Source organism: Natrix helvetica, assembly GCF_964273705.1.
Source record: "Natrix helvetica genome assembly, chromosome: 4".
Taxonomy (NCBI): Eukaryota; Metazoa; Chordata; class Lepidosauria; order Squamata; family Natricidae; genus Natrix; species Natrix helvetica.
This window is the reverse complement of record NC_138550.1, coordinates 59424985-59485932: the sequence shown is the minus strand read 5'-3', so window position 1 is coordinate 59485932 and position 60948 is coordinate 59424985. Positions and strand designations below refer to the sequence as shown.

At 39.0% G+C, this 60948-nt stretch overlaps 1 protein-coding gene across 1 annotated transcript; it reads right to left on the bottom strand.

The window, feature by feature from the left end:
• Positions 1–12286: 12286 nt before the first annotated feature.
• Positions 12287–38664, bottom strand: DIPK2B (divergent protein kinase domain 2B). Its single transcript, XM_081952221.1, has 5 exons — positions 38338–38664; positions 27588–27852; positions 17230–17403; positions 15207–15495; positions 12287–14303 (listed from the first exon to the last, which is right to left on the bottom strand). Exons 1-5 carry the CDS (start codon positions 38550–38552, stop codon positions 13963–13965), a joined length of 1284 nt encoding a protein of 427 aa, XP_081808347.1. The 5' UTR covers positions 38553–38664; the 3' UTR covers positions 12287–13962.
• Between the last annotated feature and the right edge of the window lie 22284 nt (positions 38665–60948).

Genomic DNA, 60948 nt, shown 5'->3' with positions numbered 1-60948 from the left:
GGGCGGTTGCTAGTGAGCTTGGTCACTTCATGGCTGCTTCATCCCTGGGGTTATGCCCGGCATTTTGGGAGCCAGTTCGCAAGGGAGCAGCCACTCGGCAACTCCCCCTCTGGCCAGGCAGAACTCCACTCCCGAAGGCACCAAGCAATATGAGCGCCTTTCTCCCCCCCTGGCTCCTGCGGCTTGGCACCTTCAGGATACCGCTATGTCAGTGAGCGGTGCTCTGTCTGGCTGGAGGGGGGTTTGTCCAAGGGGTTTATTTTCGGGGGTGGGCTTATATTTTTGCCCACGTGAAAAATGTGGCAAGGCTTTAGTTTCAGGATAGGTCATATTTTCGGGGAAACACGGTATGAAAACAAATGTATGTATGTATGTATGTATGTATGTATGTTTATATGTATGTGTATGTTTATATGTATATACACACACACACATACAGTATATGTATATGTTATATATATAATATAACTATATATATTATATACGTTAATGTATATACATAACAAGCTTCCTTTTTAAAATACTAATCATTATGATCTTGTTGGTCCATTTTACTACTGTAGCTCTCCAGGGTCGCATGCAGCCAGCAGTTACCCCATTGTCTTAATATTAAATGTCAGTAAACAGTATTCAAAATTTCTGTGATCACCCCTTAGAAATAATCAGGGGCAAAGATTCATAGGAAAAATATGACTTTATGTGTTTGTGGATTGCAAGGATTGGGGCCAATAGAAAGCTGGGAAAAGGCTGTTCCAAAGGTAGGAGGACCACTGAGAAGACCTGCCATCTGCTTCACACCCAACCTACCACTCAAGGAATGGAGGCTCAACAGGCCTGTTCTATATTATCATTCTGGACAAATTCAATCCTGACAAGGCATTGCTTGTTGTGTCCTACTGCTGTGCTGTAAAGAGCTTTCAAGGTAATAGTCAGCACTTTGAATTGGGCCTATTGTAATCAATGCAGCAGCCTGAAAAGTGTTGTTTTTAGGTGAGAAAATCCAACTGTCTTGAGAATGAGGCTACCATACACTTGGATCTTGTTTGGGTTGGGCTTGTCTGGGTTTGGGTGTATTGTCCTAAGTCTTCAAGTCCTAGCATAGGTTTCCCAGCTACCTCATCAAACATTAATCCTTGTGCAGTTGCTGCTATATTGTTTGCATAAATGAATAGACGTGTTAGAGTTTAGCTAAAGATAACTTTGTGTTAACCTTAACGTGTTCTTTTTAAAAGGTTACTTGAATTATGTGCAGCACAAGAAAATGTATTTAGTTGGAGCTAAATGAAAACTGTGTAATATATGTGTTTAAAAATGTCAATTTTCATGCCTGATCTTTAGCATGGTCCCCACTTCCTTCTATTAATAATTTGCCAGCAAAAATGATAGGTAATTTATGTCCTGGAACCTCTTTCAATTATATAGAATTGAGTTCTTGTATTTTTAGAAGTAATAAGTAAGTTTTGGTATAGCAGAAGTAGGATGGAAAAAAAGGCAAATCATAGGTTTCAGTGGTAAATGTTTCTTCCAGGAGACAGTAAAGATAGCAGCTTCAGAGGTAGGTGGTACAGAATGTCAGCAAACTCCAGGATATATGAACTGTGCAGATCCTGTGGCCTGTCCTCCATTTATTAAAGTGGGTACTCTTAACTGGAGGCATTCCCGTAACCCTAGTTTGAAAACCTGACACTCTCATCATGGGGAGGTAATACAACCAGTAAATTATCATTTTGCTTTTTAATCAACATGTATATGTTATATGTGTTATATATAAAACACTGTAATGAACTTAAAAATAATTAATGTAATGCAATGTCTTAATCTTATGTGGCCATAAAAGTAATTGAATAGCTGAATTTTATGTCACTTATTTTTAAAAAGCACATAGGGTTGAATGTAGACAAAAAGTTTAGTTCACAAAAAGCTCAAAAGTATGAAAATCAGGAAGAAGCCTCCCATTAAAATTCCCACCTTATCTGTGCACCGATTAAGCAAAATATCCAGGGTGAAATCTCTCAGCTTTAACTTTCTATCGATGTTGAGGGAAACAAACTCTAAAAAATATTACCAAGTGATTGTGAAGTATTTTTAAAGTATTCTCTCTTTCCCCCCTCCCTCCCCCCTCTTTCTCTCTCTCCCTCCCTCCCTCCGTCATGTCCACTACTTTTTGCATGATTGCTCCATGTATTTGGATTATTCCTTACTTCATGGGTGTCAAACCTAATTGCGTCATGTGACATATCCTGACTTTTGCTTTGCAGAGTTGGGGTGGGCATGACCTGTACATGACACATCCAGCCTGCAGGCCACCAGTTTGACACCCCTGTAAAATCATCATCAAACAATTTCTATTGTTGCCAAATTTAATTCATTAGAAATAGCTTTCTAAAGTTACTCACACTTTCTATTGAAATTAAAGTCTGGCTTTTCCCATCTTCCTTATCAAACCTGACAACCCTACCTCCATTTTGTTCTTTTAATTATAGTCCATAATTCCTCTACTCCAAAACCTCATCCCATAAAGTATACTCAAGTTACTTTTTAAAAATATTTTTATTATACAATTTTCTTCCTTATATATCAATTTTCCATATCCACAATGGCAGTATACTGACTGGGTATAATCTCTTTTAAATGCAAATAATAAATATTATACACATTATAGCTATAACTATTATTCTCAAAATCCATTCACCATATTCTTCACATATCCTTATTAAACATTTTCCATTATTTAATTAAATGCTCTGTTCAGTTTTGTCTATCATTAGTTAATATCATGCATTATAAACATCATATAACCATCACATTTGTAACCATTATCATCAAAGTCTATTAATCATAATGTTTACTTATCCTCATTATTCAATATTCATTATTTAATTGCACATTTACTTCATTTTTATTTACATATCCTCCTTGATTTTAAATTTGTAACTTCTGCTTCTATTTTCTAACCATTGATAAAAATAATTCCCAAGTGAAAAAGTATTCTGTTTCCACCTTATCCTTAATTTTCAACGTTAATCTATCCATTTCAGCACATTCTAGTATTTTCTTTATTACATTTTCCTCTATAGGTATATTTTCATTTTTGCAGTTTTGGGCATACACAGTTCTCTACTGTTACTACATGTAAAATTAAATATGTATTTCTTTTATTATATTTATTATATTTTATTATATTTCTCCAGTAGGATAGACCAACAAGAATATCTACCAGTATTTGTTGTTTTATCATTTCTTCCAGCCACATTTTTATTTTTAGCCAATATTTTTGTCCTTTTTGCCATAGGACAAGTCCACCATATATGATAATAAGAACCTGGTATCTGTTTACATTTCCAACATCTGGGAGATATGTTTTGGAACATCTTTGCCATTCGTGCTGGTGGCAGATGCCGCCTATAAAACATTTGTAGAGATTTTCTTTGTAGGCTGTTAACATCGTCAATTTATAGTTTCTTTCCCAGAGTTTTTGCCATTTATCTAATTCTATAGTATATCCAAAAAAATTTGACCATACTATCATAGTTTCTTTTACTTGTTCTTCTTCCATTTTAAAATTCAATAGGTGTATATACATATTTGTCTATCATCTGTCCCTAAAACTATCTGATCTAATTCTGAAGGTCCTTTGTAAAATCCATACATTTCTGCATCTTTCTTGTATCTTGATTGTATTTACATAAGTGGCCACCCAGCCAAATCAATTCCTTGATTTTTCAGTTCTTGTTTAGATTTGAATTCCCCTTGTTCATTTATGATATTTTTATATCTTGTAATTTTTTCCAGTTCAAGAACATTTGGATGTATTAGTGCTTCCATCGTGGATAGGTATTTTTGTGTAATGTTTCTCTTTGTTTCTTTCCCATACTAAAAGCAGAGCATTTCTAATGTATTGTCTTTGAAAATATCTATGTATTTTATTTTTCCCATACCATATAAATGCATGCCACCCCACCTGTAAATCATGTCCTTCTAAAGTCAACATTCTTTTGTTCCTCAAATTAATCCATTCTTTCACCCCTTGTAAGCACTGAGGCCTGGTAGTATAACTGCCAATCAGGTAATCCAAATCGGGGGGGATTTTCAAAGTACGGAGGACGGATGCCGCTCTGGAAGTATAGTTGTGGGCTGCAGATCGTACAACCATAGAGTGTACTCACAGAGCGGCATCCATCCTCCGTTGCTGCTTCCAAAGCACGGAGGTAGGATACTGCTCTGGGGGTACGCTCTATGGTTGTACGATCTGCAGCCCACAACTATAGAGCATACTTCCAGAGCTGCATCCGTCCTCCATGCTTTGAAAAAAAAACCCAACCAGCGGGTGGCACCAGCAGAGGAGATGCCCTTCGCGTGAGCAGGGAGTGGAAAAGCTGCTGTGCAACCCCCCCTCTCCAGCCATGCAGAGCCCCATTCACTCACCTAGGGGCATTCCAAAGGCACCGAGCCGTGGGAGGCAGAGGGCGGCAAACAGGCGCTCGCGTTGCTTGGTGCCTTCCGGGTACTGCTAGGTCAGTCAGTGGCGCTGTACCTGGTTGGAAAAGGGGGTTGCCAGGTGGCTGCTCGCAAGCTTGGTAACCTCATGGCTGCTGCGTTGCTGCTGCGACAGCGCAACACAGCCATTCAACCCTTCACCAAAATCTTTTTTTAAAATTAATTTAGATCAGTGGTGGGTTTTCATTTTTTTTTTTACTACTGGGTCTGCGCATGTGCAGAGGTGTCTAGACAGGTGGCCGGAGCCTCCTGCCACTGCCACTACCAGTTCGCCCAATCCAGGCCCAATCGGCAGAAACCCACCCCTGATTTAGATCCCATTTCCAGTGGTGGTTCTAGGAGAAATACTAGATCATCTGCAAACACCTGTAATTTGTAATTTTCTTTTTTTTTTTAATTTCCATATCTTTTATTTCTGGGTCTTGTCTGATTTTGCTAATCAAGACTTCCAAAGTTAGTATAAATAATAGAGGGGGCAGAGGAATCCCTTTCTTGCACCTTAAGGTAAAGGTTCCCCTCGCACATATGTGCTAGTCATTCCCGCCTCTAGGGGGCAGTGCTCATCTCTGTTTCAAAGCTGTAGAGCCAGCACTGTCTGAAGACATCTCTGTGATCATGACTAAACGCCGAAGGTGCATGGAATGCTGTTACCTTTCCACCAATTTTTCCCTATTTTTCTACTTGCATTTTTACGTACTTTCGAACTGCGAGGTTGGCAGAAGCTGGGACAAGTAACAGGAGCTCACTCTGTTACGCGGTGTTAGAGATTCGAACCACCAAACTGTCAACCTTTCTGATTGACAAGCTCAGCATCTTAGCCACTGAGCCATTGCGTCCCTTTCTTTCACCCTTACTTATGTTGAAATTCTCTGTCATATCTCCATTTACTATCACTTTTGTTAGTTATTAGCCATTTGTTTAGAATATATTGCCTTAATCATATTTATACATTTTGACCAAAGTCCATACATTTTAGTTGTAGTATTATGAATTGCCAATTCAGATTATCAAAGGCTTTTTATGCATCTAAGGAGATCAGCACTAGCTGTTTTTCAGAGTGAACTTCATAGTAGTCCAATGTATTCAAGATGATTCTCATATTGTTTTTAATTTGTCTTTTGGGTAAGAAACCATTCTGGTCCAGGTGTATAAATTCATTCAGGAACTTTTTTAGTTTCTCTGCTACTATTGAGGCATATATATTGTAGTCTAAATTTAATAATGATATTGGTCTATAGTTTTTTATCTGCTGTAAATATGAGTCTTCTTTTGGTATTAAGGTAATATTTGCATCTGCCCTGTTTTGTGAAGATTGGCCCTTAACAACACACCATTATAGATCTCCAACATTGACAACCCTAAAACTTCTTGTAGATGTTTATAAAGTTCTACAGAAGCCCATCTGGTCCAGGTATTTTATTGGGTTTTTTTTTTTTTTTTTTGCCTTTTAATTGCATCTGTTAAGTCCATCGTTGTTATTATTTCATTCAACATCACTTTCACTGTTTCTGGTATTCTGGGTAATGCAGCCTTTTCTAAGTATTGTTTTATTATATCTTCTCACAGTTTATCTTGACTGTAAAGTTTCCCATAGAATTACTGGATTATTTTCCTTTTATCTTCATTTTGATGGTGAAGGATCCCCTTCTTATCTATCAGTTTATGTATCATTTTCTTCTTTTTCTCTTTTTTCAGCTTGTATGTTAGCCATCTACCTGGCTTATTTGCATTTTCAAAAAAAGTGTTGTCTTTCTATTTTAATTTTTTGTGCCATTTCTTTTGTGGATCTTTCTGCAATTCTATCTCCAGCTTTTTGAGTTCTTATAGTGTTTTTTGCTGTTTCTTTTTCTTGTTTCTTCTTGCTATATATGTTATGACTAATCCTCGCATGTATGCTTTAGCTGTGTCCCAAACATTTTGTAGAGATGTTTCTTCTTTTCTGTTTTCTTTTAAAAAAAAAGTCAATTTCTTTTTCCATTATTTGTATAAACTCCTTGTCCTTTAGTATAGTTTGGTTCAATGTCCATCTCAGTTTCTTCCTTTGTCCCTTCCACCTGATTTTTTATTGGGTTATGATCTGCCCATATGTTCATTTCTATATCAATCTCCTGGACATCTGTTCTCATTTCTGGAAAAATCCATATCATATCTATTCTAGACCATGATTGGTGTCTGTTTGAATAGAATGTATATTGTTTGGGGTTTTTTTGGGGGGGGATTTAACTCTCTTCATATATCCTGTATACCTATCTCTTGTATCATTTCAAAAAAGGTTTTTGAGAGTATCATTATTTTTTACTTTTTTTACTGCATCTATAGTCTAGTTTGACATCCATAATTGTATTGAAGTCTCCTAGCATACATATGTTTTCATGGTCCATTTCAATTATCTTCTTATGGAGCTTTTTATAAAATTCTTCTTGTCTGTTATTTGGTGCATATATTGCAATCAAAAGAATCTGTTTCTGATTTAATACAATCTCAGCCATCAATATTCTGCCTTCTTCGTCTGAATATACTTGTTTGGCTTTTAATGTTTCTTTAACATATAATGCCACCCCTCCTTTCTTTTTTATTGTTGTGCTAATGCAGAATATAATTTTCTAATTTTGGAGTATTCCAATAAGTTGCCAGTTGTTTTTTAATATGCACTTCTTGAAGACAAATTAACTCCAATTTTATTTCTTGTACTTCCGTAAACATTTTTTTCCATTCCATCTATGTTAATTGATAACATCTTTATTTCTTCTGTCCATTAGTGTATAGGTTTTACATTACTAGTTGTTCTTATCTCTCTCTCTGTTCTTTTGCTCTTGCACCTTCTTGTTCTGCTCGTTCTTTTTTCATTAACTCTCTTCTTGTTATGAAGTCTTTTCTTCATAACATCATCAACACAATGTGATCAATTATGTTGTCAGAAATTGATATTGTCTCCTTTGATCTCTTACTCTCCTAGGGATCTGTTTCAAAGTCACAATTTCTTTTCTTTTATATTTCAAAGGCTTGTCTCTTGATCTTTTAAGTATTTCATCTCTCAATGTCTTTTTAGTAAATCCCACATGTACCTCTCTTTATGTCTTCTTGCATAGTTTGTATGAATTCTAAGTATTTCCCCTTGAACCTCTTGTTTAGTTTTCTGTAGAGCTCCAGCCATCACTGTCATCACGTCCAACAGGTCTTCCCCTTTCTCTTTTTCAATATTCTGGACTCTCAGGAAGTAGGCCACCTTTTCCCTCTCCAGGGCAATTACTGTTTCCTCCAAGCTTTTGTTAACTTGTGCTACTTTCTCCACTTTTTTCTCTGTTTGTTCTGTTTTTTCCTCCATTTTCTGTATCATCTGTTCATTTTTTGCTATCATTTGCTAAAAATTCCCTATTTTTTTCATCCATCTTACCAGTGGTGGGTTTCAAAAATTTTTAGAATCTATTCTGTAGGTGTGGCCTATTTTGTGGGCTTGGCTTGGCAGTCATGTGACCGGGTGGGTGTGGCCAACTTGTAAAATGTGGTGAAACTCATTTAACAATGCTCTTGCTTAGCAACCAAAATTTTGGGCTCAATTATGATCATAAGTTCTCTTTCTTTTTCTTTCTTTCTTCATTCCTTCTTTCTTTCTTATATCTCTCTCCCCTTTCTTTCTTTCTTTCTTTCCTTCCTTTCTTTTTCTTCCTTCCTTCCATTCTTTTTTCCTTGTGTGTCTCTCTCCCTCTTTCTTTCTTTCCTTCCTTTCTCTTCCTTCCTTCGTTCCTTCTTTCTTTCATGTCTCTCTCTCCCCCACTCTCAGGAAGTAGGCCACCTTTTCCATCTTCAGGGCAATTACTGTTTCCTCCAAGCCTTTGTTAACTTGTGCTACTTCCTCCACTTTTTTCTCTGTTTGTTCTCTTTCATTTTTTCTCTTTTTCTTTCTCTTTCTCTCTTTTCTCTCTCTCTCTCTCTCCCCCTTCCTTCCATTTATTCTCTCTTTCTCTTTCTTTCTCTCTCTCGCCCCCCCCTCACATACACACATACCTTCCAGTTGGCGAAAATGTCTGTTTTGCCAGCTGGGAAGCTGGCAAAGAAGCCTCGTTTTCCGTGCCGCCTGCAGCTCTCGGAGGAAGGAGGCAGGGAAGCGAGTCCTGGACCTCATCTCTGTTGCCTTCCTCGAGAGCTGGCTTCGGGGACGGCCAGCCTCTCCTGTCACTGCGCCCTTCACTTGCCTTTCACCCAGAGGCTCTGCCAGTGTGGCACTTGCCATTTCGCCTTCCGAGAGAAGCTCGGGAGAGACGCGCAAACAGCTGCAACTTGAGGCTTCTGAGGAGGATGCTGGACACCGGGGGTGGCGGTTGTGCTCACTGCTGCTCCTTCTGCTGCTCCTGGTAAGGCAGGCTTCTTGGAGAGCATTAAATTGCAGGCACAGTGATTCACAGATTCCAGCAACTGCATTTTCCCTTGAAATTTGCTGTCCTGGCAACTTGAAGGGGACATTCTCCCAGCTGCATCTCAGGCGCTCCCACCCTTAGCCAGGAGGGAGTGAGAATGGCTGGGTGCAGTTTGGCGCCTCCTGGCTCCCCTCAGATCATTGAGGGACCACGCTTGCCTGCTCACTCATATGGCCTGTGTGCTTCCAGAGGGAATGGGAAGCGCGGGGATCTTAATGTAGCATGGCGGGGGAGGCTGGAGAGGAAGGTTAAATAAACAAATTTGGCTTCGATTCCTTGCACGGCAAGAAAGAAAGTTGCCTGAGACGATGCTAGGAGAATGTCCCCTTCGGGTTGCCAGAACAGCAACTTTCAAGGCAAAACACAGCTGCGTCTCAGGCAACTTTCTCTCTTGCCGCAAAAGGAAGCAAAGCCAACTTTATTTATTTGGTTGGTTGGTTCCCGGACTGTGGGAGGCGATCTGACGGCGCTTTTTATGCCCGTGTCCCACGGTGACCCATTTTGTTGCCTGCATCTCGCCCTGTGACTCTCGCTTGAGAGTCCAGCTGATTTTCTCCCAAGCAGCATCCATGACCATGAGCACCGGAGAACCTCCTGCTCCAGCCTCCCCCATCCTACTACATTAAGATTCCCGTGCTTCCCATTCCCGCTTGAAGCACGCAGGCCACGTGAGCGAGCAGGCACGTGAGACCCCCCGATGATCTGAGGGGGGCCAGGAGGTGCCAAACTGTGCCCAACTCTCCTCACTCCCTCCAGGCTAAGGGTGGGAGCATCTGAGATGCCACTGGGAGAATGTCCCCTTCGGGTTGTCGGGACAGCAAATTTCAAGGGAAAACGCAGCTGCTGGAATCAGTGCGCCACTGCACCTGCAACCTAATGCTCTCCAAGAAGCCTGTGTTACCAGGAGCAGCAGAAGGAGCAGCAGCGGGCGCCACTGCCACCTGCAGTGTCCAGCATCCTCCTCAGGAGCCTCGAGTTGTGGCCGTTTGCGCGTCTCTCCTGAGCTTCTCTCGGGAAGCAAAATGGGAGGCGCCCCACCAGCAGAGCCTCCTGGTGGAACATGAGTGAAGAGTGCAGTGACGGGAGAGGCTGGCTGTCCCCGAAGCCAGCTCTTGAGGAAGGAGGCAGAGATGAGACCTGGGGCTCGCTTCCCTGTCGGGCAATGGGGGGGGGGTTCGCATGCCTTCAGAGAAAGAAAGGCGTGTGAGAAAGCCTGCCCACTGTCTCTCAGAGGCGGGGCGATTGGTGAGCCAACCAATCAGTGAGCAGCGGGCGGAGAAAGCATGGTGTGGATGGGCAGGGCGAGCAAGTGAGCGGGACCGGAAGGGGAGCAATGGGGGGCAGGTGGGAGGGAGCGTTCTGGTACTGTGTCACCAGACAAACAGGTTCCAAAAGGTACGCTAAATTTCACGAACAGGTTCTAGCGTACCAGTGAGAACCAGCTGAAACCCACCCCTGCATCTTACATATCTCCTCCTTCATCTTCCCCATTTCATTTTTGATCTCATCATGATTTTTTGCCATGGCTTCTTGGTTTTTAACCATAGCTTCCTGAATTGATTGAAACATTGCCTGCATATTCTGAAAAGATTTTGATTTCTCCAAACCCAACATACTTTCTATAGATCTTTGACTGGATGGGCTGGATGCTGCTGCTCATGCTTCAGAAGATGGTGTAGCTCAGCAGTCACCAACTGGTAGTCTGTTGACCACTAGTGGTCCACGAGAACATTTTGGTGGTCTGCAGAAAAATTATTTGCATTTTTTATAATTGCACTAAATCAGGGGTCCTCAAACTATGTCTCCTGGGATGGATACGTGCAATGACTGTGTTGCTGCAGAGAGTCTTTTTGTGTGGGTCAGAGGGGGGCAGAAATTCCTACTTTGGGTCTGCTTCAGCCTCCTGCGGGGCTTTGGGCAAAGGCTGGAGGGAAGTGCTGCTGCTGCTTGTTCCATTGGGACTTCATCATGGCCTGGAACTGGCTGACCATCTCAGCCCACTGAGCCTCCAGGTGCCAGTACCTGGTCTTGCACTTCCACAGGACTTTCCTCTGCTTGGAAAGCCTATGCTCGGAGTCCTCAGTTAAGTGCTTCTACTAAGCCTCCTTCTCGGTCAGATCCAATTTGAACTCAGCTGTTTTGCCAACTCTTTCTTGTGGCGGCTGCTTAGCTCCAATAACGGCTTCCTGTTGTGGCCCTAAGGAGCCTGGGCAAGGAGATGAGGAGTGGCTGGGAGGGGAGGGGCGAGTAGACGCTGGCAAGGTGCCCCGCGATGTGAGTGACTTCTAGTTGGCCATGCCCACCTAGTCATATGACCAGCTAGGTCTTAACAGAGGGGGGAAAATAATTTTATCTAGACAAGGTAAGAATACTTCCCAAATCTCCAAATATTCCTCCTTAACTTTTTCTGGTATAGTACTCCGAGACATTAGCCAAAAAAAGATTCCCAATCACCCCTGTTTTACAGTCATATATCTGTCATACATCCCTATAATCCACAAAATTAATCAATAATTAATCAAACAAGTCCATCAACAATTTAAGATTTTTTTAGGAACAGCTGCTTTCCTCTATCCTCCTTTTAACAATTTAAATTGTAATCCACATTGGTCTATCAGCTCTCCCATTTATTGTAATCCATAGTATCTGAAAGTGTCTGGGAGACCTAAATGTCTGGCCAGGCCAAGAAAAGAGATATTCCACTTATATCCGTCAGTCAAAGCTGTTTCTTGATTTCACCCTACTAGACTTATTTATATTGTAAGTCTCCTCGTACAAGAGTTAATGTTTTCACAGCCTGTGTTTATATATCCAGTGAAAACAGCTGCAAATATAATCTTCGTTTCTTCTTTGTACTTTATACTCAGCGACAATCACTATTTTCCTTTTGCTTTGACAGTTAATATTTGAAGTTCACCAGGGTCCTAAGTCCCACTATATATCCAAATCAATAGACTTTCACTTCAAAGCCATACCAAGATGAAAAGACTGCTTTCATATTCACAATATTCATTACTCCTTCTTTTTTCAGTATTCCACAGCTCAAGGTAGTTAGTGTTCTCAAAGCCTGTCTCTAAACATCCCACAGTTATTAGCATCCAGCTGTAAAGAACACTTTGTAACTAACAGTTCCCAAGGGCCTCTGTAATCTCAACAAAGATAACACCACTTTCACTTTTTACAGTGTCTTCTCATCAGTAGATGGCACCCTTGTTCTTTACTTTTCTTTGGCAGCTCTGTTAAAAGTTGTTTTCTTGATGATTTCAAATCAAATATAAATCCAAACAAACAAACAAACAATACTCAAAAAGTACTAAAAGATATATTCTAGTAATCGTCAAACAGCTAAAATTATTTGAAAGTAACTAGTCCAGACTATCCTTTAATTTAACATTTATAATCATTTCTCCATTCTTTTCAGGATCGGTCAATGGCTCTGAAACTTAGTTGCTGCTACTTTTGAGGAGTGGTAAATCCTGCTCCTCCCTTTTCTTTTGAATCCCACTTTTCCAAACTCATTAGCATTTAAATTGGGATAAATTCCACAGCAGAAACTTAGAAAAATCTCACCCAGCATAGCCACGCTGCTGTTTGATTTTTCCCTTCCTTTCTCTTTCCAAGCTGTCACAGCTTCAGCTCAACCTTGATGGCCATCTTCTCTCCTGCTGGTTTAAAGGGCTTTCCCCGGATCTAACGGGAGATTGCACTTCTCCTTGTGATCTACAGGGCTTCCCTTCTATCGTTGTCAACCCCTCTGGCGTTAACTTTGGCCCTTGGAGGCCTCTGGATAGGTGAAATTGGATGGGTACGATGGAGCTCCATTTTCCCCACTCTGCTCTGACATCAGCTTCCTTCAAGTATACTCAAGTTACTAAAGATTTGCAACAGGAGCAGTCTGCTCTATGTAAGAAGACTTTTCTGAGAGGTCAAGCTCCCTTTTTGAAATTAGCAAGATGTTTACATTATGTAACTGTCTTTGACTTCCAAACAGTACTAATTTTAGCATGTGTCAATGCTTTTCCCAAAGCATTCTTGTAGGACTGATATAAGGAAGTGCCCTATGAGCTACAGTTGTGCCTCTGCAGACAAGGGGGATATTGAAATTATATCTCGTGTCTTGTTATACAGTGTTGTACCCCCTGTAAGTATCCTAGGACCCATTTTGCAATTCCTTACCTGATAAAACATCGAGGAAATCCTGAGCTTTTTTCTGTAATTGTTATCCAATTAGTATGACTTAGTTTTCTTGAATACAGACAGATTTTGTTATACTCCTTTTAAAATTAGACATATTCATTGATCCACAGATGAATCCACCACCAATTACAACATTCTTATCCTGTTTTTATTTTATTTTTAATATGTTTTATTTGTAACTCTCATCTGGGACCATGATAACATTCTCTCTCTCTTTCTCTCCTCCATACTTAAGTTTCCATTTGCGCACTGTCTCTTTCCTATCTTCCAGAAAAACAGGACTCAGAAATTTCATTTCAATACATTTTGTGATTGAAATAAAATATTTCTTATCAGAACTTGGGGTTACATTGTAGATTTCATATCTTAACAGATAAATAGTGTATCCATTATCTAATATTTTAAAAATAAAGAAAAGAGTAAGAAGAACCCTGGAAATGTTTAATAAAGGAAGAACTCAAGGACATCTAGATAAATAACCTAAAATTCCTCTTATTGCTTTTCACCCCTTTTGAAAAAGAACTATTTCTAATATATTATTTCAAATTCAAGGTCGCTCTTGGATTACCACCACAATTGGAAGTGGAAAATTCATTGTTCAGTGATGTGTGTGATTGTTAAGTGAGACATTACATGACCATAACTTACAATCTTCCCTGACAGCTTTCCCATTGCTTGTTGGAAGCTGACCGAGAAGGCTGCAAGTGACCCTGGGGCATTACCACTGTTGTAAATGTGAGCCAGTTGCCAAGCACCCATACAAATCCTAATGCCAATGTTCCGAAGAATTTGCTGGTTCCACAGCAGAAGAAGCATGTAGTTTATAGCCCAAAGATTCCAAGAAATTATTCAATTAGAGTTTTGTGCTATATTTGCAGTCTGGATATCGGTAAACAAAACGGGAATCGCAAATCTGCAGAGGTTTCAAAATGTCTACTAGCAGTTGAGTTGCTGTGATAATCTCTTGGTCAGAAAGAAGGTTGTCTGCACAGATAGTTAAAGCGCTGTTAATCTTCTCCTGCAGAGGTGATTGGAATTTTTGTTTTAAGAGATTGGGCAAAAGTTTCTGGCATATCATGATGAGGTTCTGGCTTCCCTTGATGGAACTACAGGAAGGGAGCACAGGCTCACAATCCACAGCTAAGCAGCTAAATATATCCTTGTATTTCTGTTGTCTATTCATCAAGTCTCTGCCTATTAAAAAGAATGAAAAAAATCTGCTTAAAACATAAGTCAATAAGTCAATAATCAATTTTCTGTGGATAAAGCACAGAGAAATTTAAAATATAAAAATAACAGTAACGTGGTAATAAAAGTGTGTTGAATAAAATTGAAATAAATCAGAAACAAAGAGTAAAAAAGTAATGCAGTACAATATGACATTAAAATAAAAGCCAGCAACAAATAAATAAAGCAATACAAAAATCTAAAAGCACTCAAAAGTTTTTAAGCTATTTGGCAAAAAACATATGTCGTGTTGACTTTGATATTACTTCAGTTTTCTCATTCATATATTTATTTCACAAATGGCAAATTTAATTATTTGTCTTTTATCGTTAATTTTTGAAGCATCATTGAAAGAAAACTTTATTAAAGATAATATACAATTCCATCTAGTTTGGCAATCAGTTCTTCAGTCTGGCTTCATCAGAAATATTTATAATCTGTCACATGCTCATTTTGACACTGTTTTCTGCCCATGTAGTTAGTCAATTGGCCTATCATTATATGAGTTAAGCTGAAGGAAAAGTGAATTGAATGTATTTTCAGCTCACCTGTCAGCTCTACTAGATAGACCAGATCAGGAGACTGATTCTAAAGGAAAATTAGAACTACCTTTGTCAAGATTGGCTATAAAAACGTCTGATTGCCGTATACACGCCCCTCGCCATGCTACCACTTCTTATACTTCAATGAATCAGAGAGGTGTCTGCCTGCTTCATTTCTGAGTATTATCTTGTTTCCCAAGGTTTTAAAATGTTTACACCTCCTTTGCTAACATAACAGTTCTTGCATATCTCTGTTAGTCATTTTCATCCCTCTCCATAGTGCCTCCTAACTTGTTTTGACATATCATTCAAATTTGCATCTGAATACCTTCTTGTTTGTCAATGACTCCTAGCATGCTGGCATCCTGGATAAAGAGCTGCCCATTGTTGAAAACACCAAAGGTGTCAGCATCAACATGAGTAAAATAGAAGAAATAGTTCAGGTCATTATTCATCATGAAATCAATAATAGTAAGGAGCTGAAGAGCTAAATCTGCTGTCACGTCAGAAGAGGAGCCATAAAATTCCTTCAGAGGTCTAGTACTGGCTGTTACTATTAGTCGGCCACAGGATCCCAAATATTTTGGAAAGGGCCAGCCTTCTGCTCCAGGGAAAATCTGGCAAAAAAAAAAGGAAATATGAAGTGTATCTATGATGACATGGAATTATTTCACTAGCTTTTCCCATGCTAATGGCCTCCTGATATCATGCACTTCCACTCCATTGCCCTTCTATTTAAAGATGACTAACTCTAGTGAAATCAAGGAATATACTGGTTATTCCTTGGTATAATTTTATTAGGGCTACCATGGCTGAGTGGTAAAACTCCAAATGATCACTATTTTCCAGTGCTGAAAGAGAAAAGCGCTGCTGCAATTGAGTAGTTATTTTTTTTTCAGATTCCGTCTTTTCTATATGTTGTCTAAGTCATTTCTAAGTGGTTACATGCTTGTGAGAAAATCAAGCAAACTAAAAGACATTGCAAATTTTTTTAAAAAGCCAGTTAAATTTGTGAATAAAATATTATTTATTCACTTATTTATTAAGTAAATAAAATTATGCAGTACATTAATTACCAAAGAAATATGGGTTTGAAAAAAATTATTGCTAAAAATATTAACATATTTAGATATGTTAAAACCATTAATGTTAAATCATTAATCAAATAATTATTACAAGTCAGTGTCAATATTTAGATTCCATACAAACTACAGTGTACTACTAAATTTCAATTAAATTATTCTAAATTATAATTCTTTGTTAGAATACCTCTCAGCACATCTACAATTCAAGAACTAGTAGCTTTCTGGCCATGGGTGGGGATATTAAGACCTAATAATGAAGATCAGCTATTGCAGATTCAAACAGTCCAACCCTCTGTTAATAACAGCCCCAAGGTTTAAACCTTACATTTTTACTTCAATTGAGACTCCTTGACCCTTTGATAATAGCTTGTCTGGTCTCAGACAATGTAATAATTTCCATTTCTAGGGAAGAGCTATGAAATCATGCATGGTTGTAGAACAGTGGTCCCCAACCTTTCTGGCTCTGTAGACTGGCAGCAGAGGGGAGAGGGAATGGTTTCTCGTCTGTGCCACTGTTTGCGCAAAAGGAGCTTTGCATGCTTGCACACTTGCACAGTTCCCAATGGGCCCCAGTTCCCAATGGGTTCCAGCCCAGTACTAAACTGCAGATTGGGGTTTGGGGACCCCTGTTGTAGAATATGAATACAGTAGAACAGTGGTTGTCCATCTGTGATCCGCAGACTCCTGGGGGACCACAATGTTGTCCCAGGGAGCTTGAAGAAATGTTATGATTTAAATCTTTAATGAAGTCTTGGGGGTCCATGGCCACGACAAGTATTTAAAGGGTGTCTTTGGTGAAGAAAAGGTTGAGAATCCTGCTGTTGAATATGACTTGTACATTAGCTAGAGTAGCTTTAAGCACAAATCCATCCATTAGATTAAAAACAATGTTTGTGTCTGTTTAACTCTCAGAGCAGAGACAAGATTTATCACATGTGTGGCTCACTGTGTGGCCCTAAAGTTGCTGAACTACAGCTCTGATTGCCTCTAGTAATTGGCCATACTTGATCTATATTAAAAATTGTAAATCTGGTATCTTAAGCACTCAAACCTGGGGAGGTCTAAACTTTACAAGAGTCAAAGTGGATGGGGTTTAATCATGCGAATGAGTAGCCATTTTTAACTAAAGTACCACAAACAGAATAGAATTTCATGCCCTAGAAAAAAAATATTCTGGAACCTGTACAAGGACTGTCAAATCAATTCATAACTTTTCTCATAACTCAAAAGATGAGTTATAATACATGAAATCAGATGACATTATACCTGTAAAATAATGGGATGCGTGTTAATAGACAACATGTAGAGGAGACGCAGTTTATCCCGGTCTGTAAAATGGTCCATGTAGACACTACCAGCATCTGGAACTTCAGCATATCGCCGCACTATTCGATCCAACAATCTTTGTGATGGACAGCGAAGCATTGGTGTACGAAGGCCCTATTTAAACAAAAAAGTTGAGAAGCATAGTCTTTTCTCTGCTTTTATCACAAGAACTTAGATAAAATAAAACTGCCTATTATTAATTTCCCTTTTGAATATTCTGGAATAGATTCTCAAAATGAGTATTTGAATAATTCAAGATAGATTGTCCTCTTTTAACAACCACTCACTCGATGACCATTCAAATTTATGATGGTGCTAAACAAATGGTAATTATGATTTGACCTCATTTTTATGACCATTGCAGCAACCCTGTGGCCAGGTGATGGTGATTTGCAACCTCCTTTGTCAGCTTCCCACAGGCCAAGATAATTGGGAAGCCAACAGGAAGTCAGAAGTTGTGGTCATGTGAGGTACTCATTTAAAGACAGCAACCAGGACTGCTAAAACTGCCATCAATAAATGGTGTGGTCAAGTGATTTTTTGACGTGACTTCTTTGCTTAATGACAATTTTCAATCCCACTAGCATAGTTAAATGGGTTGCCTATGAATCACTGAAAATATACTTCTAGAATAGTGCTTGTGTTTTGCTATTGATTATAATAAAAAGAGCAATCATACTACTAACTTGTCTATAATAAACAAGCATCAGTATGAGAAACAGGTATAGCATTTACTAGGAAGAAATTCCTCCAAATGATAGCAAGCCAGATAGCAACCCAATCCCAAAACTTTACAAAAGTCTACAAAAAGGACCTTGGCATAGATCCCTGAAGATTCAAGAAGTTGCAAGGTGTAGTGCAGTGCCATGCTGACAGCATCATCTGCTGATCTATTTGCTTGGTAGGCAAACTGCGAGGGGTAAAACAGGATCCATGATGATTTTCATGTGGGCCAGCACTAACCTCTCAAAGGTTTTCATAGCTACAGATGTCAGATCAACTAATCTGAAATCATTTAGTTACTTGATGAAGGGTTTCTTGGGAACCGGGATGATAATAGAGAATTTGAAGCAAGAAGGAGATAACACATCTCTAAGGATTTATTAAAGATGCAGGTAAAGAGGGAAGCCAGTTGTTCACTCAGGGTTTCAAATAGAAAGGAGTTACTCTGTCTGGCCCTGGTGCTTTTCTGAATGTTTGTCTATTAAATAGACCTCACACATCGTTTTCTAAGATCGCCAAAGGTAATCGGCCAGAAAGATAGATGTAGGGTTTTGGCTATTGTTGGTCTATTTGAGGTGGGGCAGGTAATGGTAGATGACAGTGATATCCTGTCAAATCTACAGTAGAACATATCAGGCCATTTACCAGTTAATGATTCTCTTCAGTAAGGGAGAGATACAAGGCAACAGTAAACCACTTCTGAAGTTGATAGACTTGCCTATGCCATGATAGACTTGCCTATGTCAGCCAAGACTGACACAGAGCACCAGAAAGGAAGTTTTGCCTGCATAGTTTGTATATAGTTTGATATTAGAAACAAGTAATAATTGATTACATTTTCAGATTGGCAGAAGCGCCCTCATGAAATGTTTAGTTCAGCCACAGAAGGGCAGTCATCAGCCAGAGAAACTTAAATGGAAAAAAATTGTTGCTAGGAAGGTGAATCCATAACAATTATGGACTGCTACCACAATGAATATGATAAACTGCGCTGATATATCGTGTTAGCTAAATTACTGTATAAAGGAATGAAGAGGCAATTTCTATATTTCTGATTATTTTTATTTGCCATATTAACTGTCAAACTCTGATTCTAAACTGCACATTTTACTTCCCAGTTGCTGTTGCTATTCTGTCGCCCGCCTACAACTGAGTTGCTATGAAGTGATAATTGAAGTTCTGTAATCAGTATCTTGGAAAAAATGGACAGGCATTTGAATTGGTTAAGTATAAAGTCAAAACAAGATCAGCATAACCTTCCTTGACTGAAGAAGAAATCTGGTTTACCTGCTTAGGATTAAATTAGACCATCTTTCTATACTTGACCCCATGCATACTAAATTGTTTTTATACTGTTATAACAAATAAAATCTTTGCAGCTTTTTATTTCAACACGGCTCCATGAGACCACATAGGCAGAGGTTACATACACATCTCTAAAACAGGTTCATTGAATCCTGAATGAGACTAATTGTTCTTACAATACTGAATATGGTATACTTAGCACCTCTTGTTTGTTATTAGCATTAAACCTTTTGCTCTGTATGACAATATTTGCTAATGTCAAATACAGACAATTTAAAAAATAGTGCAAGGGGAAGTGTCAGCTACTGCAAACTGAAATGAAAGCAGCTTGGATGGCATGGTTGGGGAGTAACATTTTTCTGCTAGTGACAGTTTTGTCAAGAGATGCATATAAGCACAAATCTCTTGAGCAGGCAAGGTTAGCAGGCACGGTTTTCAGCTTGGACCATTTGTAATTTTCAGTAAAGATTTCCACTGTGACACACAAAATAATTATTGTGGCAGCTGCTGAAGTGGTAGTTGGATCAGGTAGGACCATCCACATGAAGTGAACAACTTTATTTCATAGTCTTGTCATTTTCATTCAAGTACATTAAAACAATGCCATAATTCTCTGCTCTAGATAAAACAATTACTCCAGCCCAATAATTTGAGTTAAGTCACCTATATTTCCAAAACCACATAAGAGAAGAAGCAGTTATTGGAAAAGTTCAACTGATTTGATGCAGAAGTGGGAGTTTGTGCTCAAAAATGCCACTCTTCACTGTTGCTTAAGTTGTTGGTAAAGATGAATGATTATTAGGTAAAGCAAAGGCAACAGTGCTTTTTTTCAATAATTTTATTAAGAGTTACAAGTAGAAAATTAATACAAACTACAAAAAATATAGAAATATAAAAAAGAATATAAAAAGTAACTTCCCCCTTCATCCCAACAAGTAAAAACAATTTTAATATCACAATTTCTTAATACAGCATGTACTTCCTTCACCCCATAATTCATCGCTTAACTAAAGAACAAAATCAAAAAGTCCTGTCATTTTTTCTTTTATCAACAAAAATCCAATGTTAAAACATCTAATTTTCTATTTTAACTTTGATTGAATAAGCCAACACTGTATTCTTTCTCTGAAGTTTTAATGATCTTAATTTTTAACTCCTTCAAACGAAGCCCCAGGATCTGTTTTCTGATCATCTTTTTAGTAACCCCAAAATCTTTCAAATCTTTATCAGGCCTCTTTTGTACATGCAGTAATCCAAACCTTTTCATTTCACTTGTTATGAAGTCCTTCAAGACTTTAACATATTTCTTTTATAAATCCAGTAAAAAAATAATATCCAAATCATTGCTTGGTATAATAATTGTCTTTTAATCTTCTTTAGGCAATGAAACATCTATAGGCTCGATTTGTGTATCGACCACATCTTTCTCCATTATTCTTCTCATTGCATCAAAAAATTAAATCTACACTAAATTAATTTCAAACTTACCCATTGTAGATAATACCTAGATAAAAACCTACAGGATAAAAATTAGGAAGTGGGTCCTGAAACAAGCCAAGAACCAAGGCAAAGAGGCAATCAACAAATACAGAAATAAAGAGACTTATGGACTCTTAAATACTTTCCTATCTACATAGACAATGGGCGGCTTGAGTAGAAACTGTCATTCCAGATCCAGGGAAACAAAATCTTCCCAGACATTTCATTGGAAGCTATCTACAATCCCAGGACTATCAGTTCAAGCCCTAGTAATTTCTAATATGGAGCATAAAATGTAGAAACTGCTATTGGTTTAAATACACATACCTTCAATCACCACAATTATAAGCAGTGGTTAGGGATTCCACATCTCCATTGTTGGACTTTTGAAGATATCTATAAGACAGTAGGACTCAATCTGCCTAAGATATTACATTTTATTGTGTCCTGAATCTGAAGCAGGGTTGCCCAGTCTTAACATGATCAGCTGCTTCATAGGGATTCAGGTTTATTTCTTACTGAGTATTGGAAAGTTTCTGCAATGCTCAAAAGCCCTGAGATATGGTCTTATTCACTACTCGGACTCTGGATAGAGTTTGGCAGAACAAACAAAGTACCTTTGACAAAGTAGACCATAACCTACTACTTGATAAAATAGAAAAAATGTGGGTTAGACAGCATCACCACCAGGTGGATTCGTAACTGGCTGACCATCTACATGGAGGGAGGGATGCAGTGGGGTACCCCAGGGCTCTGGTTAGGCCCAGTACTCTTCAACATCATCATCAATGATTTGTACAAGGGGATAGATGGGGAACTCATCAAATTTGCAGATGACACCAAGCTAGCACAAATAGCCAACACTCTGGAAGATAGGCTTAAGATACAGAAGGATCTTGACAGACTTGAACATTGCACTCTATCTAACAAAATGAAATTCAATGGTGAAAAAAGTAAGGTTCTACATTTAGGCAAGAAAAACAAAATGCACAGGTACAGTATATGTGGTACCTTGCTCAATAGTGCTGACTGTGAGAGGGATCTTGGAGTCCTAGTGGACAATCACTTAAATATGAGCCAGCAGTGTGCTGCAGCTGCCAAAAAAGCCAACACAGTTCTAGGCTGCATCAACAGAGGGATAGAATCAAGATCACATGAAGTGTTAATGCCACTTTATAATGCCTTGGTGAGGCTACACTTGGAATACTGCATTCAGTTTTGATCACCACGATGTAGAAAAGATGTGGAGACTCTGGAGAGAGTGCAGAGAAGAGCAACAAAGATGATTAGGGGACTGGAGGCTAAAACATATAAAGAACGGTTACAGGAACTGGGTATGTCTAGTTTAATAGAAAGAAGGATTAGGAGAAACATGATAGCAGTGTTCTGATATTTCAGAGGCTGCCACAAAGAAGTTGGAGTCAAGCTATTCTCCAAAGCACCTGAGGGTAAGACAAGAAGCAATGGGTGGAAACTAATCAAGGAGAGAAGCAATTCAGAACTAAGGAGAAATTTCCTGACAGTTAGAACTATTAATCTGTGGAGGCTTCCGGTTCTGGTTGTGGAGAGCGACGGGCGTGTTCCGCTCGCCCTGCACGCTCTTGGTGGGCTCCCCCCTGATCGGGGGGGCACAGGGAGCCTTGTAGGGGCCCCTGCTGAGGGGGCGGCTAGCTGGGGGTCCTCTGCGTCGGCAGTGGCCGCGGGGGGGGGGCTCCCTGCATTGCCCTAGGCACCAGGAGGCTAAAGGGGAGGTGCGAGGAGCTCCTATGCTCCTGCGCGCTTTCGCGTCGAGACAGCTGGGCGAATTTGACAATTGGAAGGCTGCAGCTGCGATGTGGTGAGGTGGAAACTCTCCCCGTTCCCTTTTCTGACTGTTAAAAAAAGGACTGCCAGCTTTTTAAAGCGTTCAATCTGTTCTTGGGAATTGTGATTGGAGGGAGGGGGACTCCCCCCCCTTGGAAAAGCGGCTTTGAACTGCTCTCTCCCCCCGGAAGAGGAGGGGGGGAGAGCTCTGGAATGAAATCACACTCTTAGCAAGCAGCAGATGAATACTCTGCTGCAATTGTGAAAATGAAGTGATGATCTGACTTTTTTGAAAACTTTGAAAACTTTTGGTTTGTTGCCTTCTGATCCCGGTGCTGGCAAGGCAAGATGGCACACTTCCGCTGTCTTTATGCACTCTGAAATTTGACTCCACCCATGGAAACTGCTGGCATTTTGTCTTTGTCTCCGTGACACTCAGAGGTATTTCTTGATATACTATATTCTGGACTTGGAACAATGGATTTTATTGTCTGGATTTGAACTATAGAAAAGGTCTTTATTTGCCTGGACTGCCTGCCTCGTGATCTCTCTTGGCTATCCACTTTTACAGTCGCCTTCTCACTGTATTGACACAGACATCTCTGAGCTCTCTTTATCAAAATGGCACCGAAAAGACCACCACCTGGGAAACCAGGCTTTGCTCGTTCTGCTCCAACATCCTCAATGTCCAGCCCCAGCGGGCAACAGACATTAACATCTCTGTTACAGCCCAAGGCCCCGGAGGAGGACCTAACCCAACAGATGCTCCAAAAGATCTTAAAGAGGCAGGAGGAATTGAAGAACCAACTGAAAGAAATGAACGAACAGCTCAGAGAAAATCAAAACCGAACGGCTCAAAATACGCAAAGACTGGAAGTTTTGGAGGAGGGGACGGCCGAGATGAGGGGGGAGGTGAGGGTGGTCCAGAGAGGAAACCAAGAATCAGATAAAAATGGAGTTTGAAAGGATGTCTTTTTTCCTTAGATTTCAAAATGTAATTGAGGCTGATGATGAAGATTTGAGGGAAATTATGACAAAACTATTGGCTGAATATATTAAAAAAGACAGACAACAGTTGGGATGGGATATTGACCTGGTCTATAGAGTCAATTCAGCTTACGCTAGAACACACAATGTTCCAAGGGAAGTTCACATTAAATTTCTTAGAAAGACGACAAGAGATGAGATTCTGAGTGCACAAAGGGGGCAAGTGTTAAAATACAAGGATAGAGAGATAGTCATCCTGAAACAAATCCCAAAGAAAGTCAGAGATAAAAGAAAAAAATATTCGCTTTTAGTGAAGAAACTATACCAGAAAGGGGTTTGGTTTCAGTGTCTTCTGCCAGAAGGTATGCTGATATTCTGGGAGGACACTAGAATTAGAATTAATACAACTATGGAGGCCGAGGCCTTCATGGAAAAAAACAAAGTGCTCCTAGACAAAACTGATGATACCACACGGGATACACAAGACACGGGAGGTGCCGGGGGCCTTGCTGGTGGGGGAAGAAGAGGCAACACTGAGAAAACTTAGATCACAAAAGTGAATTAGAAAAATAATGCAATTGCTAATAGAGGGAATTTTTTCTGTTTGATAGAAAATAGATTGAAATTACTTGAAGATATAAGGTAAAAATATGCTGTCAAAATATTACTAAGTAGTAATTACTTAATGTATCAATAAGTGAAAGTTATGAGAATTGGGGGGAGTGCCATTTCCTGCATAATGTAGCTGTCAAAATTTGTAACTTTATCCATTATCCCCTTTCCTGAAACTTTTTGTAAAACTAATAAAAACTTCTGTTTTTTTTAAAAAAAAAACAATTAATCTGTGGAACAATTTGCCTCCAAATGTTGTAAATGCTCCAAAACTGGAAGTTTTTAAGAAGATGTTGGATAACCATTTGTCTGAAGTAGCGTAGGGTTTCCTGCAGGGGGTTGAACTAAAAGATCTCCAAGATTCCTTCCAAATCTGTTATTCTATTCTATTCCTAGGAGAAAATTCAATTGCACTTAGTGGACTTTATATTTGAATAGATATCCACAAAGCATATTTGAAGGGCAATACTGTAAACCACTCTGACAATGAAAAAGTGTGAAATAAACATTGTCCTTGTTCTCAATCATAAGAACTGAATAACAAATAAAACATTTTGGAAAAATTTACATTTCATTGGCCAGAAATTAACTGTAATTTTAATGTGACACTTTCATTTTCTGGTATTAAAATTTTAATTGAAATATGCAAATTCTGTACAATAATAATAGCAAAGAAGAAAATAAAGCTTTAGTGATATTATAGCACTTCTATCTCAATATATCCCTTTACCTACTGACAAATCAAACAATGGGGCATATAAAGAAAAAAGATTCTATCTGATTTTCTTCTAATTAAGCTTGGAAAGGAGGACTATGGGTCTTGCTCTTGCGCCTGTATAAGAATTTAGCTTCTAAGAAGTGCTCCAACAGGACAAGTATTGACACATTTTAATTTTGGAGTTGGTGAAGATGGACAGCCAAGAAAAAAAAATCCAATAAATCATTGAAATCTATCCTAGCTCTCTGGAGAAAGTTCTAATGCTGGGTGGATGGACTCAGTTGCAGTGATGGTGGGTGTACCATTTGAAGAGTGAAAGGATCAGGTTAGGGCAGAACATCGCGATGAAAAGCTATCTATGTGGTCACTAAGATTTGACCACAACTTGACAGCAAATAATTGAAGTAATCCAATGGAGGGGACATTATTGAATATGAAAACCTTTGGATTCTGAGAGAACTTTGTGTGACAGAAGCCAGTCTGCAGAAAGAGGGTTTCTTCTGTCTGAAGAAATGTCCATCTGGGTTCAGTTCCAAGTGGGGAGAAAGACACTGGAAACATGGAAGCTGCTTGGAAGGATGGTTTAATGGAGCAGAACCATTAAGCACATGGTCCCAGTGCAGCTGAACACATGGAGTGGAGAATGAGTATTATTTATACACTCTCTTGGGCTTTGACCTTGAGCTTCCTGTTCCTGTGGCAAGGGCATGTATCCTATTGGTTGCAGACTCCCATGTGGAATCATGTTCATCTGAATTGAGTTTGGTTGAACCTTGCTGGGTGATGTAATGAAGGGACTTGGTTGTGCCATGTAGTGAGCTAGATAATCCTATTATGTCCTGGAGGGTCATGTCTTAATCCCATCACCCTGGAGCTGAGGTCTTTTGTTTTGTAGATAGGCTGGCCCAGTCTTAATAGGCACAAAGTATCAGCTGGGGGGAGGGAGCTGCTCTTTGTCTTTAAAAACCTGTTTCTCCTTTTCTCATCCAGAGAAATACAATATTCTGCCTTCTTAATATTTCCCAAAATATTTCATTTTCTAAGAGGATTGGGTGCTAATTTCTTCACTTCCAAACTAAAGAGGGACAGAAGGAGGTGAAGAGATAGTTAGCACAAACTGCTAACATGAAACTTACCAGAAAACAAAAAGACATTGTCTGATGGTTTGTCTACATGACTAAATGAACACAGCGACTGCTGAACTGAAACTGAGTTCATCACCCACTTTTGTTGTAGGCTTTCCAAAATGAGGTCCTTTGGTTCATATTTCTGCTAAGCTCATTTCTGTTAATTTCTGTGTCAATTACATTTCATATAGAACATGTTGAAATGCTAGCCTTCATAGAATAATCCTAAAACATTTCTACAAACATAGGGGTCAAACTGCCTGTGAATCTTAAAAGACTGATATGTCGTATTGTTATTCCTGTCAATGACAGAAGATATTAATATTCTCCCACTGAATTTTATAATAAAATATGTTTATCTATTTTATTTCTTTGGCTAATCTTGTTTAAATAAGCCAGACAGTAAAACAAACAGATAGAATTTAAGCACATCAAGGAAAGGTGTTATCCAAATCAGTCTAGAATCCAAATAGTGTGAACGACAAAAAGGCATTGATCATTCACATCATTTATCAACATTTGGGAGGCAGAAACCAGTATTTTGGACTCTCTAAGATTAAAGAGATGCTCCTATTTCCTAGCTTACTCCACAAGGTTGGTATTAAGATGATTATTTGTGTACAAAAATTTTGCACAAAGAAAGGACCCCGACTGGAGCATGATATACCATAGAAGCGAATGTTCCTTTAGAGAAAGGATGCAAATTACAGAAGTTCTGGCATTTTGAAAGAAAAACAAGGACTTTATATAGTCAAATAGATCAAGATGTATCTCATATGAAAGGAGGAGGCCAATGGGTAACCTGACTGGTATAAAACAGACAAATACACAGACTGGAACATTCAGGATTAAGAAGAGGAGGAAGGGATCTTCTTTTGACTTGATCATATCAAAGTGAACTCTGCCAAATGACAGAGCATCAAGTTATATTTAAACTCACTGTGGAGTAAGTTTGTGTAGCAACAATGTGATCTCATCCACAGTGAAAAGCCATAGATCAAATACTTTATTGTATTCTATTATGAAGTTTCTTGGTGTGCATTTATGGCTAGAGAGACAAAGTGAACCTTCAGAAGGGTTTGGGATTTGTTTGCTTGTTTAATTATCCAACTTAGTTTTTTTACTATTGTGTCTTTTTTACTGATCACTAAGACAATTGGAGTCAAAAGTACTTTTTCTGCTGCTTGCTTTACAGTAACTTCTACTAAGTCTTCAGGAATGATGCAAAGCAGCCTATGGTAATCACGTATTAATACAAGATGAAAAGCATGCATACTCATCAATAATAACAACAGAATCTATTATACTCCGTAGTTTCTTTCTTTATGAAAGTAATCATGTGCTAGAGAAACTGGGCCATTCAGCAGCTTGTCACCTTACTACTTGTGACTTATGTGGTTTGCGTGTATCCACATGTGTAGGGAAGAAGGAGGAAGAAGCAAGGATGATCCAAAATCCATATTGCAATTCTCACCCACAAGCAGTTTTTATACAAGACTGTTTGTTACATATCAGTTGAGTATTACAGAAGACTGTGTACAGACCTGGACCAAGAGAGGGGTCAGGCGCTTTGCTTTCAGCCATTTCTGGAATCTCTCTGTCTTCCATAGAGCCCTCTCAATGCTGCATCTTTTAGTCTGGGTAAGGGAAGTGCAAATTCTCTCATCAGACTCGTCATGTTGATATTTTGTGGCTAATCGGGAGATCTCAACCAGTCGCCAACTTTTGCTGTCATCTGAATAGTTCCCAGGGTAACGGGAGAGAGAGCTTGGAGGGAGGATTAAATGTGAAGAGAGCCAACTGTCAAACCTGTCATCAAAACACAAACATAAAAGAGTGTTAATTGATCTTTACCCAGTTTAGCATGGGAATAGTTTAAGGTAGGCTTCCAAAAAGAAATCTATAAAATGGCCAAATAAAGGCCATTTTTGGAAGAATGTTAATCTTGCCACAGTAATCTTTACTTTATTGGTGAGAAAAGAAATTGTAGAAATTGTAGAATACAATAACCCTAAAGGTAGTTGTAGTTCAGTACATCTGACATATTTATGCTCAGAAAAACTGTTATTGCTCTTTTGCATACTCATTAATACCATCTTTGCTATTTATGTTGCATATTTGATTTGGAGATTTTGAACTTTCTCAGTCATATCCTTGAGTGGGTTGGGAATACCAAGATTCCATTATTTTGACAGAACACCATAAGTCAGAATGAAACCATTGGACCTGATCCCGGAAGGAAAGGAAATGGTGGACGTAAACAATTAACAGTAATGACATAGTCTGCAGATATGTATTTTTTGTTAATAGTTATTTAAATTTCATAATCATCCAAAACTTTTGCATTTACAAACACGGCTGATTTTCTTCATCAACCTTCAGTATTAGCTTTCTTTTCATCCTGTTGTAGAAATATAAAAAGGTATGTAAACACATGTGGTGTAGCATCTATTTGGCATCAAAGCTGAATATCATAGCTTGCTTTCAAGATTATTAGACTGTAATAATGGCTCTTCTGTAAAGTTTGTCTAAAACATAAATAGAAACTCCCAAATTTTGTTATGGAAGATTAGTTTCAGTTTCTTCTAAGCCCTAAACTTGACTTCCCCTGGGAAAGTACTCCAGAAGGAGAAAACATCTCTTAGAATCAAAAGCAAGTGTACAGTTTTTATAATGTATAGTTCTATATTTCAATCAGTGAATGATTTTTTCAGGGTTAGGTGTTGTTGGGTTGTTTTTTTTTTGTGACAGTGCTTTTGTAAGGAATATTGGAAATAATTTAACAGAGGAGAACACTTATAGCTCTATTAATGTTGGTGAATAAAACTCCCAGTGCTAGTTGTTGCTGTTGGAACAAATGCCTACTTCCTAGAATATTAATTTGTAAACATTCTTTCAATAAACTTTCCTCATCCTGCAGCTACTTATCTGCCATCTAACCTGCTTTGATAATTCAGAAGATGTCATTCAGATAGTCATTTCATAATTTAGAAAGATGTCATCAAATTCTGTCCAAAGAATCATAAAGGGCAGCTGATATAAGAAGAAGCAGCCTTTAAAACAGGTATTATATAGATCTACTGTATCTATGTGGTCACTAAGAGATGACCCCAACTGCATGGCATCTAATCAATCACCAATCAATATGAACCAGAGACATACATGTAAAGCAAATCAAACTGAAGCTCCATTGTAAAACCAAATTTAAGCAACAGGCAGACCAAAATTATTTTACAAAGTATATCCTCATGCCAGTGGTGGGATTCAAAATTTTCCATCACCGGTTCGGTGGGCATGATTTGGTGGGCATGGCATGGCTTGGTAGGTGTGGCTTGGTGGATTTGGCAGGGGAAGAATGCTGTAAAATCTCCAGTCCCTCCCAATCAGCTGAGACTCGGGAGGCAGAGAATAGATGGGGGTGGGTGGGACCAGTCAGAGGTGGTATTTACCAGTTCTCTGAACTACTCAAAAGTTCTGCTACTGGTTCTACAGAACTGGTCAGAACCTGCTGAATACCACCTCTGCCTCAGGCCCTTTTCCATAAACCTTCAGGCTAGGGAAATGTTGTGAATGTGGGCTTTTTCTATTTTGTGTCTCTCTTGCAAACTGTTATATTTATAAAGCTATAAAATGTTCAAATAATATTGATGGAATAGTGCTCTAGCAGCTTCCACAGACATGCAACATACATACGCACACATACACACTAAGTGGCAGGCATTCCCAATAATGTCCTAAATGTTTCAATGCTTCCAACAACTCAAGGGAACCTATTGCAATTTTCTCTTACTATAAATATTCACCTGTAAACATTCAAACCTGGAGCTTTGGCAGATTATCAGGAGTGCCCAATAAAAACTACTTTACAATTGATATGACTTATGACTCATTTGACTTAATTGACTGATTTTTAAAGTGTATTGAAAGATTCATATGATTTTAAAGACTGCCTTAATAATTCCAAGCAATGTATTTCAAAACTGATTTAGGAACCAAGCCTTGGGCTACAATGTTCACTTAGAAAACAATTCCAATAGAATATTTTCAGAGTAGGTGATTTGATCATTTGATACCTTAATGCTAAATTTATTTAAAATTGCAGGGGTTTTTGCCCTCGAGCTCCAAAAGAAAAGAAAATCTCGGCAAAATCTTTGACTTTTGAAAAGCATTGGATTCTTAAGTGATGTTTATGAATGAATATTTTTTGATAGTACATTCCTGTGTATATTTACTCAGAGATAAATTCTACTCTTGGTAATGTGTGTAATTATATGACAGCAAGATCAAAAAACTATCTCACCTTGGTAGTTGCAACCAGACATTATTTTATGTGGTGCAAGAATTTTCAAGTTCTGATACTGAAAATGTCTTGGTCTAGATCATGTAGTTACAGGCGTTGGGATACAACTAAGAGGATAATCTGATATTACAGGGGGAAAAAGCCATGTTCCTGAGTTTAAGCAGTGGATCCAGCTGTTGTCTATGTTTAAAAAGTTTTTGCTCTAAAACATGAGGAAGAGGCCTCATTGTTATCCAATATGATTCAGATTTTAGCTTAATGTTTGAATTAATCTTGTATACTCCTATATTTGCATTTATTCTATGTATCACTGTTGTTGCTCTTACTACATTTAATTTATTTAATCATCCTCATATATTTAGCTTTCTCTTTTTCACTGTATTATCACAATTCAATTTAGATTTTTCTTTTTCTTTAGTAATTCACCATCTTAACAATAAAAAAAATCTTTATATACCCTCAAGATCAGGCATATGTGAAGTTATTTTCATCTTTCAACTTTTGAGAATTCTTCAGACTTTAAGTAACATCAACTAAAAGCCAATGTGATCTTATGAAGATTATGGTGGACTTGAGCTTGAAAATCTCTGGTTGACTCATGAACTGAATGCTCTCTCATTTATTGACTCCTTCTTGGCCTTATTTCAACATATATAACAGAGGAACCCCAAAAGTATGTGTAATAGAGTTCCTTTGAGGATAAACTCAATAAAGATTGTAAGGAAGATTACCTGCAAATATTTTTAAATCAGAAATAGTCACCTCAATCTGCTAAACCTGTTGCAGCCTATCATTTAGTATTCAGTATAAATGGCGAAGCAGATTAAGCCCAAATAGATCTTTTCCCATGGAAAATGCTCTGAGACCCTGACCTAACCTGCAAGGAACTGGATTCCAGTACCATGTTGTATAAGTTACTGATACCTTGAAATGTTTTGTGGAAACTCAGCAAGAATAGACTAGCATATAGTTCATTATTCTGTCACTTTCTTTCATCTACAGCTTTCGAGTCTCTAGCTATGCAAGTCATGGTAGACTTCTATTCGAAAGGTTTTATATTTTGAGTAGAGAAAAAGCAAATCTCTCATTTCTACATGGAGTCATTTTGCTATCAAGTTTTTTCCACGATTCTGTTTCATTCTTATTAATTTGCATTTTTACCCCCAACCCTTTCCTAAATTCTTTATAAAAAAAGATTTTAAATATGCTTTTTAAGAGTAAAACCACAGTATTTAGAGATATGTTTATTACATGTGAACCAAGTAATTATGCACATAATTGATAAAGAATAGATTCTGGGGAGATCCTTAACTTTCTGTACAGAGTTTTTATTTTCAGTAAATGTAGAAAGCCATAAGGCAATACAATTTTTTTAAAAAGAGCTATGACTTTCTGGCCAGCTTCATCTCACTTGAAGCCAAAAAGCTTTAAGTTTTGATTTAATATGCTTTGTTATTATTTTGACTGTTATCCTACGGTTTATGACTTGATGTACTATACACATGTTAAATTGATATACTATGCTGTATACAAAATAAACCAGGATATTATGCAAATATATTACATACCACTCAGAGGCCCAGTTCGGTCCGGTTCAGCCAAGTAGGTAGTAACTCGGCTGTCCATGCAGCCGAACTGGTTCTATCGGCGGCGCCTATGGCGCCATCTTGTTTTTTGCTTCTGCACATGCGCAGAAGCAATTTTTTGACTACTGTGCATGCACACGTGCGCTCAAAGCACATCCCTGAGTGAACCGGCAGTAAAAGAAGCCGGAACCCACCCCTGATACCACTCAAGTAACATTGGTGTGATTCACTTCTGATTGTCATTGTTTAAAAAAATAGATCCTTGACTTTCAACAGTTCATTTAGTGACTATTCAAAGTTACAAAGTTACTGCACAATTAGCTTTATTGTATAGGTAGTCCTCTACTTAGAACCATTTGCTTAGTCATCGCTTGAAGTTACAACAGCACTGAAAAAAGTGACTTATGTCCATTTTTCACACTTATGACCATTGCCGAATCCCCAAGGTCACATGATCAAAATGTAGATGTTTGGCAACTGGCATTTTTGAAGACAGTTGCAGTGTCCCGGGGTCCTGTATCACCTTTTGCAATCTTCTGACAAGCAAAGTCAATGGGGAAAACCAATTTGCTTAACAACCACGTTACTAACTTAACAACTGCTCTAGTTGTTAACTTAACAGTGGCAAGAAAGGTCATAAAATGGGCCAAAACTCACTTAACAAAAACTCGCTTAGCAACAGAAAATTTGGCCTCAATTGTGGTCATAAGTTGAGGATTACCTGTAGACACCTTTCAGCATCACATGACTTACTGCTCCTTTTTTCAGTCCCTAACGTTCCCCAGAACTGTGATTCTACATGACTATTTTCAAAGAAGTAGTAAAATATTTGGTTTAACCCCTAATTCCTAAATGGGATTTTAAAAAGTATGAGAGCACGTTTTGACTCCTCCAGTAATATTAGCACCCTGCCACCATTTCTTCCTATATCCTTTGAAAACGGATCCTTGGAAAATAACAAAAAAACAACCACAAATAGTTGTTCAACTCTGGCATAGAAATTTTTAATAAGATGCTTTCTGTTTCTGCTTCTTCAGTATGGCAAAATATGTATGGCCCTCCAAATGTGGTCTACAATTGGTAGAGTTCCTAGTTGTTACTCAGGGCTCATAATAATTGAAGTCCAAAATATTTGGAGGACCCAGAGCACTGAACTTAGTAACCAGACATACAGTTACCTCTGTGAAAAATTCTCATACACTTTATTATTTTTTATAATAAAAAATCTTTATGAAATATACTCATTTGTTTAGCTATATGAAATGACTTCAGATTCGGACTTCCGGCAGCCGAAGGTGACGGACTCGCGTGTCCGCCTTTTTGCTGCTTTGGTGGGCTCCCCTGAAGTCTAGGGGGAGCACAGGGTGCCTTGGAGGGGTGCCCTGCCATAGGGGCGGCTTGCTGGGACCCCCTGGAATGGCGGCGGTCGCGGGGGGGTCTCCAGCTTTGCCCCAGGAGCCGGAGAGCGTAGGGACCAAACGTAGGGACCGAACACAGCCTGGAAGGAAACAAGCAATTCAAATGAAACAGCTGAAGCGCGGTGAGGTGAGGGGTCTCCCCAGGTCTTTTACTGTCTTTACTCTTTTGACTGTTCTGCAGTTTTTTTTTGGGGGGGGGACTTTGTTTCAACCTCTGGAGGAGTTCAGATTGGAGGGGAGGGAAATTCCACCCCCCTTGGAAAATCTCTCCCTTTTATGGGGGAGAGAGAAAGTTTAAAATCTACTTTCACTTCCCTTAAATAATGGGGGAATTTTTTTTCTTGACTACAACTGCGAGAGAAAGGATGGCTGAACTGATTCTTCTCTAAACTATCTATGGGAACTTTGATTTTTTTGTTTCCTGACCACCTGTACTGGCTGAGCCAATATGGCCAACTTCCTCCTTCTTCTTTGTCTTCATGAATGAGACTCCTCCCTTGGAAAACTTTATGGCTTTCAACTAATTTCCACCCCAGAGATCTCCAGGAGCCTTTTCAGATACGTTTTCCCCCTGGATTTGGAATATTTTGACCCACCTATTTGCTCTAGTTTTGTATCAGACGATTTATTCTCCTTTGGACTTGCTTGCCTGGTGATCCCTACCAGCTATGCTCTCCCACAGACACCATTTCTTTGCATAGAACAATAACTATCTCTGAGCCTCATGATGGGTCCAAAGAAGTTACCACCTGCTAAGGCCTCATCGGCCTCAACATCTTCCACGTCCAGCCCCATTGCTCACCAGTCACAACTGGGATCTTTTTTACAACCTAAAGCCTCTGAAGAGAGTGCAAAGGATTTGTCTATTCATCAGATGCTTCAATTCATCTTAAAGGGACAGGACAAAATCAAAAAACAACTGCAGGACTTAAATGAACAGCTCAGAGAGACGAAACAGCAAACCACACAGAATGAACAGAGGATAGGTGTACTGGAGGAGGGTGCGGTGGGGATGAGAGACAAGATGAAGACAATCCAAAGGGGGAATGTAGAATTTGGAAATCAGATGTTAAAAATGGAATTTGAAAGGATGTCTTTTTTCCTTAGGTTCCAAAACTTGCCAGAAGTTAAGAATGAAGATCTTAAGGAGATTATGACCACAATACTAGCAGAATATATTAATAGAGATAAACAACAGCTTTGGTGGGATATTGACCTGATCTATAGGGTTAATTCAGCCTATGCATTGTGCAACACACAATGTTCCAAGGGAAGTTCATGTTAAATTTCTTAGAAAAACTACAAGAGATGAGGTTCTAGGAGCTCAAAGGGGAGGACCATTAAAATATAAGGATAAAGAAATAACCATTCTTAAACAGATCCCAAAGAAAGTAAGAGATAACAGAAGGAAATATTCCTTCTTAGCAAAAAAAAGTATACAATAATGGGGTCTGGTTTAGGTGGCTGTTACCAGAAGGCATGTTGATTTTCTGGGAGGGCAGTAGAATTAGAATCAACACAGTAGTGGAAGCAGAGGCTTTCTCTAAAAAACACAGTGCTCTCTTAGGTGAAATGGGGGATGTTACACAAGAAACAAAGGAGGGAGGGGCTGAGGCTCTGCCAGTGGACGGGGGGAGGATGTGACAACTAGAAGACTCAGATCACAAAAGTGATTTGAAACATTATTGCAATTGTTGTTACAATGTACCTTTATGGAAGTGATACAAAACAAATGATTGAAACATACTGATGATTTTGTGTTAAACTCAAAACTGCTAATACTTATGTAAATGTTGATATTTTTCTATTTTTGTTTGTAAAAGTTGTGAGACCTGGGGGGGGCTTCTCCCCCCCGCACGATGTAGCTGTCAAAATGTTCTATAACCCTACAATCCCTTTTCCTTGTAAAACTTTTAAAATCAATAAAATTTGAACAATAAAAGAAAAAATGAAATGACTTCAGTGGTGGGATATAGCCGGTTTGCACCAGTTTGGGCAAATCTGTTGTTAAATTACCCCCTTCTCCCCCCGCTATCAAAGTGGATCCTGGGCACTGTACTGTAATGGAGAAACGGGCAATGGAGCGGCCAGTGTGAGGGAAGGAGAAGACCGCTTTCTTTCTTTCTTCTCCCTCTCCCTCCTCCTTCCCTTGTGCTGGCCACTCTGTTGTCTGTTTCTCCATTGCAGCACAGCACCCAGCATCCACTTTGATAGTGGGTTGTGTGTGTAATAATTTGCCTGATCAAACTAACCTCAGAATCTCTCCTACATTGGGCTAGCTTTGAATTGTGCTGCCAACTTAATTCCTCGCTCCTCTCACCTGCAGACTGACCAACACACCCTGCACACAGCTCCATGGTCGGGAAGGTGAAGAATTGGGAAGAATTGGGATTTCCCCCACTCTCCATTTCTCAATTCTTCGCCTTTCCATGTGAGCTCTCGAGAGCATCAACTCCTTGTCTCTATGGTAACCCCCCCTTCTTCCTTGGAAACCTCACCTCTTAAAGGAGCCATCCAGAAGGCTGAAACAGCTGCGAGACCAACGTGCAGACAAGCACCTCGGAAACAGCCTTTTGTCAAAAGGTGGAAATTTAACAACCGGTTCTCCCAGGGCCACAATTTAACAACCGGTTCGCCCAGGGTCAGGTTGGCTGTCATGGGAGGTGTGGCCCATCCCAGCATCACTGCACATGTGGGACAAGGCTTCCACAATGGCCAACGTGACCCTGGGTGAACTGGTTGCTAAATTATTTGAATCCCACCACTGCATCAGTTTCCATAAGTTGAAATGAGATAAGCATACACCACATCTCATTGAAGATCAGCTAAAGATCTGGTGTAGTTTTGAACAATGCAGCAAAGCAGATGGTGGTGCTTTTTTTTTTTAAATACTCACTTTCCACCATGCTGAATTTCTAGGAAATTTAACAGCTAACCCCAATATTCCTGGAGAGTAAGGGGAAAAATGCTTTTAGAGTATCCTTTCCATCTTCACTGTCTTGCTGAATTTATTAGCATTGATCATACAAAACTAGTATCATTTCACAAATTCAGGGTAACTTTTGAGGTGCATCCTTATTTGAAGGAAGCTTATTTGCCTGGATGATCCTTGGTACCCCAATATAGTTGATTCCCCCATATAATAGTTATTGTTGCTAGGATTTGTGACCATAAAGTAAAACTGAAGCGTGGTTGTGACAAATAGTAATAACATTTTTTGTAAGGCTTTATGAATTAAGCTTTAATTCGTCTCGAAGGCTGACTCAATTGCCACAAAGTATTTAGAACCTGAAAGTAATATTAAAAATGGCTTGTGTGTGTGTGTGTGTGTTTGTACATATCTCAGAGCATTTTAGACATAACGTGAGCCCAGTTTTCCTCCAATCACACATTGAACATTCATATTGAATAGCAGAAGGAGGGAAAGATGCGCCAATCCCTCAGCCCATTCAGAGAACTTGCAAAAGTTTGAAGTATGCAGAGGTATACAAGACATCCATAGGACCCCTTGCAATCTGTAGGTCCAATCACGCATGTCTGTGCTGGGGATTTAAATATACAAATACAAAATAGCTTTAAAAAATATATGTACTAGGACTTACCAAGGTTGTCATGATTATATTATATTACCTTCAATATGAGAGCAGAGGGCAACTTATCTATCTGGTTCAGTAGCAATAAGCATTGGATAAAATTATACTGTAGTTTACTAGCACAACAATTTCTGTCTGCTATGCTACCAATTGTTTTAAAGCATTTAAAAGTATATAAATCATTGGAAAAGAATGAGCATTTCTCTCAGAACTCTCAGCTTGCTATCATATTTTTTCTCTTTTAGAAAACCTGAAATTTAACAAATCATGACAAGAGCACTGATAATGTCTGCAAATTAGAAAACTTAGCTTAAATTGCCATACTCCTTTAGCATAGTTCAAGTATGATCAAAGTACTTGAGCCTGATTCATATTTTAATTCATTCAAAATAATGTAAACTAAGCACACATTGATTTGGGAAAAACTCAAGCACAATCGTCTCAAAAATGATTATTCCAACACTAAAATTGTAGTCTCGTGTACTTCCAGGGGGTAATATGCTCTGGTGAAAATATGCTATCTTCTCACATCCTTTGTGTTCTTCTTGAACTTAAGATGATCAGATCAGATATAGTTTATCTTGGTATCACCATTGCAGAGCAGTTCAGCAGTTAGCCAAATATTTCAGGCCTTCTTTGTAGCAGAGCCCCTTTGAAATGTCATGTCTTTAGAACCACATCAAGCCAGCTTAATGTTAATTTTAGAAGTGCTAACAAAACCTATTTATTTGAGGGACCATTTGAGTCTAAAATTAATTTAGCATCTGTAGCTCTTGCCTAGATATTGAAAGCTTAATATTTTTTTAAAATTTTCACTATATTTAGACAAACAACAGCCACATAGCTAGAGCTGCTTCCAGAGTTCATAAAATTAGTAAAAACAAGCATAGATAATAATCAAATAAATAAAATAAATTACATTGATTTCATTTTGAAAGAGTTAACTATGTGCGTGAAATTAATTGGACTCAAAAGACATGATAGCAATCTGCCCCATGTCATTTCCTTAGCCAAAATGTTTGAAATATAAAGCAAACAGCAAACAACAGTCAAAACTTAAGGCATATTATAGTGATAAGTTTACTTATATTTTACGGTACAATTGTTAAGGTCAAATCTTGCTTATGCAAATTATAAGGAACTTTTTTTTTAAAGTAACTAAGCGTTTGAAACAATATTATGTAAGGTCTGTCTAGGGCAAAAATGGATGCTTGCATCGTTAAATGGTTTAGTGATTTATTAATAATTTCAATAGAATTATATGTGTTCCTAGCATATAAATGTGTGCCAGGTTGCATGATGAGAAATCTATATATTTGAGGGGTTTTTTCCTCCTCCAAAGAAGTAAATCCCATTTTCCCTTCATCCCACCCCAAATAAGGTATGGAGATTCTGACCTTATTTCTTCTTTAAAGAATTTCTTGCAAATGGATGTTCCAATGCAGGCATTGCACTTATCAAGTCCCAGAAAAGTCCGACCAAAAGTATAGCTGGATTTGACTCGGGGCCCTGAAGAGGGGGAAACTGTTGCTTCTAAGAACAGATTGCAATTCACAGTGAAACTCAGAAGAGAGAGCAGGAGTTTGGAGACAAGGTGATACATCTCTAGCATCTCTTAAGTCTACCTAAGTTCTAATATTCTCAGTTTTAAATGAACGGCATTTACAAAAGAAGAGAATTTGATCCAAGAGACTGGAATGTTTTTCTCTTACCAACTAGTTGGTAGCTTTAGTAGAAGGAGTATGAATTAGGGTGGGCACAAGGAAATACATGAGGATGCAGATAACATTTGTTGCTATAGTTACCTTTCCTCTTCTAGGAGCAGCTGCTGACCCACCCATCACAAAACACAATATGCAAAAAAACTTCACTCATCATAAAGTTCATGGAGACAAATAAAGGATATCCTGTTGAAGGAACAGAAGTCATTCGAAGTGAAAACCCCAAAGGCATGGCTTCAAATATAGGCCACATTTAATAGATAAATTTTCCCATACTGCTGAAAGGAGGTGGTTTATTCTAAAAAAACAAGGCTTCCTCATTTCTTTCATTCTTGTTCCAGGATACAAATACTGGAAGCAGTGAAGAAAAACTATTGGGGGAAAAACTTGATTACATAAGAAATAAAAAAGAAACATGTTTAAATAGAATTTCAAGGGGGAAAACTTAGTTATGGATACTTGCTATTTAATTCTTCAGGCTGAATCATTAATTGATAATCATAATTAAAATGAAAGCAAATGTCAGTGACTCTGAAACAATATATACAAAGCTGAATGGCTTGAAAATACAAACTTGTGTCAAGTTCTTTTCAGTTAGATAATTATCCAATTAAATGTGATAATTGCTTAAAGAAGTGAAGTAGGTTGTTATCTGATGGAAGCCTGGTTTGTGGATTGTCAGTCATTAACTAACAGAGAGATTTATTAAATGAACTTTGAAAATAATTTTTCAGTAATGTTTCCTTTTAGGAGAGAAAAAAAAATACTCTTTTTTCTGGTTTCATTTCTCATCAATTAAGTTAAACAAACAGCAAGAAAGTGAAAACAAAAAAAGGAACGAATAAATATACATACATAAAATAAACTTTATACTGAAATAAAAGTTGAAGTGAAACTAAAATTATAATTTTAAAAAAAGATTAAAGTAAAAAAAGGCGAAACATTTTAAGGAAAAAATTCTAGTAGCCCCTTTCTTTTCTTTCCCCTAATTGCTAATTTATACCAAAGTGCAAATATTTTGTAATATACTTTGGTCATCTACAATTATTGCTATTAACCTGCATTGTTCAATTTGTTCACTAAACAGTTTTTATTTTTCTGCAAAAACCGTATTCTAAATATTTGGTTGCGACACCTTCTCACAGCCAATTCACCACAGCGAACTCACTGTGGCCAACTCCCCATGGTCAACTCCCCATGGCCAACTCCCCATGGTCAACTCACCGTGGCCAACTCCCCATGGTCAACTCACCGTGGCCAACTCTCCATGGTCAACTCACTGTGGCCAACTCCCCATGGTCAACTCACTGTGGCCAACTCCCCATGGTCAACTCACTGTGGCCAACTCCCCATGGTCAACACACTGTGGCCAACTCCCCATGGTCAACTCACCGTGGCCAACTCCCCATGGTCAACTCACTGTGGCCAACTCCTCATGGTCAACTCACTGTGGCCAACTCCCCATGGTCAACACACTGTGGCCAACTCCCATGGTCAACTCATTGTGGCCAACTCCCCATGGTCAACTCACTGTGGCCAACTTGCCAGGGACAACTTGTCATGGGAAACTCACCATGGGAGAACTCACCGTGGGACAAGAGTTACGCTAATATCAAAGAAATGATGGAATAGAATCATTAAAGGAAGGATGCAAAAGGAGGGACAAAATAAAATGTGAATGACAAAAATTAAAATAATTTTTAAACTATTTTAAATAATTAAATTGAATTGTTGAATTGTCCTGTGGTGAGGTGCCCCATGGAAGAGTTGGCCATGGTGAATTGGCCACGGAAAGCTGTCCCATTCCGTGTTGTATATGAGGGAACCATTCCTGCTTGATTTGGTTATCCTTCTACTGTGAAGATATACAGTCTCAGGAGTGGGATTCAAAAATTTTAACAACCGATTGTCTGCCCGGTTACTGTGTGGGGGTGGCCATGGTGGCCGCGGCCTACTCAGTCTCCTGCACCATAGTGGGGGGAGGGCATTTTCACCCTCTCCAGGAGCATTGAGCCTCCAGGGGGGCTCCGGAGGCTAGAAACAGGCCCATTTCCAGACTTTCCGCATGGGCCCTGCACTTACCTGGCATCCAAAATGGGCTGCGTGGAGACTCCTGGCAGGGGCGGGGCAGGTGGAGCCAACCAGTCCTTGCAACTACTGGTTCAGTGAACCAGATTAAAATTAGCATCTGGTTTGCCCGAACCAGTCCGAACTGGCTGAATCCCACCCCTGCTGTCAATTTTTCCATTGTCATGTATTCTCCGGTTTTAGTCTCCCAGTCTTGTATTGTCAGCAAGATTTCTTCTTTCCAATGTTGTGCTATATTGATTTTTACTGCTGTCATTGGGATGCTTTACATTTATATTTTCTGGAATCATATATGTGATATGTGATTTTAATTTTATTTTCAGGATTTTCTTGATATTGGTGTGAAAAAATTACCTTATAGCTGTTACTTATAGTCTTAAAATTATTTATATATACACAAATGGTTTCAAGTATTATTGCCATCTTAGAGATTGTTCAATGAGGTTTTGTTGCTTTTAAAATATGTTCAGAAATTAAAAGAAGAGCCATCAAATCCGTAGTGAAGAAAGTTAACACCCATCCCTCTTAGAAGAATGAAATATTCTAGGAAATATTAAAAAGGCAGAATATTATATTTCCCTGGATGAGAAAAGGAGAAATATGTTTTTAAAGACAAAGCAGCTCCCTGCAGCTCCCTGCCCCCCACTTCAGCTCCAGGGTGATGGGATTAAGACATGGCCCTCAAAACATGATAGGATTAGCCCTCTACCCATCTAACAGCAGGGCTCACTGCATTTCAAAATCACCTAGGGACATTACATCTGCCCACAGTTCAACCAGACTTATATCAGACAAATTCCTAGGATTTGCACATGGCCCCTACAGCAACCAATGGGACAGGAACAGGAAGGTCCAAGCAAGAGTATAAATCTCTCTTTCTCACCTATGTGCTCATTTGCCCAGGACGCAAAAAAACCCATGTGGTCCTGCCCACCATTAAACTATCTTTCCAAACAGACTCCATGTTTCTAGTGTCTTTCTCCCCACTTGGAACTGAACCCAGATGGACATTTCTTCCAACAATAGTTTTGCTTAATCGAAATGTCAAATTCAGGGCTAATTTGAAGATATATAAATTGCTAACATGGTCAATCATTAATCTTAATTACACGTGTTGCATTTATTGCTTGACTCACTGTGTCATAGTCTGTGGGCATTCTATGGTAGGAGCATAGCAATGAATCCGTGTAGATTTTAGCCGTATGTGGTCAGGCTTGATTATGTGAAAAAAATAATATATGATTTGGGGCGATTGCTTTGAAAATTGCAAAATATTTTTCTTTAAGGAAGTGTGGACACTTGATGATTTCCCTAATTGTTAAAATATATAGCAATAATTACTTCTTTTTCACTTTAAGATTTCCACAAATGTCTTTGGTCACAATTGCTGAAAATCAATCAAGCAAGTGAGAAACATAGGAGAATTACAGTGGAAGCTTTAAAATAGGCTTTAATTTAAAAAAAAGTCTTCTGCAATCTTTCTATCACAAGTCCAGGAAAAAAAAACAATCTTAGCGTTGTTTGCATGGAAGACATACCTACAGGAATTTGTCACTATTAGCAAATTTTTACCTATTAAATATTTTTTTTGCCTCTAGATTCTTGAAGAATGTTTATCTTAACCATATTTTTCTGATGAAAGCCTTCACAAAACTCCTCAGTATTTTAAAGTTAGTTGTTATGCTAAATTAGGTTTTAGCACACAAGTGTACTGTTACAGTATTACCGTAATTCTTTTCTTTGTTACACTTTTCTGGATGTATGCTTAGACCTACTTGCACTGTGTGATAAGAATTGTTGGGCTTTTTTAAAAAATTGACTTTTATGTAGGACCTTAACATTCCAATTATTTGAAAATATAATGACTAGGATATAACTGATATGTTCTAAAATTAGTCATCCCTAATAATACTTAAATGTCAATAGACAAAGCAGCACAGGAAAAATATACTGTGCTCTTTAAAAACGATCAGTCAATAGCAATCAAGAACTGAGGCTTTTTGGAGATCACTTCTGGTTCCTGCTGGCGACGGATGTGCTGTCCGCCACTCGTCTCCTCAGTTGGCTCCATAAGGAGCACAGGGGGCTTTGGAGGGGTCCCCTGCCGAATGGCGGCTTGCTGAAACCCCCTGGAATCAGCGGCAGCCGGCGGGGGTGTTTTCAGCCTCATCTAGGAGCCGGGGAGCAGAGGGGGGATTTGGAAGAGCTTCGGGCTGTCCGCCCTTTCGCCGAATGGGCTCCGGGAGGAAGGATTAGATACATAAATATCTACTACACAGTAACAGTAATAATGCACAAAATATATCTGTGACGTTGTAAATGTGGGTAGACAGAAATGTAATGCACATACCTAGAATGTTGAAGGCTTCTCATAGTGTTACTCATCATCAAGAGTCCCAGAGATCTTCCACAATGACCCCAAATGGATTTTGCCTCATTTCAAGAGTTCGGGCCTGTACAGCGCTTCCTAGCGATACTTGGCTATCGTTTTATGCTTCAGAAACAACTTTCTTGGTATTACTTGAGGCAAAAATGAATTCTAATCTAAATTATGTTAATTAGCTGCAGTTGATATGAATTTCAAATTATTACATAGCAACCACTTTTGAAAGCATTCTTTTACTCAAGGTTTCAGATGGGGAAGGGGGAATTTATGATTCTATAGTTCTATTCTATAGTTTTTTTTTAAAAAAAGAAGTGGCTCAAAATGAGTCTGAAACAATTAGGAAACTTTGCCAAAAGTAGGCTGAATGAAATGCAGTATTGACAAATGCAGTCCTACAACAAGTGAACAGTGAGGAGACATGGCTGCCATAGTCCTTCTGGCCCATTTCTCTAACTCCACTGGTCCCTCTCTTATTTCCACCCACAGTCTGTAATACACCAAACCTACTATGCTGGGCCAGAAATCTTGCTTCCCCAAAAGGGATGTCTTTTCTAATAAGAGCCACTCTATACCTTTCGGACATATACTGTATAACTGTATCCTACCTAGTGTTCAAGATATGGCTTGATGGAAGAATAATGAAATTCCCACAATGGAGGAATGGGTTGTCAGAATTTGCAGACATGGCAAAACTAATCTGTCTGGTCGAAGAACAAACATTTTTTCTCAAGGATTGGTAACTTTATGTGGACTTTTTTTCTGAACGAATAAAAAAAATGAATGGATCTGTTCTGATATAGCCTTAGCAAGTAATGATAAGCCACTTACTCATGAGTAAACACAAACCCCTTTTCAAACAGAGTAGAAGCAGTCTTTTATTCATGTGGATAAACAAAACAAAAAATCCAAATGTAATTAGGTCCAGCAGATCTGGTTCTGGCCTAGAAATCTGAATTGCTTGCTGTATCCTAAAAATGAATGATTGTCTGCAACAACCCGCCATTCCCAAGCCCCTACTATTTATTTCCCAGTCAGGGAGGGGCTGACTAGCGTCCACATCTGCTTTTCCTTGAGAGCCGGATTATTGCTTTCCTTTGCTCTCCTTTCCTCTCTGCACATACGCACATTTGAAATGGGCCCCATCTGTTCCTCCGCCTCACTCACCTCAGGCTCCAAAGGCAGCTGTCTCGCCACCTGGGGGAGGATGGAAGGCCCTGCCTCTGCCTCTGGTGCTCTTTCTTTATCAGAGCCTTCCAAAAGCTCTGAAGATGGCCCAGGCTCTCTCTTCACCTCCTCCTCGTCTGACTCTGCTATTAACGTTGCTGGCAGGATCATTTATGGATTTGAAGACTAAGATGCAGATTAAGAAGCAGATAAAATGAGGGTGTGAAGGGATTTGCAAAATATTTAAGAGGAAGGAGGGACAATAAGATTGTAATTATCTGTAGAAAAGAAAGTTGAAAATCATTTACTTAACTTTAATTTTCTTTTTTTGTACTTTTTATTTTCCTTTATTATCTTTGTTTCCTATGTCTTTTATTATATGAAAAATTTTCATACTTATAATTAAAACGATCTATGGCTTGAAATGAAAAGGAAGAGCAGTGTGGGGGGAAAAGGCATAGTTTATAACATAAAACCCTCAACCCCCCCCCCAGAACTTAACAGCAACTATTAATGAAATCTCTACTAAGTAGTCAGTTCAATAGTAATTCATAACAAATAGTGAGTTTTTAGATAGACCAGTGGCTATGCAGTTGATTCCAGAGGGCACATTTGACCTTAAAAATCTGCAGTTTCACCTCAAGCTGTAGCAAGGCAGCCTTTAGGAGAACTTTTGACTCTCACATCCTCTGCATTTGAGGTCAAAGGAAGGAATGTGTTCATTCATTCACTCAGAGGTGGGTTGCTCCCAGTTTGCAAAGTGCATGCAAAGTGAACCAGTACCAACAGGTACAGGAACTCACCCCTGATTCAGGTGTGAAGGGATGTTAAGGAGTTGTAAATGAAATGATCTTTCAGTTTGGATTATTCTAAATTCTGTTTCACAAAGCTCTGTTCTATGGTTGACCTTACTTTCGAATCATGACTAAATGTAGAAAGATAACTGAAATGGTAGAGCTTCTCCCTCTGTAACTGCATGATATGTCACCATGAACTGCGAGATGGATGACATATAAAGTTAATAAATAAATACAATGGAAAGATAGAATGGATGTCTATTTTGTAATCTGGTATATCTGATGTGATTCACTGAAATGGTATTTGATACCATTTCCATCAAGTACAGAAGTAATAAATATAGCTCCAACCATGATATGATTTAGTTGATGCACAATCAACATTTTGAATTTACCCATCTCTCTTAAAAGAGCGTGGAGCAATATTTTAAAAACAGAATTTTAACTGCACCAATTCTCAGGGAGGGAAGGAAGGAAGGAAGGAAGGAAGGAAGGAAGGAAGGAAGGAAGGAAGGAAGGAAGGAAGGAAACAACCATCTGACTAACAGACCCAATAAAAGCAGACATCTTCAAGAACTTTAAAATCCCAAAAGGAAAACTTTATTGAGTACATCATTTTGGCATTGAAAAAAGCAAAACCAATTCTAAATTTCCATGCACAGCCCTACATAGTTAAAAATGAGTTTCATCCCCTCCTCCCATGGAATGGGTCACATTGTTCAATTAAGAATCATCATTTTGTTTTGATAACAGTCCACATCTTGGCAGACTCCTCAGAAGTGTCCTTTGCTCTCACAGTTGAAGATTGTAGCCTCTTGAATTCCATCTCACCCTTCCCTCCCCCAGTTGAAAAGCAATAATAGTCACAGGAAGCTTAAGTGATTTTCAATCTTGACATGCAGATCTCCTGTGAAAAATGGTTAACTAAAAAATATTAAACGCATATTAAAATCATGGTTTCATTCTCTCCCCCTTAATATACTTCCCTGATTTTTGAGGATACTTAGAATGAAATTTGCTCATTAATTGACCTGCCTTAACATTGTGTGCTTTGACCCATTCTGATATTGGATACCCTTTCCATTGCACTAGATAATGCAACGTTCCCTTGAACTATCTAGAATCTAAGATCCTTTTTATTTCATAGTGTTCTTCTTCCCCCCACTATGATCAGGCCCGGGGTTTCTTTTCACACTGATATCAGACCCCTGAACAGGTTTTAACAAACTACAGTGGTTGTTGCTTCTGCCTTTCTCTTGCTTTCACTAGGGCCTTCTTTACACTTCCCCAAACCCCCTTTAGGGAGTCCATCCAAGAGTTACTGAGGAGGGAGGCTCCTTTGGTTATTCTGGCATAAGCATACATTCCATTCCTGTGGTTACTTTAAATGGGGTAAACCCAGTGCTACTATGCACTGAATTATTATATGCTACCTCTGAAATGGTAAGAGCTCAGCCCAGTTGGATTGTTGATAGTTAGCATAACAATATAGGTATTGCTCTACCATTGTATTAGCTCATTTTCTGGCCCCGTTCGTACTCAGATGGAACCTGGAGCTAAGACCCTGGGAAGATCCTATCAATTTTACAAATTCACACCAAACCTTTGCTGTGAACTGCACTCCTCAATCAGAGATAATGCGCCATGCAAAATTGCCTTCTGGCCAAGTATAGAGTTTTTAGAAACCCAAAGTGGCTTGCTTGCTTGTGATTGTGATTTCACTGCAAGACCTGTGTTCACAGGCTATCAGGAATGTATAATTTGCCTCCTTTCTAGGCCAGTTCACTTCTCATTGTCATCTCTCCCTAATGGGTCTTGAACTACGTGCCTTTTTGCAATGCTTCTTTCAAGTGTTGTTTTAGGGCATCACCGGGTGTCAGTAGGATCCCTCACTTCTGCTGTCTCATAGAGATTTTGTTTGCTGGTTGCTTGGAGGTTATAATAGGATTAACTATCTCTTCCTGGGTGCCCTTGTGTTTGGGCATCTGGGGGAGTACATCCACTAAGAAGTTTTTTCCTCCCGGAATGTACCTCATTGTAAAGTCAAATTGGGCCCATCACACTTACTTCAGGGAGAGTTTATGGGGGGGGTGTTCCTCAATTACTCCAGGTTTTTGTGATCTGTCCATACTTCAAAGGGGACCGTGCTGCTTTCTAGGAACTGCCTCTATGTAAGCAGGGCCCAATGAACCACAAAAGCATCTTTCTCCACACTGCCCAGTGTCTCTCAGTCTCATTTAGTTTGCAGGACATGTAATCACAGGGTTGCAACTTTCCCACTGTGTTCTTCTGGAGCAGGACTGCCCCCACTGCCACATTGCTTGTATCCACCTGTATTATGAATGGTTCATCTGGGTTTGGGTATTTGAGGACTATCTTGGCTGCAAAAAGCCATTTGAGCTTCTTGAATGCCACATGGCATTTCATAGTCCATTTTAGCAGCTGGCTGGGCTTGGGCTTCACTCTGCCTTCACCTGTCTTGAGCAAGGCGATCTGACTAAATGAGAGAATAAACTGCCTATGACGAAACCTAGGAAACTCTGCAGTTGCTTTTGAGTTCGGTGGACTTGGAACTCTAAAATGGCTTTCACCTTTCCTGGGTCCATCTCTATTCCTTCACATGACGCCCAGTACCCTAAGTAGTCCAGACTGGCTTTATGAAACTCGCATTTTGACACTTTGGCATACAACTTAGCATCCGGGAGTTTTCTAAGTACCTGGAGCATCAGTTTCACATGTTCCTCCATCATCTCAGAATTAATGTGGATGTTATCCAGGTACACAAAGACCCCCCTGTACAAATGCTCATGCAACACTTTATTTATCAGTTGCATGAACACAGCTGGTGCTCCCTGCAGCCCAAAAGGCATCACTCTAAATTGGTAACATCCCAAGGCACAGTTAAATGCAATCTTCCACTCGTCCCATTCCTTAATTCTCACCTCAAATATGCCCCCCCTCAAGTCCAGCTTAGTAAACACCTTTCCTTTGGACAAGTATTCCAGCATGTCTTTCATGAAAGGGAAGGGGTACATGTTTTCCAAGCAGACCCTATTGATCCCATGCAAATCCAAGCACAGTCTCAATGACCCATCTTTTTTCTCTTTAAACAGCACAGGGGCTGCCACTCAGGACTTCGCTGGTTTGATGAAGCCCCTGGCTAGATATATAATGCTACATGTGTGTGTGTGTGTATGAAACACTTTTTTCTTCTGTCAAAGCACCTGGTGTGCCCAAAGATAGGAGGGAGAATACTGCTTCCCTTTTGCCTTTCAGCCCACTCCAGGAGCCTTTCAGGCAGTCACTTACATGACAAACCATTTTGTGTTACATTTTGGGTGATAAATAAATGAAGGGAGACTAGTATACATCTATTTCAAGCTATTTAGCTCTCATCAGCTAGCCATACCCTTGCTGAGATTCTAACTTGGACTGCTTACATATTAGGCAATTGTATTAACCTCTAAGCCACAAGTCCTCCTCCCTTTATCAGCTGAGCCACGGGAGAGATGTAACACAAAATGGTTTGTTGTGTAAGTGACTGCCTTGAAGGCTCCTGGAGCGGGGCTGAAAAGCAAAACGGAAGCGATATGCTCCCTCCCATATTTGGACAGACCAGGTGCTTTGACAGAAGAAAAAAAAACACTTAATCTCCCACCTGGCTCAGCTGATAAAGGGAGGAGAACTTGTGGCTTAGAGGTTAATACAACTGCCTAATATGTAAATCAGCTCAGGTTCAAATCCCAGTCAGGGTATGGCTAGCTGATGAGAGCTAAATAGCTTGAAATAGATCTATACTTGTCTCCCTTTATTTATTTATCAGCACAAACACAACACAAATGTAACAAAGGCAACATTAAAAATATGGTTTTCTGCCTGGATGGTCTCCTGGAGTGAGCCGAAGGACAGAAAAGGGAAACAGAGTGTTCCCTCCCATATTTGGGCATTGTGGCACAATACACACACACATACACACACACACACACACACACACACACATACACATATGTCACTGCGTTAATTTGTTTGTCAACTTGAGCTTATATTCTGAGTTATACTGTAGAAATGTTTTGTTTCGTGTTCATCTACTGAAGCTGAATATGCTTGTGTTTCAGATGCATGTAACTCTCTAACATGGTTTGATGCTTTGATCACAGATATCTGGACACGTCCGATTTGACCAATCACTGTGATGGAAGATAATGAATCGGTGGTTTATATTTCTGAGTCACATTTCACAGGTTCTAGGTCCAGACACATTGACATTCGTTATCAAAACACAAAGCAATTAGTTAAGCAAGGTTTTGTTAAATTGCAATATGTATCTACACATGATCAAATTGCTGACATGCTCAACAAAGCACTTCCAGCAGCTCAACACGAGTATCTGCAAAAGAAGATGTGCCTTATTTGATGATTTGATGATATCAGCCCAAGTGACAAAAGAAGGGGTGTCACTGCGTTAATTTGTTTGTCAACTTGAGCTTATATTCTGAGTTATACTGTAGAAATGTTTTCTCATCTGACAATGATTTACTGCGCATGTCTCATAATACGTCATACATTCTTTAACTTCCTTCTGATCTTCCGTTTGCCTGCTGAAGGAGGTGGGCAACATAACTCTGCCAAAATGTAGGATTTAAATAGTAAGATTTGTATTATTTTATTTTATTTGTTTCATATTAAAGTTGTTCATTAGAATATGTTCTTGGGTTTTATTTTTCTGCTTATTCGGAGATATGCTTCTTGGAAGGCCGACGATTCACAGCTCGTTAATGAAAGTGGGGGGAACTCCCTCCTTCACAACATACATACACACACACACACACACACATACATACATATATACATGTAAATATATACATACACCCATATATATATATACAAGTGATTTATATAGATAAGTGACATATGACCTTTTTTCCTACTTATGACCATTGCAACATTCCCATGATCAAGTGATCAAAATTTGGATGCTTGGCAACTGGCCTATATTTTTGACGGTTGCAATGTCCTGGGTTCATGTGATCACTTTTTGTGAACTTCTGACAAGCAAAGTAAATGGGGAAGCCTGATTCACTCAACAATCGTGCTACTACCTTAACAATTGCAGTGATTCACTTAATAATTGTGGCAAGAAAAGTTATAAAATAGGGCAAAATGCACTTAACTGTCTTGTTTAGCAATGGAAATTTTGAGCTCAATTGTGATTGTAGTTTGAATACTATCGGTATATAGATGAAAATAATATATACAATAAACTAGGGAATTTATTTCCAGAAGAATTTATTTTATAAACACACATACGGACACAAACACATACATACATACCGTATTTTTCTGAGTATAAGACGCACCCAAAAAAGAGGCTGAAAATTTGGGTGTCAGGCCTGCAGTCATATTCCTTTTAGGATCTTTGGCCTACCACACACTCTCTCTCTTTCTTTACTATGCTGTTTCATTAGTGGGGAATTGGGAGGGGGAATAGTAAGGAGCAGAATGCGTTGTTGTCAAAATAAAACATTCCTTTCTAGAAGCCCAAGGTCATCTTTTGTCTCCGCACCTCTGCACCTGGCCGGAACTAGATGGGTGGAAATGCCAGCATGGCAGAGGAACATTGGACCATGCAATGAACTTGTGGGTGTGGGAGCAAGGTCTTGAACTTTCAACTGGGTGGAAAACCCAGGAAGCTTTCAGATTTGGGTTTTCCACAGATGAACCAACATGTCTCTCTTATTAAATTGGAACTTTGATGAAAGCTATGCCTTGGACTCTGATTTAATTCTGGATGATATTTGGAACGCTGACATTGGGTGCATCTTATACACTGAATACAGCATTTTTTACCTCCCGAAGCCCCGTCCCCTTCATCAAAATGGCCATGCATACCCTTATGGAGGCTTTCAGAGAGCTCCTGTGGGCTGGGGAGGGCAGAAATGAGCAAAGATCTGGCCTTTTTTCACCCCCCCCCCAGCCCTCAGCAGCACTCTGCAAGGCTCCATAAGGCTATCCATGCAATTTTTTTTTGACAAAAATGGGCCCATTTTCACGAAAAACAGGCCGTTTTTGGAAGGTTTGCAGAGTGCAAAAACTTTTTTTTCCTTTTGGAAAGCTCTTTAACTGATTGATGAGAATTACATTGATCAAGTGCTATGCCAGCAGAAACAAAGTCTTAAGTGCTGCAGATTGTCAGCAATTTCCTTCTCCAGCACATCAATAAATACACGTGGAAACATCTACCTACCTACCTACTCTCTCTCTCTCCCTACCTAATTACTGTATTTCTCTGTCTATATATTTATCTTTCTCTATCCCTCTATCTACCTACCTACCTACTCTCTCTACCTATCTACTGTATTTCTCTCTCTCTCTCTCTCTCCCTCTACCTACCAACCTACCTACTCTCTCACTCGCTACCTATCTACTATATTTCTCTCTCTCTTTCTCTCTCCCTCTATCTACCTACGTACCTACCTATTCTTCTCTCTCCCTACTATCTACTGTATTTCTCTCTCTCTCTCTCTATTTCTCTCTCTCTATCCCTCTACCTACCAAGCTACCTACTCTCTCTATCCTTATCTACTGTATTTCTCTCTCTCTCTCTTTCTATTTTTCTCTCTCTTCCCCTCTACCTACCAACCTACCAGTGGTGGGTTTCAAAAATTTTTGGAACCTCTTCTGTAGGTGTGGCCTGTTTTGTGGGTGTGGCTTGCTGGCCATGTGATCAGGTGGGAGTGGCTTGCTGGCCATGTGACTGGGTGGGAGTGCCTTGACACTCACTTGACCGGGTGGGAGTGGCCAAGACGATGTCACTGAATTCTTTGCCCCAATGGATCATCTACAAAAAGATATAAAAAAGGAAATTTATTATTTTGTGTACTTACTACTTAAATAAGATTAAAATAAGTACACAAAACAATAAAAGAGCTACTTACAGAAGGAAGATGACTGTCCTTGCCAGTCTTCAATATCACTGACTCCAATGAATGGCCTGTAAAAAGGAGAGACACAGAAATGAACTCTTTCATTGCATGCACTGCATTAGAATGAAACCAGCACACAAAATAATAGAAAAGGAAGATTACTGTCCTTTTGTGTGTTGAAGTCACCCACTGACCACCTTGCTCCAATGAATGGCCTGCACAAAGAGATACAGAAAGAAAGACTTTAATTGCTTGCACTACTATATTAAGGATGAAACAAGCACACAAAGCAATAAAACAGCTACTTACATAGGAAAGATGACTGTCCTAGCGGTCATACTCTGTTGCCTCTTCATCCTGTTAAATAATGCGAATTGCAGAAGAAATAAAACAATATTGGACTCGATTGTGGTTGTAAGCTGAGGACTACACTACAGGTAACAGAAGGGACCTCTGTTTTCACCCAACAATGTACAGTCTTTTCAGGAAGAATGTCCCCCAACAAACAGGAAAGATATAGTTTTTCATCTAAGAAGTTAGATCAAGAATGAATGTCATAGATAGATTCACAGAGCAATATAGATTTCTTTTTCTGAAATGTATTCCTCAGTTAAAAAAACAGGAATGTATGAATTAGGTTCAGTACTTAGGACAGACCAAGTAGCTATTCAAGAGTTAGTGGTGTCATGGTTAGAAGCAATGGTAAAACAAGATATGGATTTAAAACCAGTAATATTTGGTTGGGCATTTCAAAGGGAATACAATATATATTTAATTTTACACATGTTAACAGCTGCTGGAATTGTGTTTGCACAACAGTGGAAAAACAAAGATATGAAAATGAATAAATATTAGAATGTGCAGGAATGAATAAATTGACAATTAAAATCAAGAAGGCTTCGAATACTTTTTCACGTGAGATTTGTTTTATCAATTGCTAACTAACAGAAACAGAAATTAGAAATCTAAAAGTATGAAAGAAAACACCAATTATGTAAGGAAAGGTCACTAAAATGTATAAGGAAATATTATTAGTACTTGATCATTATTAATGTGTAGATAACTGCGGGACATTAAAAACCCCGACACACAAACTATGACAGTGCCAGGAAAACACCAAAAAATAACAATTTTCTCCCACAAAACTGCAGACGAAACCAATTTTTTTCCCCTAAGCCTAAGGACAGGAAAGACAAAGCCACTGGAATAAAAACGATCAAGGCATTGTGGGAAATTATAAAGGACAGTGCCAGGAAGCTCACAGAACCAGCAACCATCTCACAATTACCTAAATAACCAGGTATCACACAGAAACACACAAAATCTGGCAAAGCTGCTTTGCACCAACTTGGCCTGCCTATAGAAAAGCAGCCACTTTGAGACACATAAACCATGCACCAACCTGCACATTTAAAAGCAACATATTGCATCACAAATAAAACATTTGCAAAAAGGAATAACATTTCTTGTAATAAACATATTCTATAAACAATAAATAAATAAAAATTCCCTAAAAATAATTAAAAAAAAGATATTCTATAAATAATAAAAAAATCCTCAGAAACCATTTAAAAATATTCCATGCACAATCATTTAAAATAAAACCACTTTAAAGTATTCCACACACAATAATTTAAAATAAAACCAGTTAAAAGTATTCCATACACAATAAATTAAAATAAAACCAGCTAAAAGTATTCTACATACAATAAATTAAAATAAACCATTTAAAAAAATTCTATATTTTTTTGAAGGCCTTCCCTCGCAAAAGCCGCAAGCTGGCATATGGTAGACTGCCGCCATCACCACCCACCCCCTTTTGGCCACGTGGCATATGCCAGTTCGCGGCTGATGGTATTCCACACACAATAATTTAAAATAAAATTTTAAGGCCTTCCCTCATGAAAGCCGTGAGATGGCGTACGTTAGCCTCCCTCTGCCACCGCCCATCCCCTTTCAGCCACGCGGCGTATGCCAGCCCGCGGCTTTTGCGAGGGAAGGTCTGAAGGCTTTCCCTCATGAAAGCTGTGAGCTGGCGTACACTAGCCTCCCGCCGCCACCACTGCCCCCCATCGCGCTTAGTTGCTTACCTGAGGGAAAGCAAAGCAAAGCAAAGCAAAGGGAGGACCCAATCAGCAAGCGTGATGTGACAGCTGTTCGGGAAGTTGGCTGTTGGCGCCGCACTTTTAAATGGGTGTTAGAGGCGGGCGGGTCGACTCCAGCCCACTCACTGATTGGCTGGACTCCAGCCAATCAGTGAGTGGCAGGCTAGGCTAGTTTAGTGCGGACAGGAGGGGGAGTGAGCGAGCTGCGACGGAACGGGCAGGGCGAGCGAGCAACAGGGCTGGGACAGGTGTTCTGGAACTTACTTCCGGGTCCACCGGTAGAACGTCTTCTGGTATGGTAGATTTGACGAACCTCTTCTACCGAACCAGTTAGAACCGGCAGGAACCCACCTCTGCAACCTACCTACTCTTTCTCTCTCTCCCTACCTATCTACTGTATTTCTCTCTCTCTTTCTATTTCTCTCTCTCTATACCTCTACCTAGGTTCAGTACTTTAGGGAATTTCTAACATAGAAAGCAATGATTTCCTAGTTATTTATGGCAGTCCTGATAAAAATGAAAACCAATGCTCAATTTTGCCTCAAAATTTAGGCATTTGCACCTAACATTGTATTGTTATATTTTCACAGTTTCTGAGGTCATTTTCTATAACATGCAAACAGATGTCATTGCAAGATTTTTAGGACTCTGTATTTAGCATATATAATAGTCTCAGTCAGGCGGAAATAAAAATAGTTAAAATAAAGGCCCTGTTGAAACAAGCAATCTAATATTATTTTCCAAAGAGAGATTTTCTCTTTCTTATATGCATATAATTCTACAAGGTTGTCCCAGTTGCTGGCAGTAAATTTGAAATAAATCAATTTCCAAACAAATGGGGGGGGGGGCATTCCTTCTATCCTTCCTTCCTTCCATTGTATTTTTAACAGTTATAATAGTCAATATTAACAATAAATAATATTCTTCCTACCCCTTTACATCATGGCAGTTTTTATGCCTGATTGTCTATGTGCCTTTAAAAACAACCAAAACCTTCACTAAGCTAACATACTCTCTGATGACTGTTGACTGGTGCCTCTGTACCAGCCTTTGGGAGAACAGCTGTTACTAATAAGGGTTAGTAGATAAAAACATCTTTTCCTTAGGAAACATTTTGTGCAAATGTTGACAGTGTTTATTTTCCTCCACAAACATTTTCAGGAAGTGTTATCTATGTTACAGCAAATCATTATAGGGATTGTTTATGTGTGATTAGCTCTGTGGGGATGGTGGGGAGTGAAAGGGTTTTCCTTTGATTTATATTTTGCTGAGGTTTAATTTAGTGTGCATTACCTGATATAAAACAAAGCCTATAAAGGCTGCTTTTACATAATGTCAAAAATATTAATATCAAAATGTTTGTTGTACTCTGTGCTTGAAAATGTAAGGGCAGGATGGGGCAGAGGAGAGGGAGCCAATGCAGGGGAAAGAGAGTCTTTTCACACTTGGGAGATGCCACCATGGCTTAGCAACTGGAAGGAGGAAAGGAAAATGGCAAGGATGACTCTGGGCATCAGAAGTTATTGGTCAAATCACTGACTGCAGAGGGAAGCTGTAATAAAATAAAGTATCCATATGGTTTATTATCTTAAAACCAAGCAGCAATTTCATGGAATCATAGGGTTGGAAGGGACCTTAGAGGTCTTCTAGTCCAACCCCCTGCCCAAAGCAAGAGTCCCCACACCATCTTGTACAAATAGTTGTCCAATATTTTCTTTAAAACCTCCAGCAATGGAACACCTACAATTCCAGGAGACAAGATTTCCACTGCTTGAAAGGTTTCACTGTCAGAAAATTCCTCCTCACATCCAGGTTGGACCACCCTCTGACACGCTTCCACCCATTGCTTCTTCTCCTACCCGCAGGGGCTGAGGAGAATAAATTGATAGCCTCTTCCCTGAGGCAGCCCTTCCAGTATTGAAAGATTACTATTAGTTCTCCCCTACACCTTCTCTTTGTTAAGCTAAACATGGCTATTTCGTTTAGCTAAGTTTCCTGACTCTTCTCCCATCTATCCCTCCACTCCCCCATCATAGAAGGCCAAGTGGAGCCCCTCTAAAAAAAGTTATTCTGTTTAGTTGGGAGCACTTTTCCTTTCATCTCTATCAGGCCCATCCATCTGAATGTCCTGTTCGGCAACATCTCACCCCCCCACTCCTTCCAGGGTTTTGAAGGAGGCAGATAAGAGGCTTTTCATTATAACCATGTTGACATATCTTCCTCAGCAGAGAAGAATATCAGCATATTTTATATTGCCCTGAGGCTGCACTCTTAGAGCAACAAGGCTTGTGAATGATCTTGTCTTTACAGCTTTATTGCTGGACAATTTAAGAGCATCACTTGGTGGATCCTCTAGCTTTTCTCTTTTCCTGCCCAGTGTGGAAAGCGACACCAATTCCCCACCCTCTCATGGTGCAAGTATGGATAGAGTGTCTTTTCTGGAAGATTGTAAAGCCATGTCCAAAACTAGTCTGACTGACAGATCAGTGGGATGAAGATGTCATATGAGGTGAAGGGAGAGGGGCTTACAAAGTGCACCAAAAGAATTCCCTTCTGTTTTATTCTAGGCTACCCAGCTCCACCAATGTGCAGGCTGGTTGCTTTGGAACAAAGGTTTAACAGTCTTCCAGAGGACAATCACACCCATGTTCAGAAATAGTCAAGTCATGACAGGTTGCAGGCTGGGGGTGGAGGTGAGGGAGGCTGCCAGCAACACCAGGAATGTCCTGCCCACCTTACCCCTGCCACTGGGCTATGTCTGGGGTCAGTTACTCAGCCTAGAGGGGAACATTCAATCACCAATTCCAACCAAATATGCCAAATGGGTAAATGCAAAAGTATGTAGCATGAGCAGCAAGTCATTGTGACTAACAGTGCCCAGAATATTTCATAAAGTACACAAAAAATTGTTAAGAGTACCCAAAGTGGGTATTTCTTTTAAGGAGAGATGTTGCTGGAAAACCCTTTTTTGGCACAAGCAGCTTCAAACCTGTGATGTCTCCATCAGTACAGAAGCAGAACCAGTAACACAGAACTGGCAGACCTGAAATCAACCTTCCAAGTGCCAGATCTCTCATGTAGCCCAAGCAAAAATGGATATCGGGACAGTCCCCCAGTGACTGGAAAGGAGCATGTCCACAGCAACAAAAAATGGCCAAAAGGAGCTGGGTACATCCTAATCACTGGCCTTCACACTGCTAGTATCATGTTATAAAATGACATTATAAAATGTTTGAATGGCAAGGGGTTTGTTGCGAGAAGAGAAAGAAATATGGTATTTTAAAATGGGAACAACTAACTCTGAATGTAAGCTACCTCTGTAGTTGGTTGGATATGAAAGATAGACTCTCAAAATGATTAGTAATGTGCCTTCATGATATGGTTCACGGTTTAATAGGAAATCCCCAAAGATTCTTCCATTCAACTTGATTCCGAACAATCAGGTAGAAATGCTATTCATACAATGGACTGGTAGGATTCTGCATGCTATTTTATTATTTTGCACTGGTCATTGATAGAAGATTCTGTTTCTCATGCAGAATTTTGAAAAAAGGAAAATGATACTCATTTAAGGTACATAATCACGAAATCTGTTTACTGGAAAGTTCTTTCTGACGGTTAAGTTATTAAATGTTTGTTATAACAATTATAACAATTTTGTTATAATGAACATTTAACAACTTATAGTCTTCCTCTACAAGGGCGTCCTTTCTCCCTGCTACCTAGGTTAAACTATCACCTATATAAGGATATCTAGATCTTCTGTAAACACCTGATTTTATGGAAAAGCAGTATTTTCACTTGAATCATGACTAGGAATCAGTTTTAATAGAAAACTTTTGTTCCTAATAATAACAACAATGGAAGACTAAGATCGCTTGGTCTTAGGAAAGTCAAGTTAAAATTAAACATTGATCAACTGATATAAAGAATTGGCAAACCATACCCCTCTCCCTTAGAAAAATCAAAATCACCATTCATTCAATGAAATACTTCTCTTCAGTAGATTGAACCTCAAGATGGCAGTCTTGAACTATCAACTTTTCCATGGATGTTGATTAAAAATTACTCAGAGCAGGAAACTTTCAAAAAACAGAAAACAGGATATCTTGGGGAGGTCTAACTTAAGCAGGAACAACTGCAGCAATGTTCAAACAGAACAACCACATCAGACACCAATAGCATGACTGACTGATATTTATATGCTGAGAATTAGTTTTCTTCCAGATTCTGGTTGAAACCATTCATTACTCTTGAAATTACTGTTCTTCTAAGCTGAACGCAGTTTAACTCACCACTGTAACAAATGAAAATGCTTTCATCTTGCTTCTGAACTTTGTAGCCTCAAATTTTAATTATAAAAGTCCTCATTTGATATAAAAGAAGCACAACTTTATTATTATTATTATTATTATTATTATTCTTTCCAACCTCTGTTGTTATTTCTTTTTTTTTTAATTCACATTACAGTGAGCTATGGTTGCTTCCATTGCTAAGCTATGCGCCGCAAATGCGGGAATTGCAAAGCAATACATTGTAATTTCTTTCTAAATCTTGTAAGCGTATTTTGGAATATTATTTACTTTATATCTGGGGTTTTCTCTTTTATGTCAATATATCTTTCCTATTTTCATGGAGAGATTTACAGATTCCAAGTATTATTACCTCTACTAAGTTTGTGGAAAACAGGGAGACAGGCAGACTGTCAGCAAGTGTGGTCCTTCGAAGAGGAGACAAAAGTCCCTTTAAGTCTGAATATTCTTTCTACTTTTTTCTGTCCTTCATCTTCCTTTTCTCTTGTTACAATTTTAGTAGAGGATTCATCTCAAAACGTGGAACACAGAAGAAGAAACCAGATTACTCAATAATTTAATTTGAGCTCATATTAGGTCCCACCTTGTCTCATCTTTTAGAAAGCTTTGAAGACCCGACTGTTTCCACTGACTTCAGGGCTGGGAAAGCAATATAGACTTAATATTGGTACATGGTGTCTTGGGCAGCTATTTTGTGTTACACTTAGCTTTGAAATGTACTTTTTATATTGCATTGCATTGTCTGGTATTGTACTGTATTTTTTTTTAATTGTCAATTACTCAAATTCACATTTGTCAAATGGATGATCATAAAAATCAACTCAAATAAATAAATCAGACTTCCAAAATTAGAACAGCTTCTAGGTAGCAGCAAAGAGTTTGAATTTTCAATATGTTCCTATATCTTTCACTTCATGATAAGTTTTGTAATAACATTTGTAACACTGCATGCAAGGTACAGGGTAAATGGTTTGAGGCCCTGCATCTGAGGTAATTTCCAGCAGACAACGGACCTTTATAAGTAAGAATCATGTTCCATGCTACTTAGGGTAAACAACTAAAACAGGAAGAACACACATTATCAATAACTGGGAAGTGTCAAGAGCAGAAGTTAACTTTCCAACAAGGTGTGGTTAATTTGGAAATACGTTAAGAGACACTCTTACTGCTTTTATTGCTCACTTTGTTGGTTTTCTGCTTATCATTTCTTTGGCTGTTCTTTTATGTGTTGCATTTGGTTTCAGTTACTATTCTCTATCTTAGGAGTCATTGTAATCAAAGGTAAGTTATGTTTTAAAATATTTTATTTCAAGTTATACTTATATATATTTTTTTACTTTTTATTTTGTTTGTACAAACTTCACATCTTTGCAATGCATTACATTTTTTTTACATATCTGTTGTGATTCTTTGATCTATACAAATAAATCTTTTTTAACTATAACTTTATATATGCCATATTTTTCAGAGTATAAGACGCACCTTTTTGTGTGTCTTATACACTGAATGCAGCATTTTTTGCCTCCCGGAACCCCGCCCCCTTCACCAAAATGGCCATGCATACCCTTATGGAGGTTTTCAGAGAGCTCCTGGGGGCTGGGAAGGGCAAAAATCAGCAAAAAACAGCTGTTTTTTGCCCCCAGTCCCAGTCCCAGCAGCACTCTATAAACCTCCATAAGGCTATGCATGCAATTTGTTTGACAAAAAATGGGCCCGTTTTCGTGAAAAATGGGCCTTTTTTGCACGTTTTGCCCCCCCCAAGAGCACTCTGCAAGCCCCCCCAAGGTTAGTCATGCCTTTTTTTGAAAAAAAGGGCCTGTTTTTGTTTGTTTGTTTGTTTGTTTGTTTTGGGAGGTTTGCAGAGTGCAAAAACCTTTTTTTCCTTTTGGAAAGCTCTTTAACTGATTGATGAGAATTACATTGATCAAGTGCTGTGCCAGCAGAAACACCTACCTATCTACTGTATTTCTTTCTCTCTCTCTCTATTTCTCTTTCTCTATCCCTCTACCTACCTACCTACACACACACACACTCTCCCTACCTACCTAATGTATTTCTCTCTCTCTCTCTCCACCTACCTACCTACCTACCTACCTACCTACCTACCTATCTACTCTCTCTCTCTCTCTCTCTCTCTCCCTACTTACCTACTGTATTTCTCTCTCTATCTCTCTCTATTTCTCTCTCTCTCTTTCTATCCCTTTATCTAACTACCTACCTAAGTACTTTCTCTCCCTCCCTCCCTCCCTACTGTATTTCTTTCTCTCCCTCTCTATCCCTCTATCTACCTGCGTACTTTTTAAAAATTTTGCCTCTTCAAAACCTTGGTGCGTCTTATACTCCAGTGCGTCTTATACTCTGAAAAATATGGTATATGAAGGAGAACAACATATGGTGAGTCATTTTGTATAATATTTATTTGCTACAGTCTATCTTGTATTTCTATCTTTTAATAATTTTCCGGTTTTGTAGTTGTTTATTAATTCGTTGATTTTTCTCCCCCCCCCTTTT

Excerpts from the sequence above, each read along its gene's own strand:
- DIPK2B (XM_081952221.1), bottom strand. The coding sequence starts at position 38,552 with ATGCTAGAGATGTATCACCTTGTCTCCAAACTCCTGCTCTCTCTTCTG. Across the intron at positions 17,404-27,587 it reads TGACCCCTCTCTTGGTCCAG|GGCCTTCGTACACCAATGCT; the intron begins GTCTGTACACAG and ends TTGTTTAAATAG. Across the intron at positions 14,304-15,206 it reads AGTCATTGACAAACAAGAAG|GCAGAGACTTGATGAATAGA; the intron begins GTATTCAGATGC and ends TCTTTTTAATAG.